The 72089-nt window shown below is 37.4% G+C and overlaps 1 protein-coding gene across 3 annotated transcripts; it reads left to right on the top strand.

Annotated features, from left to right (window-relative positions):
* The first annotated feature begins 23267 nt into the window (after nucleotides 1-23267).
* LRIG3 (leucine rich repeats and immunoglobulin like domains 3) lies at nucleotides 23268-66122 on the top strand. Of its 3 annotated transcripts, none has more exons than XM_031589541.2 (19): nucleotides 23268-23665; nucleotides 30343-30414; nucleotides 30646-30720; nucleotides 44340-44474; nucleotides 45142-45285; nucleotides 48142-48285; nucleotides 48591-48734; nucleotides 49150-49293; nucleotides 50521-50601; nucleotides 51256-51327; nucleotides 51671-51742; nucleotides 53613-53776; nucleotides 56863-57183; nucleotides 58979-59260; nucleotides 59971-60423; nucleotides 60637-60795; nucleotides 61864-62007; nucleotides 62087-62362; nucleotides 65376-66122. In XM_031589541.2, the coding sequence occupies exons 1-19, from the start codon at nucleotides 23496-23498 to the stop codon at nucleotides 65618-65620; spliced, it is 3297 nt and encodes a 1098-aa protein (XP_031445401.1). In that variant the 5' UTR covers nucleotides 23268-23495; the 3' UTR covers nucleotides 65621-66122. The 3 variants fall into 3 exon arrangements, with proteins under 3 accessions (XP_031445401.1, XP_089994260.1, XP_089994252.1); XM_090138134.1 differs by lacking the exon at nucleotides 23268-23665 and adding an exon at nucleotides 28860-28874; XM_090138126.1 differs by lacking the exons at nucleotides 23268-23665; nucleotides 30343-30414 and adding an exon at nucleotides 41828-41940.
* Nucleotides 66123-72089: the final 5967 nt, after the last annotated feature.

Below are 72089 nucleotides of genomic sequence, written 5' to 3'. Positions count from 1 at the left end.
AATGTTCTGTAGACATTTAGTTTTGCTACACTACTGTATTATTTTTCAGTTAATGAATAGTCCCTGTTTTTTTTTTGTTGTTGTTGTTTTTTTTGGTAAACTTTTGCAGCATTTTCACATGAAATAAGTATATGTAGTGGGAGGGAGAAAGGAGAATAGGATACAGATTCAACTTCTTTTTAATCATCTGGATATCATCTGACAATCATCTGTTTCTTCTCAAAAGAAAACAAACACTAGACATTTTTGGCACAAGATTTAAGTTGGCTGGTATTAACCACCAGCTGTAGATCAAGCCCCCTATAGTAACATCCTCCCTCAATAGAGATTCTAATTTTAAATATTTGGGTTTCCATGTAGATGAGACTGTGTACTTCTGGAGACACACTCACACATTTGTTTATGGAGAAGTGGTTGAGAAAAAATTAGGTGTGTTTTATTATTTAAAGACTTGTTATATTTTGCCTGTCAGGAAAATTTTAGCACTATAATTAATGTTTCCATAAATTAAACAGAGAAGTCTAGTACATGCAATATTTTAAGGAATATATATGGTTGCTCTATCATGTTTAACAGAATTTGCCACTTCATATTTCAGTTTCATTTGAATATTAGTGAGTCTTTGCTTTTTCTTTTTTTATGTTGTTTATTTATTTTGCATTGCATTGAATTGTAAATCTTCATTGTGAAAAAAGTATGAAAAACTTTTCAATATTCTCCAAATACTCAGAATACTTGATTTGCAGTCTATTCTCTTATATGAATCCAGGGTTGTACCTCTAAGTATAATTTTTACTTCCTGGAAGTGATTTCAAATATTGAAAACATTGAGCAGTTGCTTTACATTTCCTTGCAAAAGAATGCAAACTATTTCAAATATGTTTGGTAGTTTATGAGAATATATATGGCATATTCATATGTCACAGCCATACGGGCAAATGTGCCTTACTGGAAGATCTTAGTCCAGATTTTCAAACTTGTAAGAGAAAAGGTCATCAAGATAGCTCAGTGCCTACCCACTCTCGTTACCATCAGTAAGGTCTTTGGCATGTGGAAATCTTTAATAATCCGAATACTTTTATATGCACTGAAATGAGAAGAGCTAGATGTTGTCAAAATCCACTTGATATATTAATTGATCTTTCAATTCAGTTTCTTATGCCAATGAACACTAATCAAAAGCATAAATCCAGTCTATTTTACTCTCACTTGATGTCCCATTAACCGTCTGTGAATGGAATTGGCAATATTTCGTTCTTTAAGATCTTGAGACTTAAGTGCTTCTCTGAGATCAGATCTGGAGAAATGATAAAAATCCACTTAGTAATTTTTTTCCCTGAGGTAAGATGACAGGAATGAGACATTATCTTTCAATATTCTGCAAGAAAGCAGTGCAGTAGCTGAAACAAAAGAAAAAAGAAAAAAAAAAAGAAAAGCTGTGGAGTTCACAAGCAGCATCTTGAATGAAATACACACAGAGAATATCTTAAGAGGTTCTACTCTTCAGAAGCTAACCACAGTGTTATTTTCTTGATGGAAGATAAGTAAAGAAGTATTGTAACTGCACGCAGGGACACATGGTCATGCTCTGAGGAGGAGAAGTATTATAGGAGAGATCTGAATAGGCAAAATACAGTAGATTGGAGGCCAGAAATTAAGACACAAAGACAACACAGAGTAATTTCCAGCTGACATGCAAGAAAAGTCATTTTATCATATCATTTGTAACTGTATTGCTTCCTGAGATGAAGAATATGGGAATAGCCTCACAGAACATTTTCTTAGGGCTGTCCCAAACAAAGAATTTTCACAGATGAAGATTAAGCCTTCATTTAATTCAGGCAAGAGGAACTAAAATGTTGGAGGTAGTGGTAGTGTTAAGCTTTAAATTTCAGAAAAAAAAAAAAAAAAAAAGATCAGTGGCACAACAACAACAATTTAATTTAAGAACTGTGCATCCAAATCCGTTTACCAGAAGTATACATATTAATCAGTTTTTTCATGCATATTTGTCCTTTTTTTTTTTTTTTTTAGTATTGAAGCTATTGATTGAATAAATTAATAAATTAATTAAAAGGCTATAAAATATTAACACATGATTGAAATGAAAGCTTAACTGAACATATGCTTTGACCTAGAGAAGAACTTGTTTGTTTGCTTGTGACCAAACAATGTACATGTGTTGAGAGGGTCACACAAATAACCTAAGCAAGTGAAGTAGACAGTCTAAATGATGAATGTGGACTTGGATCTATCTGACCTTTTATTTTATCAATAGGAGCAATATAAGTTCATCAGAGGTATACAGACACAACAAATGAGTCCAGGAAAATAGTAGTGAAAACTGGAAAATTGAATAAAGGAATATACAAAGATTTCAGAATAGGTAACTGAAATAACTTCTTCACTCTACATTCTAATTACTTTTCGAGAACAGTGATTTAACATTCCCATTTTAATCAGAGCTCTATAATGAAACAAATGAATTTGGTACCTACTTACCTCTTTTCCATTCCTACTTACCAATCTTCCATGTCAAAAATAATATGTTGCTTGAATTGCTGACTAGTTTTCCTTAACTAGCCCACAGGAGTATTTGGCATCTGTAGAACATTACTCACACAGTATGCAACCTAATCTTTAGCACAACAGACTTTTCCATATGATAGTTTATAACCACCAACCATTCTATTGTTACTCAAACAGTAAAGAACCCAGTTTTGCTCTAAAATACACTGTTTTTTTCCTCTTATGAATATGCAGAGTTATTATACATTTGGACCATTAAAAAAAAAAAAAAAAGAAAGAAAGAAAACTGGGCATTTCCCACATCAAATTACAGCATGGACATGATCCAGTAGTCCCACATATTGAAGAAAGTATACATGCACAGAGCACTGGAGATGCTACATCTACTCCTTATAGTTACGCTCCTGACAAGCATGTTGCCAATGACAGCTAACAAGAAAAACTTGGGTGACTCATGCCTGGATTGTGCAAGACTTGTAAATGTATAGAGGGAACTATTCCTCTGCATCTCTTTCACAGACAGAAGAGAAAGTCCAGGACACCATTTTTTCAAGAGCTTAAACAGTCAATACTATGAAAATTTAGTTGAGGTCTACAAAACTAAGGACTGAGTAAATCTGGGTTCAACTGCTTGCAAGGGAATGGACTTTATAAGCCAGATGGTCCTTCCCAGTTATATATTCACTGTATGAGAATGGAGTCTAATATAAGTGATTTGAAAAACTCTTGTAAGATGTTGCATTAACTCTAACAAATGTAGGCTTTCAGGTTTTTTGTTTGTTTGTTTTTTGTTTGTTTGTTTGTTTGTTTAAATCACAACCAAGTAAGTTACTTCAAAAAGTCAAAGATCAGCTCTGCAAATATCTCATGGCTTCTTTTCCAATGAAAAAGATAAAAAATCCTAGACTTTTTATTGTGAAAATATCTCCTACCATAACCAAAGACTGCTGACAGTTTTGTTATGATTTTGTTACAATAGCAATAGTGGAAAAGTTAAAGCAAATGGACCTCAAATTTGTTAGCATTAAATTCATTTAGACACAAAAGGGTGGCTAAAACCTTTGTAATCAGACTACATTAACATATCTTCTGTTGCTATAGCAATTGCATCAAGGGCAATGGAAAATGCTAAAACACCCCAATACTGAGAGTTCAACTGCAATTTATTAGCCTGGTGTTAGGTAGAATGAATACAGAAGTACACAATTATACACTGTTATAAATTGACATTATCTAGCTACAAAAAAGATGCTTTTACAGTCATTCATTAAGTAAAAACTGGTGTTCCAAGTTCACTCTATCAGTAAGTAGAATGGACTAGTAGATGCAAGCTGCAGAGATGTTTATTTTGGACTATTGCTAGTCAGGTCCCATGGACTGAATGTCCATTAAACAGCTGGAGACTCCTGAGCACATTCCTGGAATATATCTGCATACATGATCTTTGAGACTACACAACAATATGAACTAAAGCAGAGAAAGTGAGGTAAAAATGTCCTCCTTATGACTAGTGGTGATATAATTGGTGAAATCAATGGAATCTAGTTCTATATGTTCCTATTTTTAACTGCTGTCTACAGTGAAGCTTGATATGATGAGCTTATTGTAGTCTCCTGTGCTATGGGAGACAAATGCTACGTTGTCCATTTCAGAAGATGAGAATGCTGTCTAGCAATATGAATAGGACATTTATAACAGTATCATCTTCTGAGTTCTCCCATATTTACAAAATGTAAACTACTCCTTCAATGCATTCTTCATTCCATTCAGCATGGGCTTTCTCCTTCTGTCTAGTTTTAGTGACATACAGCCTGCTGATCCTCTGCTTCAGTTCAACCTCTTAGTACATTCCAAAATGAGTGCTCAATCCAATGCACTCAATTTCTCTAGGAAAATAAAACAAAACAAACAAACAAACAAACAAAAAGAGGTTGAAACACTGAAATAATTACCAAATCATTGCAGAAGATTCAAAACAGTATCTCCTTTAAATTAAAAATGTAGTGAAACTAGAGCTGCCTCATTGAACGTCTAAGAGCAATGCAACAATGAAAAATTTTTAACTGGAGCCACTAGCTGTTAAGCAAATATCTTTCTTTCAATCCCTTACTTCTATTTTGGTTTTAAGTTACATGGGCAGAGCTAAAAGAACTGAAGCAAAGAGGCACCGAAATTCTGCAAAGGAACAAACCAGAAGAAGTCATTCTGTTTTTTTTTCCTCATATTTATACAAATGGAAATCTGAAAAGTGAAAATGCTAGTGGTAGTTTGAAAGTACTGAGTATCATTGGCAATTTAAATCCTTAAAGATTACTGCAGTGAGAAAAATATTTCCATAGTTATTCTCTGCCAGTATCTGAAATTTCCCTTTATTAAACAAGTTTGAATAACAGCTAAGAATTTCCAAAATTAAAGAAAATGTGAAGTCCTGCATTCTCCATAGAGAAAATGAGACAATATTTTCTTTCTGGTGTAAGAACTTCATGTTAAGTGAATCAACAACACTGGAATATTAAAATAATCTAATTGCTGTGAAAGTGCATTTTGATCTGAGAACTGCAGCTAGCCCTGGAGAGAGCAAGGTACTGGAAACTGAAATATATCCTGCATGGAAAGTGGAATCATTCCTATTGTATGTTAGAGTTTCATATACTGCAGCAAAAGTACTTCTGCAACTTTCCACTGGAATTAGAAAATATTTTACTTATAGCACAATTCAAATCTTACACTGTACTTAGTTTTCCTGATCTTCTCTCAGCAGCAGTTCATATTCTAGAAGATGATAGAGAAAGCATCTCTTATCAATACATTATTTGGTAAGAATAAACTATTATGGATTGTTCTCAAAGTGTTTATGTTAACATACGTTATTGGATTGATTGAGATTATTTTTTTTGAAAGTAATACATTGTCTCAAGGAGGAAATTTTCTTTCTTCAGTTTCCAATTTGAAGTTATTTCTGGTGAAGAAGGGTAAAGGAACACAAGACAGTCTGACTGAAAATGTTTTGGCTAGGATAGAACTAATCCATATTGTAAAATGCAAAACAAGAAAAAGAGGACCTATACTAAAAGTATGAAAAACAGGATTCCATTACTACTCAATTGTATACTAAGAACCTAGAAATCAGTAATACATCCAGTGATTAATGTGTAACTTTATATGTTCCACATCTTATATGTTTCTATTCAAGTATACAGTTTCAGGTCTTCCTGAAGTTTTAATGAATGAAATGGTTTTAATTAGGTGCTTTTCAGCATGGGGTTTTGGTCAACAAAAGCATAAAGAAGATAGCACTGCAGTCAGGAGCTGTGAAGCACGTATAGCATTAGGTTGTAGGCTCCTGACCTGCTAGTACAAATTTGAGCAGCTGCACCATGAGGGGTTGAGAAGTGGGACTGAATACTCAGGGGTCTTGTGATTAAGACACCCACTGAGCTGAGCAAAGAACTAGCTGTGCAAAGCACAGATGTGAGCGGTATTCTTCCACATTGCTGTATTACCAGCCTGCCAGTTCTGTGGTGGGTCTCTTGCCTCTAGTTTTGACCAGACATTCCACCTGGTGAATATATACCAGATTCCACATTTCCCAATAAAGCAAGTTTCACTGGAAAATTCCCAGCCAGCTCTCATCAAGAATGGGCTCTTGTTTTTCGGGCCAGATGAGCTGTTACACCACCTGACAACCTTTCCCACACTTTTTGGCAGGTAGCACTCAGTTTGAATGCCAGTGGGCATCATCCCAAGGCCGGAAGGTGTTCTCTGTAAACTGAAGCTCGCACTCAGGGGACTCCCATGAATCAAGACAGCAGCTGGATACTTTTTTTATTCCTGAGTAATGAGAGTCCTGGGGAGAAGCAGCCCATGATGACAAGTATCAAGCTGCAGCAGATGCCTACACAGGTGCTGAGATAGGAATATTGGGCTGAAAGCAGACTGGGGGAAAATTAATGTTCCCTATTTAGAAATCAGATTCCAGTTATTGAGAAACTGAAAGCCATGAGTGCACTGCTCCAAAGAAAACATGAAAGAGGACTGTAGTGATACACCTTTTCAGATGCTGCAATTACCTGTGAGAAACTGACACATCCTTCAGGCAATTAATTATTCAGTGTAAAAGCATGCAGAGACACAAGAAGAGAACATAAGAAAAGTGTTTGACCCAGTGTGCATGATACCTACAGAGCAGCAAGACCTGCACTGTCCAGAGCAGCACTGACACCTCATGAAACTCCCAGGCCACGCTCTCTAGAAAGGAATGAGTTAGTGGGATGTATCATCTCACTGCAAGCACTGGTAACCGACACAAAGAAAACACTGCATGCTGCAAGACTGAGGACAGTTCATGTTACTTAAACGCAAACATTATACTGCGGAGATAAGGAAGAACTCTCTAACAACGTTACAGTGACAGAGATACACATCAAAGCATGCCTTCTGGAGATAAATATTCTTTCAGGTCTATGAAATAGAAAATATATGCAAAATGCAATTCCTTTGTTTCTCTGTTGAGATTATTGAGGATGGCAGGTAATAGGAGAGTTCAGACTTCAGAGCTAGACATGTCTTGAGGAACAAATGCCTCAGGAAGTCAGTTCCTACTGTAGACAAAGCTATAAGATGGAGATCTGTTTAAAAGGCAGGGATTAAGCAACAGTTTCAGAGAATTTGGAAGCTGGCACAAACGCATTCATCACATGTGGAGGAAGAAGCATGTCTGAGATGATCTGGAGGAACAGCTACTTCACAAGCGGAAATGCTGTCAGTAGCAGAAATAGCAATATTTGAAAAATACTCATAGCCCAGCAGTCAACAAAAAAAGATTTGCGATACACTTTTTTATTGCAAAAAGTTACAGAAATTACAAGATAGAAACAAATTAGCACTCCATTTACTAGGAAGTGAGCTGAACGGAAGGCAAAACTAAAAGCACAGGCAAAATGCCCATGTTGCCTATAAAACCTGCCAGCATGTTGCTCTGATTGTGTTAAGACCACTAACATCATGCTGAACAAGAGCTTCTTACCGCTTCTTTGCACTTTCCCATCATCATTTCCACTTGTACTCAGATACTCAGCTTACATACAGACTCAGGCAGGAGCTCTCTTTTTTGATCTTTGGAGGATGTGTGGCAAACCTGACTTGTTGAGGCAACAGGCCTCCATGCCCTGCGGAAGAACACAGATCAATCAGTGTCAATTGGGAACTTAAGCACAAGTTATCATGGAATAGGTGCTTTGAAAGCAAATGAAGATAGAGTAGTAAGACATCCTAGAGTGTTGCAGTAGTTATCAACTACACAAGAAGTGATCTTAGAAAAAGACACATCAAAGAACAGTGGTGGTTTTTTGTTTCACACTCTAGCAGAAGTATGAACGACAGAACAAAAAAAAAAAAAAAAAAAAAAAAAAGAGCAGTAAATGAAAAGGTACAATAACGATCCAAAGATCCAAAATCTTTGTACTCGGGTCAGCAGATCTGGGTACATCTCTCAAGGGAGGGTAGCATGCAAGAGCCCTGCAACAAGCTGATAAGCACTGGAGAGTTACCAGTGATCAGTCTTAATTTATGCAGTATAAATGAAGCCAGAATCTGGACTAAATAAAAAGCTAGACAAATGACACCAAACACTACTGATTTTCCTGGAAGACTTGCAAACAACATCAGATAATAGCAAGTAACATCAAGAGCAAGCTGGAAGCAAATGCAGTAATAGCTTTGTGAACTAGAAAGCAAAGAAGTCCACCAAAAAACAAACAAACAAAAAAAAGTAATCCATGTCTAGTAATCTAGTAAATCCATGATGACATGAAAGGAAAGGGTGGGTTATTCAAATATTTACACACCAGAAATGTCTGGCCCCAGAAAGTCCAGAAAGTCTTTCACAGAGCACAGTCAAAAGTCATGGCACAGTTGTTTAAAAAGCATGTGCCTGGCACCCCCATGCTGACCTCCTATTAAGAAAGAAAGGAAGGAAGAAAGGAAGGAAGGAAGGAAGGAAGGAAAAGAAGGAAAAGAGAAGTTATTTATGTCTATACTGGGACTTACCTTAGAAGGAAGCAGATTTACTGTCCAAATGAGGACACTAGTGAGGGGATTGCTGACTGCTGAAGCGAAATGGTTAAGAAAGTCATCATAAGTTTTTTTCAAATGTTTTTTTCAAATGAGTACAAATGCTAGTCTACAAATAAATGTGTTTCTTAAAAATCCATGAATCTTTGTTGGATGAGTTAACTGCTTGGAATACAAGTAACAGTTCTTAGCATGCAGCTCCTGGTAGTGTGCACTGTACACTACAATATACCCAAGGGAGCTTCAGTAACCAACACTGAGGCAGGGTTTTGATAAATGCAGTCTTGGAATTACAAACTTTACTTACTCAGCTTTAACTTTAACTTACAGTACCTGACTGCTTCTGTGGGTGAAAGTCTCTTATACAAACATGTATTGGAAGTCAATGGCAGAGATTTTAAATCAAAGCAGATAAACTTTTTGTCTTTTTTTTTTTTTTTTTTTTTCTGATATGCAGCAATTTAAAGTATGTACTTGGTTTTTCCTTTTTTTGGGGGGGGGGTGGGGAAGGAGGGGGAGTTGAGAGGCAGGAAGAATGCGGACATAAGCAGTTTCCTTTCAAAATTATTTTGCAAACACAGATTTTTGTTTTCTGTACAGAAAAGTCTGATCGACTTTTAACACCCATTTTGGCTGAGGCTAAGAAAATCTTTTCTGCTTATGTAAGGGAACTGAGGTCTATTGGATCTGCCTACAGATATCTAGAGTCTCTCCAGGACCGTATGTCTCTTCACTCTGTGGAAGCTGCTGGCTCTGGATAACACAATTTTTTAGTGATGGAAAGCAGAAGGAGATGGAGCCCATCTGCTAGCCACAGGAACTTCCCCTGCTAACCCCATGTATTTCCAGTTGGAAGTCCAAGATAGAGTCAATGCTTGCTTCAAAGTCTGAGCAGCTTTGAACAGCAGGAACAGCTTTCCTCCCACCCTGCCTGGGTGCTGGAAGAGCTGCTCAGGGCAGCCAACCTGGGTGGCCAGGAGACGGACTGCACTGGGCACAGGGCAGTGTCTCCTAAAAACTGGGCCAGTTTTCCTTGTGCCTGTGAATCCAAAAAATATCTATTTACACTTAAAGAGAAACAAAGCACAACCTTCTGTTGTTACTGAAATTTGATAAAAATTCCAGAAATTAATTTGTACCTCCACGGGCTATGCGATTCCCAGAAAGCACCATCATTCAAGGCACTGAAACACCTGATTTATTATACACAGGTGTGTGCTAATTACTTTATATTTATTACTTATTATTTTATTATGTATTTATTTTGGAGAGGCAATAGACTTTCTGTAATTAGGCTTACACCCACTATGAAGCCCATTCTTAAGCTGCTTTGTACCTTTGACTTGCCCTGGCTTGAAAATGACATTTAATCTGCAAGCACTCTGGAAAGGGTCTTGTTTAGTTTGAAGAGAAAATAAAGAAGTAAAAAATAAAAAAACAAAAAGTCTACTGCTTCAGTTATTGAATTTCAACTCAGAAGAAGCAAGGGAAGCTAATTGTCTTGCACTGTTTATTAAGAAGGTGAAGAATATGTTTGATGGAGGAATTACATCTATTTTGTTCAGCTTCAAAAAGTTCATACTCTCACATGAGACTTAGTCCTGCAACACGCTGATGAGGGGACGCCTCATGGCGGCCTACAGCTCCTCACAGAGAGCAGAAGGGCAGCTCTGAGCTCTGCTCTGTGATGGCAGTGACAGGGCCTGAGGGAATGGCATTGAGCTGCGTTGGGGATGGGTAAGGGGGTTAGGGAGAGGTTCTTCACCAGAGGTTGATGGGCATGGAACTGGCTCCTCAAGAAGCATTTGGACAATGGTCTCAGGCACACGGTCTGATTTTGGGATGGTCCTATGCAGAGTCAGGAGTTGGATTTGATAATCTTTTTGGGTCCCTTCAGGATTTTCTATAACTCCATGATTCTGTAAGTTCCATCTTTCACTTGGTCTGAGCATCCACAAAACTTGAGTGAAGCAAATAGGCACCTGACTAGACACTATTCATCCTGCAGATTCAGCGGTATATGATCTGTTTTCCATTTTCCCATGCATCATCCTGTCAGATCAATATTTCATCATGAAACAAGGAAATAAACTATTTTTAGCTTGAACCGAAGAATTGAAAATTCCTTACTGCCAGTTCCCATTGTTGCATTTGAGCATTCTGTATATGTATGCATGTGTTGTTTATTTGTCTGTGTAACAATAATAAATTATATTATCAAATGTGTATTCTTTTCTTGATATTTAAATGCAAACCCAGGACCCCCTAACCAAGGTTCTCTCTTTTTAATGGTAGAAAGTAGAAAGCAAAACATTCAGTTAGTGCCTTTATTATAATCTCCCACCACTGCAATCAGAGAGGGGATTGCTTTCTGTAAGAACAATCTTTTCCCTCCATAACTCTTGCTTGAGGTTCCTTTCAACCCATTAAGGTCAAGATCTTGCAATCATGAAGTACAACTGATTTTATCATGCCTCCCTCTCTTCAGCAGGTAAATGTAGTTAGGTTTTTATTCCTTAAGGAGAAAAAAAATGGTGATTTTTTTAATTATTATTTTTACTTCTTTTATGCATTCTAACAGAGATAATCATTTTATAGATGGCCATTCTATGGTCAGAAATGTTCTGGATGTAATTTCCTCATTCTAATGTCTTTCAGTATTTTATAGTTAGAATTACACTATTTAAATAGTTTGTACAAAAATACTTTCAAATAGAAATAACTTCTGAAGAGTTAAAATACTATTTTTTAATAGAATAAACATCTTGAGACTTGTCTCTCCCCTGTTTAGTTGAAACACATCTTTAGGGCCTCTTTCAGCTGTTGCCCAAAAATTGCAAACATTTTGTCAGACTAAATGCTTTTTGGTGTGTTGAGCTCAGAGGAACAATCTGACTTGAAGCTGTCAGCAATGGTCTGAAAAAGAATCCTTCCTACAAGGATTAATACCCTTTAATATGCTGATTAATCAGCTTTTAAATAATGAATATCCTTGAGTAATTCTTTCCAAGTAAATGGGATTCTGGTATACGATAATAGTATTTGAAAAATCAATAGTGATTAACACCTGAAGTGTATTAAGTGCACAGCATAATTATTTTCGAAGAAGAAAAAGTGCTTAGAAACACATTTGTTGTCTATCAGTACTGCTTGGCTGTACGCCTTAATTAGGGCTTTCTCTTTTTCCCACGAGTAGGCAACAAGCACCCCACTGACTGGAAGCAAAGCCCAGCGGAAAGCGGATGGTCCCGCACTCCATCCACAGAGATATTTCACACTCCGTGGGGGCCGCTTTGTGTTTGCGCTCGGATCCTCTTAACTCCGCTTGCTCAACAATGCACCTAAACAACAAGTTACTAAGGGCATTCAGTATCTCAAATTGCTTGGCACTTTGCAAAAGTAAGTGATAATTGGCCTGCTCTTTCCAGCTCTAATTAGTGCTATGCATTGTAGATGGCTTCTGCAAGCTCCTTATGATCTCCCAAGCAAAGGCAACCTCAAAAAGCAAGTAAATGGCAGTCTTTTCTTTTTTTTTTTTTTTAAATCCCAGTTATAGTTACTATTCAATATTAGGTAGGAAGATTCTACCTCTTCTTTATAAGGGAATACAATCATTTGCAAAGGTTCTAAATTTAAGTGGCATGCCACTCCCACATCTTTATAAGCATTTCATAAATGAAAATGTCAAATTCCCATTTGTTGGGTGAACCAGGACTGAGTCTTTTCTCTGTGCTTCCTGGTAAGCTCAGAAGCATACTTATTCGATCTTTTACTTTTACACCTACTCCTATGTTAATTTTCCTGCCTTCTGAGTATACTCCTTTTATACAACCTATATTCAGGGTACAATTTTTCCTGTAAATTGATTTAGCTTTTTAGATCAATAACCTCTTTCAGAAAACAAACCCTCTTATGTCTTTGCATGTCTGTAGATATGGGAGGAGCAACTCTCACATTTCTGAAATTAAGTATAACTGTGCAAACTATGCATAACTCTTTGCAGAAGAGAGGCTGAAATTACCACTAGTCTTTGCTTCTCCAAGCTGCATTTATTTATTATTTTAAAACAAAAGTTAGATCTCAGATTGGAGGACTGAGTGCTGTACCTCGTTCCCAGAAGTGACCAAAAACAGAATAATTCATCAAATCTACATCAGCTGTACAACTATTTTCAACCTATTAGATACTATATGAAAGCACTGTGCTCTTAACTATGAGACAAAACATCATCCTTCTGACTATCTGTCTTACTTAGACCTATGAACTTTATTTAAACATTCCTTTAAAATAACATTTGTAAAAGCTGACAATTTCACAATCCTGAGGAGAAATGCCAACCTTTTTAAAGCCATGTGATAAAACTCCCATTAGCTTCAATTATTACCCCCATTATTTGATGCTCATTTGCTGTGTGTGTGGCAATAATACGTATTCCAAGTTTAACATCAAAAGGACCGAAAATTGCAGTGGTGTAACAATGTAGTGAGTTAGAAAGGATGAATGGAAGGTTCCTCATTTGGGAACTTCTAACACCCCAGAAGAGATAGTCACAGAAACCTGCAGGGTGCAGCAGGATTTGCAGGTTTTCCTGCCAGGTTGTTAAGCCTGAGGCTGCTACAGAGAATAACAGCTAAGACTGCACTGACTGTTCTGGAAGCAGCCTGTGCTCCTTCTTCCACAAAAAAAAAAAAAAGTAGTACAAGAAGTTAAATACATGTTATCTTGTGTGCAGAAAGTACATATAAAATGTGTGTGTACATGGTGTACATGCATACATATGTGTATGTGTGTATATGAATTTACAGTTATAATATAAATGGAAGTCTGAGCATTAACTACATGTAATTCAAATCAAGCAAACATAAAAGATAAAAGACATGCATTAGAGAACCATAGCACACACGCAAACTTTGTGGCTTAGACAAGCTTCTGCAACACCAGAAATGGAAGAACTTAAAGTATAAGCACTGACATATGTTGTCTGGTTTGTTTGCAACTATTTTGTAATTTTTGAGCCCCTATACATTTTTTGCTATGAATATGAACATCTACTAAAATTATAAAAATTAGCTTGTTTTTCTTGATCTGTTCATTCTGTGATCATTAACACCAGACTGGTGCATTACTGAAGTAAATGGAAGCGCACAATGAAGTGAGATCAGGTGTGACTATGTCATTGCATTCTGCAAAACTGGACAATACACTGTTTAATGCTATCTTTGAGATTTTATGCTAGATTTGTGCGAGCTATGGACAGATCAAATGTGATTAAGCACAAAGTTAACCCTGTGGACGGTGACAATATCTGAGCCAGCACCTTTTCAAGGGCATTGATACCCATGGAAAAAAAAAACTGAATGTGTTTAAAGAAGCAGAGCAAGGTTTTTATAGCTTCAACAGCTGTGCTGTTCCTAATCTCAGATACAATGCCGCAAACTTCTGTTTATCACCATAATAAGTCAGATTCTTCAAGCCACAATTGATTTGTTACATTGTTTTCAGCAGTAACAGCAGCTTATGGTACAACCAGGACCCCTTGCCACTGGTTCCATATCACAGTGGATGGTGCTCAAAGCGGCCACATGACAAACTTCATGAATTAAAGGTTAAAAATAACCCCAGGAAAAAAAAAAAAAAAAAAAAAAAAAAGGCCTCATGGTCTGCCTTCCTGCAAGGCACCACAAACACCTGTGTTCACATCATGGAGTGAGCAGGTCTGAGCAGGCAGCAGAACTGAGTAGGAAAATCTTCAGCCACAACTGCTTGGGAAAATGGTTCTGCAGAACTGCTCTCAGGGATGCTCTGATACGTAGCATTCCCTATCTTCCTTACCTGAAAAGTTGTCCACAGATAAGGAAAGGTCCTCAGGCCAAAGATTGAAAGCTGTGAGTCTTCAGGCATATCTGATTTGTGATTTGCTGAAGAAATAGTATTACAGACAGTTTTGGATTCCCCATGTTTCTTTAACAGTTGCAGTTATGATTATTTTTCTGTCAGCTAAAATCAGTTCTACTTCACCAGAAGTCTGCACGCCTAGATGTCAGCACATGAGGGAGTTCTGGTCAGGAAGGAAGGATGCCCACCGCCCATCCCAACAAGCTTTGTTTTGAGTCCAAGCTTTATTTCTAAATACATGCCAAAACGCTTTACTCAATCAGGGCTTTCTGCAATAGTCTGGAGCTCAGACAGCTCTGAAGATCAGTGTATACCCATTAAACAACAACAGCAACAAAGGGATTTTGCATTTGCAGAATAGTCATAGAATCATAGAATCATGGAATCACAGAATGGCCTGGGTTGAAAAGAATCACAATGATCATCTAGTTTCAACCTCCCTGCTATGTGGAGGGTTGCCAACCACCAGACCAGGATGCCCAGAGCCACATCCAGCCAGGCCTTGAATGCCTTCAGGGATGGGGCATCCACAGCCTCCTTGGGCAACCTGTTCCAGTGCATCACCACCCTCTGAGTGAAAAACTTCCTCCTAATATCTAATCTAAACCTCCCCTGTCTCAGTTTAAAATCATTCCCTCTTGTTCTATCACTATCCACCCACATAAACAGCCATTCTCCCTCCTGTTTATCCGCTTCCTTCAAGTACTGGAAGGCCACAATGAGGTCTCCCAGGAGCCTTCTCTTCTCCAAGCCAAACAAGCCCAGTTCCCCCAACCTTTTCTCATAGGAGAGGTGCTCCACCCCTCCGATCATACATACATACATACATACATACATACATACATACATACATACATACATCTATATATTTGGAAAGCATTACAGTAAGTTTAAGAGACAATGCAAAAAAAAGTCAGACAGCTATACTTAAAGATACTTAAAGATAAAGAAAAATAATAATAATAAAAAAACCTACCACTTAATTTTTAACTGTTGCCATTTTTTAAACAACAAAAGCCATACAAGAGATTATGGTTTTAGTTTTAACTCTGAATGCCCTTTTTGTTGATTTTATTTTAGCATACTTTATTATCTATTTTTTAATGACACATAGACATATATGTGTGTAAAAAGCACATTTATTTATAATTTAAGTGATTAGTTTTTATACAAACTGAAATATACAGAAGACTAAGCTTCTTAGTTAGATCTCTTTTGATACTGTTTTAAGTTATATTATTATACTAATAATGTGCAAGTCCAAGGATTTAACACTGTCCCAGGAGAATTAGCCTCTGAGGAACACATTGCTCACAGCTGCAGTGGAATATCCATCACTGAACATTTCAGCACTTCCAATTCCATCTTAGTGACATCAGTGGGATAGCTGGAATATTACTCACATGTGGTACTTAGGGAGCGTACGTATGAATTTATCGAAGTTATAGAAAAGTAATTTTGTGTTTATCATTAGCAGTATTTTTCTAAATATAACAACAAAAATTAAAAAAAAAAAAAAAAACAGAATGAAAAATAATAGTGGATTTTTTTCATTATTATTAAAATAAAATGTAATTTTCCTAAGTTTAAAGTGATCAACAAACCTCTTCCTGTTTACTTCAGTTTCACAAAAAATGAGAAATTCATAGTGTAGAATTAACTTAGCCAAGTGTATGGAGACTTTTTTATTGCTTATAAATTATTTATAGATCACTGAAAAGATAACTCAGTTATTAAACACCTGCAATTCAATGAAAGCCCTAGTTTCCTTGCCACTGCTGCCAGATTTGGGTCCAGCCTGACCAGATGGTAGTTGCCTTAATTTTGACATTGCACATCTGGACCAAGGCATCTAAAAACCCATAGTGTTTCATCGGATGTAGGAGGATGCTGACTTCTCTCTAGAAAGTTGCTCTTTGTAGGGTTCAAGTCAATTAAATTCCAAGAAGACCAGTCCAGTGAAACACTGAACTACCTGTCTTGTAGCACTGCTGAATCATTGCACACTTTTAGCATATTTATTTTTCTATTTACTTTCCAGTAACAGCAATAGAGAACAAAACTGCAAGGATGGTCTCTGAACCAGAAGTTTCTCATTTGGCAATATCAGCACAACCAGAAAAGGATTTTGAGATTCAACATGTGCAAGTCTCTGCACTGCTATTTCCTTTGATAGATCAGAGTGTAAAGAGAGGCCTGCGAAAGGGAACAGCGAGTGATAGGAGTTGTCTAAGCTGCAGGCCTGGGTAGGAAAACAACAAAGGAAAAACCTGACTATGAACAATATACATGTACATGTGTGCTGACTGTTTGCACAGCTTGCCCTGGAAGAAAACCTACCTGAGAAAGTTCAGAGAAGGCCAGGAGAAGTGCTGCGGCCAGTAAGAGATGGGCAAACCTCAGCCTGCTATCCTTACTGATCACTGCTCCAAGAATTGGAAAGCTGATGGCTAGCAAGGCTACTTGGAAGGCGCTCTGCATTTTCAAGTTTTCTGAAACCATGTTGCACAAATGTAGGAGATATCAAAGAGGTCATAGGAAATTTTGCTTGCATAAGATTAACAAAAAGTTTTGGAGTGATTAAAAGAACATTGTTTGCAATTTCTCTCAACAATCTCTATCAAGATCAGTACAAGGAGAGTGTCGGTGATGAGCATTCATCAGTTAAGCCTATTGGAGCAGAGTGCTGGTGCTTTCTGCAGCTCCAGCTGGTGCCTGGCCCATCCAGATCAGTACAAGGCAGCCTGCTCCTTGGTGCTCCAGCTCAGGAAGTTGGCCAGCGTTGATAAACATGGCTATGGCAAGTAACTGCTTGAGCATCTGTGGAAGTGGTGCAGTGTGAATTTGGCCTTTTTCTTACCAAGACAGAGCATGATTATTTTGCTTTATATAATAATGAGGAAAGCAATAGGCAGCAAACAGTAAAAAAAGGGAAGCAAAGATGGATGATGTACAGTCTGCTGGCTCACTAGCTTCCCAGTGATATTCACATGATAATTTTGTGCAAAATCTCAATGCTGCTTGCTGTGCTGCAACACTGTGCATTCATTTTCTGAGAGCTGTGAATTATGTCCTCCTGAGCCTGTTACTTCTCCATTCTACTCCTAACCTATCCTCCTCTTATATCTGACACCAAACAGGACATTATAATTCATCTCAGCCCTCAGCAGCACAACAGAGTCATCATTTCTTTTCCTCACATAGAAAACTTCAACTGATATATCTTAAATGTCTTCTGTAATGTTTCATTGTTGGAACATACTTTTTTAGTTTGCAGTGCTCTATTAAACCCTTTTTTACAGGGTCCTCATTTTGATTTTTAAATGATATTTCTTTTTAAGTATAGCACTTCCCCTCAATTTTACTAAGCCTCATAAAATTTAATCTGTTAATATTTCCATAATAGAATTTGTTACATCAGCATACAAGAAGGAAACTATTAAATGATTACATGTTCCAATAACTACACCAATTCATAAGTGAGAAGTGCCACTAATTATTATTGCAATGACACTTAACATAGCTACAATTTATAAAGTTTTGTAAATATATATACATATTAGTATATTTAGCTATTCAATCCGTATGCTTAAAGGTGTACAGTGGGAAATATCTAAAAATATAAGGTCTAATATCAATTAGTCAAAGGGACTTTTCCACTTATTGGAGAGGAAAAGAAACCTCCGATGGCTGATTCACTCCAAATGCCTTGATTGCTCATTTCAGAAAGGTAGTAATCACTCTCTAGAGGTGTCTTCCTCTCTCCACTGACTACAGAAGGAGCCAAGACAACTGCTTTAAAATAGATACCCAACTTCCAAATTGCTAAAATTACACAAGATGAGTCCCAGCTGCAGCTTGTTCCCTCTGGAACAGTCAATCAGACTTAAATTTTTCAAAGATTTAGGCTCTAAGTCTCGCTGATTTCACACTGTGAAGTTCTTTTAGTTACTGACTTCAGGAGTTGCCTAAACACAGTGCATGCTTAATTTTGGAAGCCTCAGAATGCTGACAAAAATGTTACCAAATCTCCCTCGATGATTTAAGTAAATGATGTCTTCAAATATCCATGCTTTTTTTCTGGTAGAAATTTCCATCCCCAGAGCAGAAGGGATCATGTCTATGCTTCAGTTGCAGGAACTCCACCACAAGGAGAGAAGGACTAGAGGCAGTGGTGTCTTGAAATGCCACAGCTAGATTTAACAGAGCATGTCTTTTACGTTCTCTTTTTTTTTTGGCCACTTCTTGATCTTTCTTGCCACTAAACTTTTATTTATTTTAGAAGATTATTAAAAAAAAGAACAAAAAAGCACAACCCAACATACTAAAACAACTAGTAGAACAGACCTGGCAGGTGTTTTACTACAGTAGCACCATCCTGAAATTACTTCCACTTATTTTTATTCAAATTGACGACATTTCAATTTGAGTGCTCCTTAATGACATAAAATTAACTCTTCTTTTTTCCTCTTTGAAGTTACATCATTGTAGATGTTGATTGTTTAATTGTCCTTCCAATCATGCATTTAACTTCCTACTTAGCCCCATGCAGGATATGACTTGAAGACATTAACAGTCGTCACTAATGTGGATTGCCTTAGGACATTTGAGTTTATTTGTAATAGAGGCAAACACTCAGTGTTTGGATGAGTTCTATAAATGCTGAACATTTTCTACCTTAGGCAAAGTATTTGGAAAGAGTTCATATGGTTTTTCTGGTTGTAATCAGTGCACTAAAATTATGCATAATTTGGTTTTCATGGTTTCAGTGCCGGATCACATAAAGTTAAGTTTAATTATTACCAAAAATAAATTCCTGTATGAACCCTGGTATATTCACCATGGACTTATGACACACCAGTGGGAGCTTCACAATTGCTAGGAAATAATTTAAGAACGTTTTAAGGGTTTGCCTCAAATGCAAGTGAAATTGCAATGGTTGATCACAGGATTTGAAATAAATGGTCGTGAAGTCTTTGTGCTAATACTGACTAAAAGTAAAAGCAATTGCTATACCCAGTAGGCAGAAAGAAGGTGGGAAACTTCTGCATTTAGAAATATTTCCTTGAAAAATATCCCATTATATGGGATGAGATTCTTGTTTAAACACATAAAGGGAAGAAGTGAAAAAGGCCTTCTGCTCAACAGGGGAGCTTTCCTGTGACTCTCTAGCAACCTCCAGACAGGTGCCTGAGGCAAAACCTCCTATAGCCTATTGCAAGCTGTTTCATGTATGTAAGCAGTCTCCACAAAATACATGTTATGCTCCATTTTTAGACAGGACATTAATTCTGCCAGTTACTCCTACAGGGCATTTACTGATAGAAAGGTGGATGGCTTATTGATTTCTATCTCACTATCTGAACTGAGATGCATCAAAGTGTAAGCAATGTTATTCTTCTCCACTTCTGCTTCTTGCTGATGAACACTTCTCAATTCACATCATTTACCCATGTAAAGTAGAAATTCTGAAGCAAATTCAAGACACAGTTTTGGATTATTTGGTAATCAAGGAGTACATAAGGAGACTCTGGGATGCCCTTAATGGACATAGTCATTTAGTGGATGTAACTGTTCACTCCTTTTGACCTTTCAACATAAATCCTGCAGATTTAACTACACATAACTACATACAACTTAACTATACGTAATTGAAATGGCTTGACTCCTATGAAAACTAACTAAATAAATTTATTTTAGATTAATGAAACCATCAAAGTTACTAATACTATGAAAGACACAGAAAAGAAAATGTATAGTATCTTAATTTGGTTTTGCTTAACTTAGTAACAGATACAATGCTTTCAGTAACCTGCTAAAACCAGCCTGATTTGAGGTAGACACCTTCTAGAAGCAGGTTACTTGAAAGCAGTGTTTGTTTAAACAAGTTAATGATATGTTTAAAAAAAAAAAAATCATACTTAGCTTCTGGGTGTGTCTTTTGCCTGAAGCTAATGCATCTTTTAAACAACGTATGTTTGGACTTGTATCTGTAAACGTGCATTCATTTAATTTAATAATCGGAGAATTAAAAAGATACCACTGCATTCATCCCATAACATCCCGATGAAGAATCTACAGTCCAGTGTACAGCTTCCTTTCCTCCACTCTCAATTCACTCAGGCTACCATGGTAGTCTCATGGAGGAAAAAAAATCTCATCAACCAACCAGAGTGTCTGAGGATCTAGTTTTACAAGAATTTTTGTCTGCTGCCATGCTTCCCCCTTTTCAGCATCATCCCCTCAGGCTGACCTATATTCCAGCTGCCTTGGAAAAGGCCTGTCTTTGCCTAAGCAACCATCATCACAGATAAGCTCCTGTGTGCAGTTACATGGAAAACTGGATGAGGAAATTATTCCAGAGCAGAACTAATGGTGGAGGTGGTGGAAGATTGTTTTTGGTTTTGATGGGTTTGTAGTAAGACTATTATCTTAATCCTGTTGATTTGGCAGTTACACTAACTGTGAAGCCAAACAAGGACCGCTAGGAATATCATGCTGCATGTAGAGATATCAGGGTAGGGAAAAGTGAGATCCTCTATTTTATTGGAAGCTCACTTAGAGCAGCTACAGTCCAGCCAAACCCATGAAGAAGACATACAAGAAGTCCCCCACTGGTATTTTCTTATATATAATTATGGTGTACTCTTGAACTGAAATTAACGATAAAGGGACCCTGGGTGTAGAAGCTGACAGACCTTGCAACTTTCTTATCAGTTGCCAAATTGGTGCCTGGGATTTCTGAAGAGAAGAAATCTCCCTGCAGGAAGAAAATCTTTCTGTCATGGGCTCTGAAGTGCAGCATATAGGCATTTTAGAATTTGTAATATAATGTTTTAAAATGCTTTATTGAGTATTCAGAGAAAAGAAGCTGCAAAGACAAATGGATTAATTTTCTGAATTGATTTACCTTGCTTAATTTAAAACAGCTTCATATATTACTAGCACTAAATATGCATTAGGTTTTCTAAGGGCACAGTATTCCATGAGTGCATGAATGGTTTTCAAACAAAAAAGAACAGAAGTTCTTGCCCTTTTTGATATTTCCATCTTTTTTTTTTTTTCACTTTCTTTCCCCATATGCTCTCTTGTTCCACACTACACAAATACATCATTCATATGCTTTGCTTCTATATTTTCTTACATTTCTATGTTAAAACAGACAGCTTAATTACTCTGTTGTGACTTACCAGTGAATCACTGCTCTCGCCAATACTCAAGACATGCTCACTTTTCCTAAATAAGAGGTACTTTGTGGGAACTGTGGTACAGAGCTTGGCTACTTTGAATCAGTTTTAACTTCAGTAATGTGTGCAATAATTCTGTGGTGTGACACAAAGATCCACCATCTTGAATTTTTGTTTACTTTGCAGAATTATCAACTATAGCATATTTTACCTAAAAACAAACATGTTTAGGTGTATCTGAATCTTGATATTAACAGTGTGAAAACAACCTCATAGCTAGAAGAAACGCTAGCACTTTCAAAAGAAATGAAAGCCTTCCTACTCACTTCAGTAGGAAAAGGTACAGGTTAATGGTGGATAGTTTTGAAAATCTGAGTTTGGCACTGTCTACTTTTTTTCCTACTGGCTATATAGAACAGCTCACTGTTCCTTTGGCTTTGTTAATCTAATGCCAACCTAGTGGTTTTAAAGGAAGAAAATGACAGCAGAAGGGGTGAATATCTATGACAAGACAATGTTGCCAAAACAGTTTTCATTTACAACAAGTAAGTGAGAATAGCTTGTAAATATATACTAATTTTTACCCTGTGTTCCATTCAATGGCTTGCTTGCTTTTATATGCAGAACACTGCATTTCTACAGCGTTTGTTTGCTTTCCTGCAGTGATTTCTGTAAGGACCACCATACAGTGTCCACCTGAAATAGCCGTGTTGACAGCAGCACAAGAATGTTTCCGCTTTTGATTTGCCTACTAGGTTTGCAAAACTGTGATCCCAGGCTAAAAATGTAGTTTTGCATAATTCAACTGGCTTCCTGAAGCAATAAAACAGTTTGAGTCCTACGTGTTTTGGTGTTGGAGCTATCAAGCTAGCAAGGCACCTCGTGTTGTCTCCAGATCTGTAGGCGAGATGTGTTACGTATATAAAGGTGTGGAAGAATGTGCAGCATCCACCTCTGGTTGGACTCTCTTCTGCTGCCGAATGGGGCTGCGTAATGCCTCCAGTAACCGAATCCAGGCAGGGTCTGGGCTTACATATGGTACTCGAACAATAGGTATTTACTTAAATTACATAGATTACCTCAGAGATGTGGAATCTGTACTCCCTGCCTACTTCCCTGAACCTCGGGAGCTGGATCCTGTGGGGAACATAATGGGCTTAATTACTGCGTCTGGACTAGCCGCGCAGGACCCGGAAGGCAGGAGTTAACCTCACCTCACCTTTTACATGCCAGTGACCCCAGCCTTGGCTGGGAACCTGCCGGGGCCTCCGGATCCGCTCCGGGACCGCTCCGACTCGCGCCATCAGCGCACCGCCGGGGGGAACCCCGCGTCTGGGCAGCGGGGCCCGCGTCCGCTCCCGCCGCGCTTCGAGGCGCTCGCTCAGCGACCTCCCGGACGGGGAGCGGCCACTGGGGCTCGTCGGCAAAGAAGCCGTGCCGCCCGTCCTCCCCCGAGCGGGGCGAGGCCGGGGTGGCCCGGGCCGGGGGTTGTAGTCGTCACATGGCAGGGGGAGGGGGCTGCGGGCGGGGCGGGCCGCGCGGCGCTCGGGGCTCCCCGGGCCGGGCGGGGGCGGGCTGAGGCGCTGCAAAGTTTGCGGAGTGGCTGGCGGCGCCGCGTGCCCCCCATCCCCGCTCCTTCCCTTCACTTTTTTTCCTCCTGCTGCTCCCCTCACCGCCTTCCCTCCTCGGCGGTGGCTCCGGGGCATGAGCGGGAGCCGCCACCCGCGCTGAAGGAGAGAGAGAGAGGCGGGAGGTCTGTCTGTCTGTCCGCGAGGCAGCGCGAGGGACGCGGGTAGCAGCACCGAACCCGCCATGCCCCGCGCCGCGTCCGCCGCCCTCCCGGCGCTACTCCTGCTGCTACTGGGGGGCACCGCCGTCGCCCGCTGCCCCGCGTCCTGCCGCTGCGCCGGGCATCTCGTCGCCTGCAGCCGCCTGGAGCCGAGCCGGCTGCCCGAGCGGCTGCCGCGGGGGGCGGTGCAGCTGTGAGTACGGGGTCTCGGCAGCGCGGGGTGCGGGGGTGCCCGGCCGCCATCTTCCGCCCGCTGAGGGCTGCCCGGCTGCGGCCGGGGAGGGCAGGGCTCAGGGGAGGGAAGCGGCGGCGTGATGCTGCGGCGGTGCGCGTCGGGGCGGTCGGCAGGAGGGAGAAGGGAGGGGGCTGTCAGCGGGCTGCGGGGCTCCGCCACGGGCTGAGGCGTTGCGCCGCGCTGGGCCCCGGGGGGCGGCGGCTGCTACGGCTGCTGCTGCTCTGAGAAGGGGTAAAAAAGTTGTTGTCCCAACGAGAACGTGAAAAAATCTCCGAGCTGGCATTCGTTTCTGCGCCGAAAAAAACCAAAACAAACAAAAAAACCCGCGAAACTTTTATATCTTATTGGACTCGGTGTTATTTCTGTAGCTCGCTTTTCGTTCCCGATAGTTTCAATAACTTTCTTAACGCCGGGAGTTGCCACGTGTGGCTCGGTGACACGGATTTATGGAATTCTCGGTAACGCGTAGTGAAATGCCATGTGTAGGGAATTTACCTCCCGTGACAAACTTTTATGGACAAAGCATGAATTATGGGAGCTTTCTGCAGACCTGAAAAGAGCCGGGGCACTTGGCACATTTGTTTTTAATCTCTTGTCATTCAAATATCTTCTGTATTAGTCTCCGTAATTTTCTATTACATTTCCAAAGCAGATCGAGATAAGGACTTTAAAGTAAACAGGAAGACTTTCAATTAGTTGTGGCTAATTCTGCTCAATTGCCTCGTCTGGAGGTCATGCTGCTTTGCTCATGAAATGTGGATGGCCGTATTGACACCATATGGCACTGAGCACACGAAGGGCTGCAGGAGGTGAACGTTTCCATGAGCAGTTCAGGAAAGTGTGAGGAGAAAGAAACTTTTTTCTTCTTTTGGTTTATGTGATGGAAGGATATGAATCAAATGCCAGGTCTGCTTTACATTCAACAGCTTGCTAGGCTTCCTATTAAATTTCATCCCTCCTCTTCTTTTGAACTGTTTTAGTATGCAAACATAAGGTTTCTGACAAAATAGAAGGTATTTTTGATAGTCGGCTAGGCTTTGCGGCTTGCTTTCTTAGTTTAATGCTGGTAAGATAAAACTCAGATGTGACAGCACGTTAAATAAAAATTAAAAAAAGGGGGGGGGGGGAACACAGAACTTCTGTTTTTGGAACTGCTTTAAAGTTATTTTATGTTAGCAGCGATCCAAATATGTCTATTGCTCTTACTTTACCAAGGAACAAAACACATTGCAGGGCTTTTTTGCTAGCACAACGGTGTTTTTTTTTTTTTTTTTCTAATTAGAATTCCCTTGGTGGTGTAAATTACCCTCATGTAAGTTCACATTCCTTTAAAAGTGTGAGAAAATAAGTTCCACTTGTATAAATAAGCTTTGGTCTGTTGTAAGAAACCCTGCTGTGATTACTCATTGGACAGCTGTGTCACTTGGTCTTAAACTCACAGGAGAACGTCTTTGTAGGTGTCATCAAACCATGTGGTCTGGCTGCTTTTGTGTAAATATTTCTTTTGTTTGTGTCAAAAGACTTAGAAGTATCCAACTCTTTCTTCCTTCCCCTCTTCAGAATGTGGCAGAGGAAGAGCTAACATTGTCTTTCACCTCCAGTTGCTTAAGTACTTGGAGCTTTGATTGCACAACGTGTAAGATTATAACGCTCTTCAGTTTTACATACACAAAAAAGGTTTGAATAAGCTGAGTTATTGTTGCAACAAACTGTGCATTTACAAACTGTAAAAGACTGTTTATGAATTTTATTACAGTATGTTTACTGTGTTTTCCGTGGAAGTCCATAGCATATATAGCCAAAGGCTAGCTGTTTAATTGCAGGGATTCCAACACTCCTTGGAAAACAACTGTGACACAATGTTCTCAGCATAAGCAAGGCAAGCTTTCCCAAGCAGAACAGTGAGAGCTTTTCTGTATGAGAATGTCTGGGCCCACGCCGAACCTCACACTTTTCCCCTGTCCATCTACACTCCTGGGCAGACAGCACATCCGGTGAAGTCAGCTTCTGAGTTTGTTCAGCCTTTCCTTCATTCTGTATCCCCATTGAGGTAAAACAGGAGTTTGCGAAGTGCTGTCTGACCATAGAGTGTGCAAAGGGGAAAATCAGAAGATGGACCTGTATACTGAGTTCTCCTTTTTTTTTTTTTTTTAAAGCAAATGTGAGGTTACTGCTATGTGTGGAAATGGCTTTGTGAAATAGGGTGTAAACAGGGTATGCTTGCCAGCTTTGCTGTGATTTTAGCCAAAAATATCATCCTCTGTAATGCTGCAGAAGATAACAATTCACTGGAAGCTGATAAATATTTGTAATGACTGTGTACAAATGGTTTTAAAGTTAGATTTCAATTTACTTCTGGTGTGTGTGTCTCGAGATGGAGAGAATGTTGCTGCTTTAGAGCTGATGTTTCGTAGCCAGAAGTGGAGGGAGGAAGAGAGTTTGAATGGCGGCCAGCGTCCTCAGTGTTTGTGAATTCTCAGAGGCTTTGTTGAGTTCTCCGTGCCAGGTTCACCTAGGAATGCTAAAACTGTCAGCAGGACAGAAGGGAAAATCTGAAAGATGGCTTTCACTTGTGTTTGTATTACATCTTTAGTATTTACATTTTATAAATCCTCTAGTTCTTTACCAGAATTGCCAGAAAAAAGGGCCGTATGGTTTTCACAGCTGTTTTTCAATATTTTCCAGACTAAAAGTTGAACATAGCGAACTGATTTATGAGTCACTTTGGATCAGTGTCTTAAAACAGCTACAGCCTGGCTTTTTGTTTTTCAGCTCTCTTGATTTCTGCTGAATTAGCAGCTCTATAGGCCCCAGTGGGACTGATTAAGGAGCTGTTGCTGGATTTGCATTTTAAAATTTGACTTGGGGCTCAGGTTTCTGAGTTCTCTAAGGAAGAAGATGATAATTGTAACTAAGTGTTGTAAATTAAGTAGAGTCTAAAAGTTATATTTACAAATGTGTGAAGAAATGCTCACTCTCTCCCTTTATTCATTAGGCCTCAGTTTTTTTTATCGTATCAAGATCAATGTTCAGAGTTACATTTTCGTTTTTGAAGGCAGAGGTTGAGTTATGAGAGGTGTTCATACAAAAGGGAGTATAAAGTATTTAATAAAACAGGTTTTTAAAGGGCCTCAAAAACTATGCCAAGCTTTTCAAAGAGAGTGCAATCTGATAAAAGCTTCATCACTTTCATTAGAATCTGAGATGAACAGGTATATACATTTTATTGTTATAAAGATTTCTTAATAAAAATGGAATTTCAGAGAGTTTTCACTATTGCATCTGTAATGGATTTTGAAATTCTAGTAGTAAAAGTAATCACAGTGGAGATTTTCTCCTCCCTTGTAATGTGGTTTCAGCAGAGGGAAAATTCAGAAATGGAAAAATGCATAGTAATAATCTTTGTATTTTCAGTATTGTCAGTGCTCCTTTCCAAATGAAGGAACAGTAGTGATTCGAGTCTTTTCTTTGTATCTGTTTTAAGACATGCTGAGAAATGCATTGAATTGATGTGCATTAGTAGCTTTGGAAAGGGGATGTTAAAATCTTACATTTAAGATGTACCTCATATCCAGGGCTTATAAGCCTCAGAAACTTCTATGGGTTTAAGACTCACTTAAAATACTAATAAAGGATACATATTGTAACTCTTAGTTCACTTTCAGCTATTATGATTTAACTTACAAATGTAACATGCAAGACTTCTTTTCTGAAGTTTCCTATGTCAGCAGTACTGAAATAACGTCTATTAAAACGTCTCCAATTCATAGTTTGCCCAACAATGTATGCAGCTGTGTGAAAGTGGCAATTCAGTATAGTCTGGAGTTTCTGTTTTTCTTATTGTTTTGCTTTGAGTTTGACAACCTGTTGTGAGTAAACCAGGAGTGAGGAATTTATCTGTGTGAGTTTTTTAAGGTCTGTGCTATGTGGAAAATCTGAGAGTACCCTTGATGTTTAAAGACAGACACAAAATAATAGTTTGAAACCTAGTGCAAGTTGTTACGCTCACGGTTGCCTTGATAGACTCCAGATGGATGTGAGCTTGAGCTATGAGTGAAAGTGTCTGGCTCCAGTGTGGTGATCATGCACAGCAGTGGTTGTAATTGCAGGATTTTTATAGTTTAAGGACTCTGCCAGATTTTTTTTTTTTTTAACATGTTATAACTCCAGCAGAACAAATCTACTCATGTCTGTTACTGTCTGGTAGGTCCTTTAGGCAAAGACATTTTAAATAAAGCTTTTGCAGGGTTTTTAAGTGAAGTGAAGAAATGCAGGTTTTTAGAAGTAACGCTGAAATCTCTTTGAAATAATTGCTGATTCCTAAGTCTTTTCTAAAGCATGAAGAACAGTAACAAATTAGGCTAACTGCCATAACTTCGCTAAACTTTGGCTGTTTATTTGCATAGTTCTTATAATCCCTACGGACTAAAGCCAAATACTGGGCTATGTTTAAGAGTAAAAATTGTCTCTACTCTGAGTGCTTTAAGGGAACAAGTTAGATTCCCATCAGTAATAAAACCTACATCTTTGTTACAGCGTAATTTTTCATTTAAGAAGTCAGTATGAGAATCCCTAATCTGTACAGCTGGTGTCTTGAAATGTTAACAAATGGATTTTTCTGAAGTCTATGGCCAGACAAATGTTTGCACTAGACTTTTAAGCAGTGAAAGATGCAATCCTCTAACTCAAGTGTGGTTAACCTCATTTACAGGAGAACTCAGAATCATAGTGATGAAACTAACATTTGTGGCTTCTCTAAAATGTTAGCACTGTATTGGTTTTCCATCTTTTAAGAGGAAAATCTTCAGGCGTTCAGACACCTGGAAGAAGACACAGGTGTACAATATCAGGTGTGCGAAACCTGGGCTGGATCCCAGAAATCATCCCTCTGTGGCCACTTGCATGTGGTGGAGGGTGTGTCTCTTCTCTGGGGCCTCCCCCAGTACCTGCCCCCACCCTCTTTGTGCTGCAAAAATGCCTGCCACACCTGCAGTTCTGTTCCGTGCATGTTCCTACGATGCACAAGTTTGGGAAACCTAGCAGCAGCACCTCGGAGCCCTGGGTCTGATCAGTGCTGTTTGTAATGCACGTATGTGGCTGGGATTATTTTTACTGTGTGTTTTTTTTTTTTTTAACTCAGTCTGGTTTAAAAACAAAAAAAACAGAGGTGAGGATTGTCTCTCTTTTTCTAACTTGGGAAGTGAGTGACTCGAGTCCTACTCATGTGGGGGGTTTTGTGGTATTCTCTCTGCAGGGAAGCCAGTCCCACAAGACCTTGTACAGCTGCCCTGGGGTGGGCAATGCCTGTGCCTTCTGTGGAGACTGCCTTTGCTGTATGCTGACTGTGGCCTTTTCATGGGTTGCAGCTGGAGTGGAGCTGGGAAGATGCAGATGAGAAGTCTAAGATTAAGAGCTCTTTAAAAATAGTGGAGCTTGTGTTATAAACTAACTGTTATAATGTACAGCAAGCACTTTGCAGACAGCTGTATCACTGCAGATAAGATAGTGACAAGGAGTAGGACCTTGCATGTTGTGGTGGGTGGATGACTAAAAAGAGGGGAGGCCTTCAACACAGCTATCTCTGATAATGAGGCCAGCTGGAAATCCTTGAGCTAATCTCCACAGTTTGAGTTTCTGTAATCAGCTTCTCTGCCTTCTATTGTGCAATTACTCTCTTATTTCCAAGATGTTTTCAGTACTTGTGAGACCACAGAAAATGTTTCTTAGAACTGTATTTCATGATGATATCAAATGGTCAGAAGGGTGTGCAGTGAAGATGCATGGTATCTGTAGGGAAATGAATTTCTTGGCAACAGTCAAGAAAGCGTGCTGCGTTCTTAGTACCCTAGCTTGTTTCACAGCAAGCACCTTTGTCTGCAAAGGCACTAACAAGGTTTTTTGTAAAGTGTATCAAATTATATTTGGGGATCTTTAGTGCAGAGTGGTACAAGCTAAGTGCAGGAGCTACTTCAGGTGCATTTGAGTGCAATATTAATGTCAATAATACAAACTTCTTAAAATTCAAAGTAGATGCCTTCTTGTCTATGTTTTCTTCTGATGCTACTTAAGGTCTACACTAGATTTGGTTCTGCTGGTCCTGAATTGTGTGAAAATAGAATTGAGATTGATGTACAGTCCTCATTGCGTAGTTAGGATTTGTGAGCTGCTTTAAAGAAGCAAGCAGGAAGAGTAGAATGATACAGATGCAGTAATTGATTCAAGATTGAGGTGGCAATGAGCCTTGGTTTATGAATTTTCCTAGCAGTCAACTGCATACTTTAGCCAGATTTTTCCCTGGGAAGGTAGGGAGGATGATGTATGTAAGTCAACGTGTTGAAATATTTGTCATCCGTCTTAAACACTTAAAGACATATGCACACACAAAACCCCAAATGACCAATTCCCGTAAATTGTTCACGAAATTCTTTGATGCTGTCAAAGAATGTGATCAAGGTATTTGCACTTATTTGTACCCTGTACATTTAAGTGAGTTTGTATTCTAATTTTGCTAATGTAAAGCAAATAATTTTGTGTACTTGGAAACAAATGATAACATATTCTTAATTGTAATTGTCTTGATTTACTCAACAGTCTATGGCAAAACTGACAGGTTGTTTATTTTTGTAACCTCATAGGGATCTGAGTCACAACAAATTATCTTCAATCAAGGCCAATTTCTTGGATCACCTTCATAGTCTTCGGGAAGTGTAAGTTCATTTGTCTTAATTAAAAAAAATTTAAAAAAGTGGTTTGTATAGGCTAATTGTATCACAGGGATATCAATATCTAGGGAAAATTGGTTGGCAAAGATGTTTGTTATTCTGAAATCTTACATTACGTGAAACTGAATTAATTTCAAATTTTGACACTGCTTAGGAATTTAGAAAATTCAATGGGTGTACTTCTGATTTAGTTCAACGTTATTTTTATATTAATAGGAAGTTGAACAACAATGAACTGGAGATCATTCCAAATCTGGGACCAGTCTCTGCAAATATAACTCTTCTGTCTTTGTAAGTAGATCCTATTCTTGTCCCTAGTTAGTGGAACTAGCTCTGCAGAGTTAGTGGAAATACATGCATTACAGACATTAAAGTAAAATAATTGGAAATAGAGCGGTTTGTGGTTAGGAAGTTGATTATGTCATGTTATTTAGCAGGTTGTTTAAAATGTGTATAATTGAGCTTAATCCTTGTAGTTTTTATGCTTCCCTCAGATACAAAGACTGTATTAGAATTAATTTATGTTGTGGTAGTGCTGAGAAGCCTCAGCTCTGTTGTCCTAGGCACTGAACAAACATTAGTAAACGCTCTAAAGTCTGCGTTGTACAAGTTTGTATAACAAGAGTTATACTCTACTGTTATGCATCTTGGCTGAAATCCCAATTGCATTAAGTCATGGCAGAATTCCATTAATTTCAGTGGGCAATGTGGGGAAATCCCCCTGACATACAACATCGGAACAATTATCTATGTTAAAAGATGTTGTGCCAGTCTCTTCAAAATGTATTTTTGAGGCCACTTTTGTGTGTAGCATAAAACTCTGTGGTTGTAGCTGTGACACACTGTTACATCCGTGTTCATTATTTTGTCTGAAATAAATTACTGGGTTACTTCATTTGGCATCTGTAAGATGGGTGTAAAATTGTAAGAGGCATATAGGACCCCGAACTAAAACACTTGATTTTAGAGGAAATCTGAAATCCATTTAATTTGTTCTCCTCCCTCTCCACCACGTGGTATGATTTCTCTAAGATGCTGAAAAAAATCCTGCTATCCTACTCTTACGGGGAGGTTGAAAAAGGACATGTTTTGATATGTGGGATTTGGGTTTTATCAGTGGGAATCTTAAGTGTATAAACCTAGTAATATGTAGCCCTCTGGCCAAATCCTACCCTTGAATACAAATTGCAAGTTACCCTTCATGAAGAAGCCTGAAGGGTTAAAACAATACCGTAAACTTCAGAAAGCTGTTCAGTTAATTAAATTGATCACTGTTCAATTGCTTACATCTGGTGATTTATAGGGGTTTGTTTTTACTTTAGACCCAGGTCAGCTAAGTCAGCTGGTGCAGCCGCTGTGTCTGGACTGCTCTGTTTGAATAAGAACTAAGTGACATTTGATACTGATGTGGTTTCTTACAAATCAGGATCAGAAAAGAATGAAAGAAAGAGCAGATGGTGTCTGACTAATAACTATTTACTTTAAGCATGTCATCTATTACTATTTTGTGTTAGAGTTGACATTATTTTTACACTGGCATAGCATTCTGTATTTTAAGCATCTCATTGATATAAATAATGTATTTCTTCAAAAAAAAAAAAATTAATAAGGTTCTCTTTACCACAAAGTTGGAAGCATTAAAGTGTATTATATCTTCCTGCCTTATCCGTGATGAATATGAAATCGAGAATTTGTCCTTATATCTGTAGTCCTTCTCCTGGAAACACAACTAGTTCAGATGAACGTAAAACTATCTTTCTTCAGCTGTGCAAAGATTTTTGTTCTCCTTTGAAAGAGCCAAAATTGATCAATACTGAACTGGTTGTTCCATATCCTTAAGTCACTAGCTTGGTTCATTTGTCCCTGTGATCAAACATAGGAAAAGATCGGTTCTCAGTACTTTATTTTATACTCATACATACAAGATACCAAAAAAGAAAAAAAGTTTTTCTAAATATTATACTACCAATGCAGTTCAAGTTGGTCTAGTTGAGTGCTAGCTTGTTCTTTCTTTAATTTCAATTACTCCTATATGATGTTGTGAGATTATTGAAAGTAGGTATGCTCCAGTTGAGGTTTAATATAGATTGTGTGACCACTGTAAGGATTCATTGAGATTAATGTGGTAGAACTAATTCCTTAGGTAATTTATGCTAACTTCCAATGATCAGAGTGTAATAGTTAATAAATAATTTGTCTTATCAGAATGTATGTAGACAGAACAGATAATTAGAGTGGTATTGCATTGTTCCAAAAATAAAGCATCTTGTTCCGTTTGCGAAGGTTTCTCTTTCAAACATTTTATAGCATAGAAATCATTGATGTAGAAAGATGTTAAGTCTAATTTTTACAACAGGAGACATAAATAAAACATGCAGCAATTGTCTGACAGAAAAAAAAATATATAATAAACTAATATGATATGCACATATTTTAATCTGATGGTTTTTCTAGAAGTGAAAAAATATCTTTGCTAATTGGAGAGGTTGAATCAAACTGGGTTAATATATACTTAAGTCATATGAAGAAGACACATATGGAACAGTTATAATTTTTCAAACCACTTTTGAAAGAGTAATTGTTCTTCATATATACTTCTGATGACTTTATGCAGTCTTCAACTTTCATAATGAAAAGAGCTTGTGGAACCTTTCCAAAACAAACTACTGTTTCATTGAGTCTTTGTTCTGACTTTGAAATAATAGCAGAATAGAGATTGCTAGTCTTTGGGAACTTGATTTGATTGCGTTCCTTACACGTCTGTTAATTATATCAGTTGAAAAGCCAGCTGTTTCTTCCAAGGAGTCCTCGAGGAATGCTGTGGAATGGCCTCCCTTCTGGGCAAAATCTGTATTGGTTAAAAACTTTTTTTCCATGGTGGAAAAATTCTTCCAAGTAATCATCAGCTGATCAGTGAAGACTTAATTTTACTTCTTTTGTGAGAGTTTTCTTTCCTTGCAATGAAAATTACACTGATTATATGTCTACAGTGAATAAATGATACTGCAGGTATCCCCATACAGCACTGTATGTCTAAATCATTTGAGCAGTATAAACAAGCATGGGTGGATTGTCATGTTAGTGTAGTTTCTATTTCTGGATCTACCTCATTTATAGCTATCTAATGGATATTTATCTAGCTTACATATTTTCATACTGTTGAATTACACATGATAAAACATACCTGGAGCAATAGATGTTCCTGGTCTTGTGGTCAAAGTCCATCAGGAACGTTAATCAGTGGTGTCAACAACTTGTTTTTCCTGGATGCCAGTAGAAGGAGGGGTATCAGATCAGCACCCCTAGCTCCCTCCCACTCCCAGCACCCTGGAAAGATATATGTCTGTGGGAAGGAATACAAACTCAATAGCAGATACGCTCATTACATGGCTGGAGATGCATCTAACACTTCATTTATGTGATGAATATATATTTTGTCTCATGTTTAGCAAATGTACTTGCACATGCCCATTTTACAGTGATATTACTTGCAAAGGTCTGATAACGTCTTTCAGCACATTTGATCATTTAAGTCAATTATTTGACTATTCAGCTTTCCATTCTCCTTAGACACCCAGCTATTTTCACTGGCTTCTGGGAGAGAAGGCAGAAAGAAGTTCATCAAGGTATAAAGAAAAAAGTTCAGCCATTTGCCAGAGATTTCCAGCTCTCCAATTGGAACAATAGCTGTAGTCAGGTGGCCAGGTCACCGGTGTGCTGGAGAAAACAAGATTTTTGGTAGAACACTGTATTTGATAACTGGTAACTTAAAACTGCATAGTGTGCGGATGCCATCTACAGTAATGTAGATCTTCTTGTGTTCTCTCTGGAACTGAAATGTTCCAAATCTCCTAATTTGCATTACTTGAAGTGCTTTTAAAAACCAGTTAAATTGATGTAGAAATTGTTTTAAATGGTTGTACTAGTTTTGTATTAGAAAATTCTGTGCTTATGGGACAAAAAGTTAGTGATTTTTCATTATTTCTGGATTGATAGATCACTGTGTCGAGTAGAGAAATGGACACTAATGAACATTTCTTCCAGGAGAATCGGAGAATTTCTGAAGTTGTTTCCCATTCTAATGATATTCTTTGTCTGAAATGTATGAGTCCTGTCCTGTTGATCCTGAGAACCAGGATCTGTGATAATGATACATGAGAATAAAACCTTGTGGCTTAGGTTTATCATCGCCGTGAAGTTTTGCACCTAGTTTGAATTCAAGTTCCTTAAACTCATACTCTAAAAGAGTGGAACTGATTTTTTTAGATTAAGCTGTCCATATATCCAGTACATATCAACATGATGCTTTGGTGGTTGTAAGCTGTTAACATTCAAAAACTGTACCGGAACTTCTTCACAGTGTGTCAACAATTTCCTGGAAAACAAACATAACACCAGTCAACAAACCAAACAAAATAAAATATAAGATCTGAGTTTATTGCAGTAGACATAATGCCTTCTTCCACTACTCTAGAGATCTTGGCTCCACTTTTGGGAAGATGCACATAACTGACGTGACTTAACTGTTTTCTTCAAACATGACTTTTATCTTTTAATCTTTAATGCTGATAGTACAGATCAGGCTCAAGTCATGATTTCCCATAAGGCTGAAAGTTCATAGCTTCAGAAAGCCTACTGAAAGTGCTACTGAAGATGAAGAAATAGATTGCAACTGAGTAATATAAGTGCATCATTCTTTTATAAAACTCCTATATGGCTTTTAACTGTCATTTGCCTACACATTCTTCAAAAGTCTTCAAAAAATAATAACTAGTTCATGTTAGTTAATGTTTTGTATGGAATAAAGACACTTAATGTTGCGGAATTTGTAAATCGCTGCTTAGGATTTTGTTTAAGGATATATGGCATGGTAATAAGCCCGTGATCTTTTATTTGTGGAATTAAAACACACACACACACACACACACAAAAAAAAAAAAAAAAAATCATGGACGCCATCCAAAACTGCCAGCGTGTTGTATTCCTGTATTCTTTAGTGCTTTGGAAAATGGAAGGCCTCAGTCAGTGACTTTAGAGGGATGGTGCGACTCTTGAGTATCCAGTCTCCATAACTAAATTTTATTGTTCTTATAAAAATAAAAGAACTAGAACTAATATTAAAAAAAAAATGTTTCTTGCCCACATCTGGCATACGTTGTGTAATAATCATCTCATCAGTAGACACTAGAAAAGCCACATGCGCCAAAGTTTCTATGGTGTATAGTGAAATTCTTAACATTAGGCTAGCTTTGAATGGTGGAGTGCTTTAAATAGTTGGGGATTTTACTTCTTGTTAAATAAAAATTATCTGTTTTAAAACTGTTGATACATGTGGAACAGGTGATTTAGATAGAAGTATTCCAGAGGCTTATGTTCTAGAAACTACTCATGTTAATAAAGAAGACAAACATTCAGTTTTAGTAATGCCAGAGTAGAAAACACAACATTCATTTTTCAAATGTTGCATGAGTATATTGCTTGTATTATGTTCTTATTTCTTTTTTTTTTTTTTAATTAAGAATGTTGTCTCTTTTTGTAAGAGACATGTAGAATATACAGCGTTATACTTGGTTTCGTCTGCAACCTGAGAGAACTGTTAACACTTTAGGGCAGTTGAAGAAAGGAGGCTTGGTTTTGGGTTATGCAGTGATGAACAATGTTGGCCAGCATGGAGGAAACTTTCTGTAGTGTGCATGCTGGTCCTGTTAAGTGCTGGGTTGAAACTACAGATCTGTTTTCTGAAGACTTTCAACAACATTCAGTTTACTGTGTCTTTATATTGGTATATTCTGAGTCAAAATGCATTTGCTTTGAAGACAGATGCACAGGACATAAGTCTTGTGTCCTAGATGCTTAAAAAAGTTAATGAACAAAAAATTATTAACAGAAATACCAGAAATACTACTCAGGATATGCCATAGGCCAGAAGTATTGAGAAGTTGCCAGTCTTAGTTGAGTGCAGGGATCATATAATAAGTAAAATTGTTCCAACTTTAAATGTAGCTTTCTGATCAGCTATTCTAGAATGATTCTGAGTAGTCATTTTTTAATTTCAAGCCTTTGGTGTTCAAAGAGCACTTTTGAAAAGCAAAGCTGAAAGTGCTGCTTGAAAAACTGAAAAAGAGGAAAGTCATCCTCTTCAAAGAGAAAATAAATCAGCAAGGTTATCTAAGCCATGAACAATAATTTAAAATTAAAATTTCTGAACTTGCTTAGGCAGCATAGTAGACATCAAACTTACGTATCTTCTCCAATGGGTTAGGTGAGCAACAAGCAGAACCAGCCCTTCAGAGATCACGCTACCGTTTGCACCTGAAAAAACTTTTCAGCCATTCAGTTTTTTTGTTGTTGGTGGTGGTTTTTTTATGGGGGGGAAGAGTGGGAGTGGGAGGGGTGTTGGTTGGTTGAGCTTGTTGTTTTCTTCTTTTCAGTTACTAGATCAGTCTAGCTTTAGCTTTGTGTCTTGCTGTGTTAGCTTCTTCCTTCTATCTTGCATAGTTGCTTATTAATCGTGATTTCAGTCATGAAAATTTCAATAAAATACTGGAGTGTGTTTTGCTCCAATTACAATGTGGTTGTTTCCTGAAATTGGTGGAACTGTAGGCTGTCAGGCAGTGGAAACAGCTTAGTCCATTGTGATGCAGACCTTTACTATGCAGAGCTTATGATATTTGCAGTGTCAGGATCTTCACTTTATGGGGCTTCTAGGATGGATGGGATTAGTCTGTGCTACTTAATTCAGGTAAGTAGTCTGAAAAAAGATTTTTCTTTATTGCTCTTAAAAATAGATGAACTACCTCTTTAAGTTCAAAGTAGCTTCTCATAGATCTTTGCTAAATAAAATGCTGAACTAAAGATTTGTAAATATATCTATGTTTTAGGCAGCTTCCTCCTTTCTTCCAATTTTTTTTTTAGCAGAAGAGTGAACCTGCTTTTGAGGGGCAGTAATTGAGCATAGACTTGTGGATTTTCATTGTTAATTAATGAGTGCTATCTCATTCTGACTTCGATTAATCAACATATAGCTTAAATACCTATCTAGCTTTATGCACAAATGTTGCTACTGAAAAAAGTAGTGTGTTATTTAGAAGTGATCTTATTTTAACATTGTGTTCACGTTTTAAAATAAGGAAATGTATATGTTTGAGATAAGGAGCATTCTAGATCATGCTTCGAGTAGTCGTCTTGAGAAGTACAATTTAATTAGTTGAAGTGAACACACAAAATATCTTTTACATCTGCTCAACTGCCAATGTAGGAGTGCAATGATTTGCATAGCTTGGTGGCACCTCAACTAGAAGAACTTCTGCAAAGTGCTTTTGGAAAATCATGTTTTTTTCATAATAATTGTTTGCAAGATTATTTGGAATGGAGGCAGGAATGATAAATCTGTTTTCTTGCAGTAGATTGGGAATGGCAGCTGTGTTTGGAATCCAGAAGAACGCTGTCTCGGTTTGTATTTAGTAAGCTATAGTCCTGAGAAAGAAGTTTAGACACGACTCTTGAAAATGAAAGCTTATATTCAGTAGGAGTGAATGCCTTTCCCTTCTGTGCTTGCCAGAGAAAGTGGTATTGTGTGTTTATAAAGTCAGCATACTAAACTGTAGTCTGGTTCCCAATATTAAGAAAATTTTGGTCAAATATTTTACATCCTTGTCATCTCTTCACTTACCGCTTTATTATGGGAAGGATTAAGATTTGAATGCTGCCTGGAAGAGTTTGTTTTGAAGAAGGATTGAAAGAAAGGGTAGAGGAATGCCAGAATGGCCTTCAGGCATAAGGCAACTTGGAGAAAGTCCTAAAAATGAGAGTGGTGGTAAACCATGTGTGACTTGGGCTGAAGTTGTGAGCAAAAAACTAGAGCAGAAAACTTACTGGAATTAGTTTCTGCAGTCTTTGACATTTGGTGTGGAGACTAAGAGGAAGTAAATGAAAGAATTTGAAAAGGAACCTGTCTTAGTCAGACTTGCAGACATGGAAACTAGATTTTTATGACAGCAATTTAGATTGAGTGTTGGTAAAGGGTAGAAATATCTGGAAACCCAGAGTTTATTGTAGCAGAAATATAGAGTCTAGATGAATGCCTTTGCAATGAGAATGGAAATGAATGCAAATTTTATGAACTACTTGCAGTGGAAAAAAAAGAAAAAAGGCATGATTTTCTGATCAACACTGTTAAAGATGAATTAAAAAGAATAATTATGATTCAGAAAAACAGAGAATACTACTCCCATGTGACAAAGTAGAAGAATGGTAGGAAATATTACCACGAGAGGGATGCCATGTTTAGTGAGACGGACAGTACAGGGAACAAGAGAAGTTGGAATGATGTTAAAATGCCAGGCATCATAAGGACTGGATTTTGAGCATAGAGCTGTGGTAGATGGTTATTGCAGGGGAGGAGTGTTATGTGGCAACTCAGCATCTTGAATGAAATAGAATTGGACAGGGAGAAGATCCCTCAACTTGTTGCTGACAGTTGAGATTAGGAGTAGGTCTAGAAGGGTGTACAGTCTGAAGCACCTGGGCTTCAGTCTGCACTCTCCAAGAGTTGGCTCTGTTTTAAACAAATAAAAAGCAAACAACAAAAAACACATATTTTTACTAAATAAGTTCTTAAATCAGATTAAAAATATGATTTATAAAATTGGAGGGTGTTACGCTGTGTTTAATCTAGGCCATAACTGCATTTAGCATTAAATGGAGTGCACCAAGTCTACAATGCGCTATTATTTTTGTTGTCAGATCCTGTTGAAATAGCTGTATTTTCATTCTTTATGTTTACCTTCATTAAAGTGGTGAAGTTATGCATTCAGTTGACCATCACATGCTAAATAATGTATGATTATTTCGGAAAGACCACAAAAGGGAATAGGAAACAGACTCCAGAGTATCAAGAAAAGAGTTTGGAAGGAAATTTTAATTATTTATATTAGTATTATGGCTGGAATCAAGAGATAATTGCTTTGAAAGTATCAAGTGCTTGGAGGTTTGGGTTTGCTGCTGTCTACTTTTAATTATTAAATTATCTCTGGATTCTAGAGTAGTTTCATTCTATGTGTTTTTCTCCTCCTTTTTCCAGCTTGTTTTAGGAAATTGCAAACTTTTGATCTAAGTTTTAGAGAAGGAATCAGTAGATACAGACTTAACAAATTTTGGTTTTATGCCTTAAGACTATATACCACAAAAAGCACAAAAAACATCTGACCTGAAGAAACAGTGGATGGACAAGGACTGTGTTATGAAGGAGACCTTCAAAAGAAAGAACAGCTACTTGTTTCAAGGAATGCCTGTAGCCTCTGTGTGAACTGGATAGCAGACTTTTGTAGACTTACCAGTAGGACTGCCAAGTAAGCCTGGCTCTATATCTGTCATCATCATCTCAGAAATATTTCCAGTGAAACCTTTCTTCCTTCATCTCTACTAGTTGCAAAGATTCCAGGAACTGGAGGTTGTATTTGGTCTGAATGTGTAGTCCACTTAGTACTGGGGAGTTATTATACAGGGAGTATTAAGCTTGACATCACAATTACAGAATTTTAAGTGATGTAACTGTTCATTAAAGTGTTGCTAATTTTACTTGTCAACTGTGTGGTAATCAGAGGAAAAAGAAGGATCTTTTTTTATCTCTTTCTTATTATATAAAGTACTGAGACTATTTCTTGTAGTATATACTAGTAAAGTTCTCATTCTAAAAAGCCTTATGATGGGAGTCTTCCATGACTTGCTAACTTTATTACAGTCTCAGTCTTCTATCTTTACTATCAATTATTTTCTTTCTTTCTGCTAAAATTTTCTAGCCCTCGTTGTCTTCACAATTGTTTCACAAGAAAGCTCCAAAAGTCTGGAGGTGTTTGAGAAAAATGTGCAAGTAGCAAATGTAACAGGAGTATGACACCAAGGGGTGAGTGGAAGGAAGAACAGGTTGAAGCAACCACAAAAATTGGAGGAAAGGTGAAAAAGAAGACTTTGTGCCATAGTGTACTACAATGGAGACAACTGCGAATGTGCTTGGATGGGCATGGATGGTCACATCTACTGGGCCTGTGCTGACATGGCTGCCTCCAAGCCAGTTCTATTCTTAAAAGTGTGTAACTAGAAGATGGACAAAGTAAGCATCTGTGAACCCCAGCATCCCAGTGTCATGGCTTCAGCATTGCTCAGAAAGATGTATCTAGCCCTAGCAAAATGCTTTTTTCTCCTTATATATCTTCTTGATATTTAGCAAGCGTCCAAGAGATTTCACCGTGATTAATTTGTTTGTTCCTAATGCAAATTTAATATATTCTGCCTTTCAGGGATTAGGTGAGGGACAAGAAATAGTCCAGAATCACAAAGGTGTTAAAACAGAATTGTTATACAGTTTTAGAAACAGGCTGCACAGACAACTCTCCAAAATTGTCTTTTTGGACAATTGTTTTTTCTCACTTTGCTCCATCTCCAGACTCGGACACATGCTCCTTGTTAGAATTATGGTAAAGGATTAGAAGACAAAGAGGTTCTAATAACAGAGCAGATCAAGATCTACCTGGAGGGTAGTTATGCTTGTGAGGGGAAGTGCAAGAACGCTTTTTTTTTTTGTAGTGAGGTTTTTTAGAAATAAAAGACAGTGCTTCAGATCTGGAGATGCAATTTCTGTATCATAAGATCAGATCAATGAAGTTTCATTTTTAAGTTTATATAGATACTTTGCGATAAAAAACATTGCATATTAGCAATCTTTATTGAGAGATATATAATCATAGTACCTCACATCTTAAAAACAATTTTTTTCCCCCAACACATAAGAACTGTGTCTAAGTAGTGTTAACTAGATCCTTAACACAATGGATATGGCAATTGCTATCCTGCTTTGTATTTCCTTAGAGGCAAGGGAAGTACAAGTCAATATGTCAGATATGTTGTAGCTGTTGTATATATTGAATGAATTTTGAGATCATGATTGATGGTTGTTGTAAGTGTTTTGACCTACTGGTGTGTCTAAAGTCATGAATTCAGAAAGGAAAATCCGGTGTTTCTTATGCCCTAACGAAAAACTAATATTCTGTCTTGAGATGGTATTCACTCAGGCTTATGTGAAAATGATTAAATCAACCTACGTGCACACTATTTTGGTGGGGTTGGTTGTTTTCTTTTTCTTTATGACCTGAAAGTCAAGGGGTAGATAGTTAAACAGCAAGAGATACACTCAAATTAATGTGGATATTTTGGTGGGTTTGACTGTGTTCCTCAGTGGTCCTTTTTCTTTGGGTGCATCAGGAAAAATTCTAAGGGAGTTGCATGTTCTTGCAAATGGAGAAATTGTGATCTGTTTGCCGTTGGCAAATTTCTGTGGAAACTTGATGCACTGGTTGACTTGTTGCAAAGGGATCCATGCTTGCTTTAATTTTCCATTCAGGATCTGAAAAATGAAACTGGTGCAGCATGTGGAGCTTCATTTGTCTGAATACGGTAGTTACAGCAACTGGACATTTTTCTGCAGAGTGAACAAACTCATATGATTGTACCAAGGTAGAGGATATCTTTGGATCTGTTGTAACAATTAGTTAAGCTTGCATTTTCAGTCATATCTTTTTGAGTAGTTTTGATATTTATTTGGCACTCATAAAGGAATGAATACAATATTTATTTGAATTTCTGAAAGGATATCGTGAAGAAAAGTCAAATTAGAAGTAGACTTTAACTAGAATTGAACCTCAAAACTTTCAGATTTGTTCAGTGCTGGGTAATTATGGCCTTTGAATTTTTTTTTAAATTTTTTTTATTATTTTTTTTTTTTAAGAGAAAACTGGATTAGGAGGCTGGGGCAGTAAGGAGTGAAGCATTTAGGCATTTTGCATTTGAGTGGCTTCTACAAATACAAATAGGCAAGCAGGCATGATGGGAGCTCATTTGATTTTCATTATGAGATGGAGTAGGACTTTGATGTAGACCTCTGTTTTTGTGAAGAAAAGAAGTTACTTTCTCCCTATGACATGACATTATCATCACTGAAAAAGAACAATCCATGAAACATATTAGCTGATTTTTTTGTTTGTTTGTATGTTTTTATTGTAATCTGGTCTGCATCAAATAATTTGCCAGTTAGTTTAAGGGCTAATCTGAAGGCTGCGTAAGACTTTTATTCAGTTCCATTAGGTCCAACTAAACTTTGTAATACAGAGGCTATTATCCTGCCAGTTGTAAGGAATTTCTGTTTTATGAAGCAATATTGACACAAAGAGAGCACTGTGTAAGCTATGTCTGTAAGTGAACACTTTCACACTGCAATTTAGGAGGCGTGCAGTTCAGGAAATTGCTGGCTTCTGCTGGAGCACACTTTTACTGCAAGGAAAATTTTATTCGTCACTCAAGTAATTGGCAGTTTTAATACCTTGTTAGTAATTACCTTATAAACAAACTAATGCATAAAGGCAACTCTGTGACCTGTTATCTAACACACAGTCTCGTTTGGACAGTGGAGCTGACACATGGTGGTATTTGTTGTTGTTTTTTTATTAATTTGTTTCCATTTATTATAAAAACTTACTGTTAAGAGGTTGTTTTTTTCCTAGATAATGTAGTATAGCTCTACCAGACAGCCTGAGTAATGAAACATGATACAAGAGCAGCATTGGAGGAGTTGCAAAATCATTTATTCGTTCCCACATGTGGTCAGAAGGCCTATTAATCTAACTTATGGTTCAATTTTCGAGTCAGGCTTTTTTTGTCGTAAGTAGTAATCCTTCCCTTGCTTACGTGAGGGTTGTCCATGCCATCCTAAACGTATGGCTTACTATTTGATCCAGAGCAACTATTTCTAATAAAGGCAAACATCTTCCAGAATCAACATTTTTGTTGATAGTTTAACCTGAAATTGCCTTTGCCTTCAATGTCTGGAAGTTGAGGAGAGCACCTAAATTTTTATCATTCATCTTACTGGGAACAGAATGTACCACAGCCAGAACTGACTTGAACTTTAGAGCGCAGCAAGGATCATTTTGGGTTGCATTCACTTAATTAGTCATGTACTTTTTCCCCCTATGTACCGTTAGCATCAATTAATAACTCTTCACTTTGCTAATGTATGTGTATGATACAGCTGGGATGAAAAATATGGTAGTTGCTGTGTGTGAACACGAAATACTATTGCTAGAAAAAGTTCATTTAATTGGAAGTGAAAGTAGAGATGTTTCTTAGAGTAGACTAGGATAGCTATGTCTTTAAATAGTGGTAAATTCTTTATTGTGGTATTGAAAGTGATACTTAGCAAAAATCTGACCAAAGAGGATGTCCAGACAGTCTGTGAAGAGTTGTGAGAAGCACTAATTTTATTCTTTGCTAACACAGTAGAAAAATTTGCTGGATAAAATACTAGATCTATTTGTAGTATTAGAGAATGTTTTTCTGGAAGGAGTGCACTGTCATCAATCTCACATAGCTCTATTTTTATGAAAATCCAGTTTGAATTTCGTGCTGTAGGATTTCTCAGAAAAGTGAAGCAGAATGTCTGGGTACTGTTATGTTAGTTTTGACTAAAATAAAAAACAACTATGACCTGCTTTCATTGCAGTATTGTGACATACTATATTCAATGCAAATAACATATGTCTGCATTTCAGAGATTAATGAACATAGTGTTTTGTGTTTCATTTTAACATTTTAAAAACAATGAAATACTTTTGGATTATAATACTTCTTTATCCTCCTCGCCCTGTTTGCTGGGAAAATTTTTCAAGAAATCAAGATATGTTGATGATTGTATTTGCTCAGAGCATTCTAGCTTGTAATTCAAGAAAACTAGAAATTAATGCTCTCTCTATAGAACAAGCAGGGAAATTAAGTACTGATTTTGGCAGTGGTGCTTAGTTAACAAGTGTTTGCTCTGGAGATGACTTTTTTTTTTTTTAATTACTATCCTTAAATTTCAGGACCAGTAATAAAATTGCCAACATCTTACCTGAACATCTGAAGCCATTTCAGAGTTTAGAAACTTTGGATTTGAGCAACAACAACATATCAGAGCTAAAAATGTCGTCATTTCCTTCCTTACAGATTAAGTATCTGTAAGTAAAACCTACTTTACATTTTCTTTTCTTTTCTTTTTTTTTTTTTTTTCAGATTATTTTTAAAAAAACTTGATGGTAAGCTTATTTGGCAACTGTATGTTGAAGCATGAAATACTTTTTAATCAGATATTTACTAAATGTTCCTACTTTTACTCATTGATCTTAACCTGAGTTGCAGACTTGAATATACCAGTTGCTGCAATGAACTGTTTTAATTCATAGTAAACGATGTTGAGATGAAACAAATGGATGTGTCTCTCTTGGGAGAAAAATTACATAGTAGAATGAATTTAAGCTGTGGGTGCTGGTCTAGTCTCGAGTTGCACGAAGTTCTGTGGACTTCATTGAATTTACCTTAATGTTTTTTTGTAGCAGTACTGCAAAGACAGAGCTATATTGTGAAGAAAGTAATGGAGTTGCAACATACTATATTTTGGCAACATGCTATCTTCTGCTAAGAATACGCTTTTGCAGAACAGAGAAAAATATTGGTGGCAAAATACTATTTGACTGTAGACTGAGTTGTCAAGAGCTTTGATTAATGCGATTAATGAAATTTCATTTATCACAGTATAAGCAGTCTAAGAACTCTATGTTTCACTACTTGGTATTAAAATTTTATTAAATAACTGTAAATTTAACCTTCTAGACATTGTTTCAACAGGTACATTAACAGTAACCGAATAACCTCCATGGAGCCTGGTACCTTTGACAATTTGTCCAGCACACTTCAAGTATTAAAACTGAACAGGAACAGAATTTCAGCAATCCCTCAAAAGATGTTTAAACTTTCCCATCTGCAACACCTGTAAGTGCAACCTACAATTGACTAATTGTTTTCAGGCTTTCCAAGCACTGGTAGTGCTTGAACTTTAGCCTTTAATTAAAGCAGACGCAGAGCGAGACAGGCACAGAAAACATATTACTACAACCCTTACTAACTGCAGCTTTATACTGAACAAAACCGGTCTTATATATTGGTGAGATATGAATAGTCTTTGTGTTTAAAATTGTGTCTGCTTATTAGAGAGAAGAAAAAAGGTTAATAGCAAATAGCAGTATTTATGTAAAAAAAAATAAATAAAACACTGGAAAAATTAATAAATGAAGTAGAGTTATATCACTCACTACATCAGTCTCTTTGTATGTTTGTAAAAGTATAGAATCATTTAGAATAACTGAATCACTTAAGTTGGAAAAGACCTTTAAAATCATCAAATCCAACCATTACATTATAAAGGGAATTAATTTGCTTTTGGAAGATAGGACAATAAACAATATGCTTGAGTAAGTAGAATTTCATGAGTTTCACATGATACAATCTATAACTATTTTACTTAATAAGTAATAAATGTAGCTACTGAATATGAACGAGTATGGGGAAATATATTCTCCCCTCTTTTGGAAAACTTGAAGAGTATGATAAGTTGACAAGAGGATGGGCTAGGACTGCACTTTGTTAAATCCCAAGTAATTATTTTCCATACTAAAAGGCAAGATGAACTGTTAGATTAACTTTGAAAGTAAAAAGCCCTAAGAACAGTGAAATGTTAGAATGCTTGATACAAATGGGAACTGTGACTCTGTCTTTCCTGTGCACAGAGGAAATGTTTGAATTAAACCTCAACAGAAGAGTGTGAGCACAATAACATTCTGACAGCAAATTCTCAGCTACAAAATGCTATTTTTCAACAGTCACCATTGTTAGCTATGCATTTTCTCCAGCTATGAACAGCCTGCATACTGTGCTCGTAAAAATCTGCATGAGTGGAAGTGACCCACTGGCGCCGTCATCACTGCAGAAATGCACCACCCACCGTCTCACTGCGCTCATATCCACTGTTTGATCTCTATAAACATTCAGCAAGCGTTCATGAATAGCAATGGGTGCAGTTTTTTTTCTGCATGAAGGAATTCAGTAACACACCTTTGCTTCATAGGCACTTTCATGTCAGATGCCATTTTGTCAGGCTGCCCCTCTGCTGCCATCTGTTGCGCAGCAATAAAATTGAACTGAATAGTAGTGGGAAGGTTCAGCCTCTACTGCCATACCACAGATGTCCACCTCTAATGTTGTGTGCCAACATAATAAAATAGGAGGCATTATATTTGGAGCAACCTTCACATATTATTGCTTGAATAATGTATTTAGGAGAAGAGTGGGGAAGAAATAAAGGCTGTTCTCACTGAATGTTCTTTACAATTTAGGAAGTTTTAAACATATGGGAGAAAGAGGGGAGTTTTATATTAGGTATTTGTTATCAGTTGGAGTTTGTATCAGAGTACCTGAGAGGGCAGCTGAAGTCTTAAAAAGCTGAGACTCTGAATAATAATTGTATAATACTATAGCTATATAATAATGAGTATGGAGAATTATTTTATTTAGGTCCTTGTTTATCTGAGCAAAGTGACTTTTGGAAGGAGAAGATTCTTCTTGGTTGAATGGGATACAGGCTGATAAATCAAAGATCTTTTTAGAGGAGCAAATTATCACTCGTTGCCACAAGGGTCTTTTCGTAGTATTGTCCAGTACTGTCACTTTATATATCAGTTGTTTCAAATAAATAACTTAAAATACAACTATTAATTTAGCAAACAGTAGCTAGTTTAAAATCCAGTGTTATAAAAACAGTTAACGTTGTTTTCTGTAGTTGCATGAGTTGCATGAGTTTTCATGTAACTCAGAAAGCTGCTGGATTTGTTAGGATTGGATTTCTAGTTGAAAAGGACCAAAGCCAAGGAGATGTTGTAAAGAGCAGGAAAATAGAAAACATGGAGTGCTGCTCTCACTGCAGCTTACCCTCCAGCGCTACTTATATCTTATAATTCCTATTGCATTTGGGTCCCAAACTCAGGCCTAGAAAAAGAGTGTGTGTGTGTAGTGCCCATAACCACTTGAGAAAGAGGGAAGAAACTGTAGGACAGTGAAAGGGTACATAAGGATTGCCTGATTCCAGTTTAAGAGAGGGAGAAATTATCCAGGATATTGATTCTGGCTAAGTATTGTAACTAGAAATTTTAACCTCGCAATTAATAATCAATTGGAATGCAAATTCAAAGCGAAAATTAACAACTCTACTTCTGAATGGACACCAGGAACTTGCTTTCACTTTTGAGAACAGGATTGATCCTGACATTCTAGGTCTAGTAAGATTCACAGAATCACAGAATGGCCAGGGTTGGAAGGGACCTCAAGGATCATGAATCTCCAATCCCCCTACCACATGCAGGGCCACCAACCTCCCCATTTAATACTAGACCAGGCTGCCTAGGGCCCCATCCAATCTGGTCGTGAATACCTCTAGGGATGGGGCATCCACAATCTCTCTGGGCAGCCTGTTCCAGCACCTCACCACTCTCATAGTAAAGAACTTCCCCCTGAATTCCAACCTAAATCTTCCCTCCTTTTAATCTTCCCTTAGATTCTTTAAATCTAAACATGAAGTAACTATCAAGTACATGTCCTCAATATCAGAAAGGCAGAACAGTAAAAGCATGATTAAACGTAATGTATTGCAGTAAAAGGTTTGAATTTTATTACATCTTGCTTCTGTTGTTTAATTTGCAGGGCAGGTATTTAAGTGAAGTTTGTTTCCAGGGAGGTAGGAAAAGTTGTTGGTATGCAAGTAAACTTCTGCTGAAACTGTAAAATTTATTGATGCAGGGAATTGAATCGCAACAAAATTAAAAAAATAGATGGGCTTACTTTCCAAGGACTTCCAGCTTTGAAGTCATTGAAACTACAGAGAAATGGAATTACTAGGCTCATGGATGGTGCATTCTGGGGATTAACCAACATGGAAGTTTTGTGAGTACCAACTTTCATAGATTCTGCTATTATTACACTAAGTGAGATTGTACATAATAGAATTGCTTGCTAAAATATAGAAGTGTTTTTGAACTAAGCTATCCTGGTGTGGTGTGAAAAGCAACTAGTGTTAATCACTAAGCATGTAAAGCAGCGCATTCTGAATGCATGCGTAAAACTTCAAATGTAAACATAGACAGCAGCTATCTGGCCAGTGTGATGAACTCAAATGTGGACCTGTGGCAAAGCACACGCATCACTGATTTTCTGAATCTTAGGTTTTTTGTCTGTTTGTGTATGTATAGGCAGCTGGACCATAACAACTTAACAGAGGTAACCAAAGGCTGGCTTTATGGTTTGCTGATGCTGCAACAGCTCCATCTCAGCCAAAATGCCATCAGCAGGATCAGTCCTGACGCCTGGGAATTTTGCCAAAAACTCAGTGAGCTGTGAGTAGCTTTTATTCTATTCCAGATTTGAAATTAGGGTACATGCCAAAGCATGAGCTTCTTACCACTGATGTGTGAATTTTTCATAACAAAGTTTCCAAGGTGACAGCAACTTTTCTACATGTAAGACAGTTAAATTTTCTTGGAAGAAGTTGAAGCCAACCATGACTGCTTCATTTCACTGTAGTTGTTCTAGAGCTGTAACACAATCATTTTCAAATGAAAGAAATTTGTTCTGCAGTAATTTGTGAATAATTAGAAATGAAAATATGCATGGTCAAAAACAGTGTGGTAGGTTTTGTGACCATTGTAAAGGAAAGGAACCATTTCCCCCACTTGAAGATTCAACTGGGTTGAATTGAGTAACAAATAATGCATCAAAAACATTAAAATCCATTTTTCCTTGAACTTGCAGAGATTTGACGTTCAATCACTTAGCAAGGTTAGATGATTCAAGCTTTGTTGGCTTAAGCGTGCTAGTTGGACTGTACATTGGAAGCAACAAAGTAAACTACATTGCTGATTGTGCCTTCCGGGGACTTTCTAGTCTGCAGACTTTGTAAGTTGACTAACTTGAGTTTTAAGGTTAAAAACATTAAGAAATCCTCTGTAAGTTGTTAGGTTGTTATTTTGCTTTGCTTTTCCTTTTGTCACTTTCCTAGTGTAGTGTTTTTACTTTTTCCCAGTAAGGTTTTTTTTTTTCCACTCTAGTTTGGAGAAAGAGGGCTTATTTCTTAAAGGCTATGTATAGTGGATGCTGGTAATTTTAATACAAATTTTCTGGTAGCAGTTCTCCATTCAGAGGCAGTGAGCAGCACTTTAGGGATCTGATAGTTCTGTCTTAACTGAGTCCATACTTTCCATCATGATAGAATTAAGCAGACAACATCTTGTATGTAGTTGCTTATCCTGATTGAGCAATTATTTTAAGCATTTGATCATATTTTGAAATAGCATTTCTTAAAGGAAGGAGAAGAAAGAAGTAAATGAATCTAAAAATATCTTGCTTCATTAGAATCTTTCAGTTGCAAACCATTGATTCATCTGTTAGCCAGATGAATGAAGAAGTTACTTTTCTCTCTAGACTTTATAGAGTGATAGCATTTAGAGGCATCCAGCAAAGATGTAATTTACAGAGATGCATTCTGTGTTTTTTAAATACATATATAGATCATAAAAAGAAGTCAAGAGACTGTCAGGTTTCTAAGTTTACACAGGAGAAATCATTAAACTTTTTCTCCCAGACTTGTTCTCCTTTACCCTTACCTTATCAATTCTGTTGATACTTCGTTATTTTCACAAATCTCTCTAATTGTTTTGTGTGTCACAGATAACATAGCTAGCTCTGTGAACAGTGTAGAATGTAGAAAGTTTACATTATAATGTAGAAAGTTTTATTAATTGCAGTGTATTAATGTTCACAGTGTACAAAGATGTAGATGTATTTTAGTTTGAAGGAGGAAACAGTTGATCTCTTCCCTTCTGATGCTCCTTCTGTCCTGTATCTCAAAACCCTTGTTGGGGAATGTGGTTTTGTTCTAAAATAATTATTAACTTTTGTTATCTTTGTAATTATCAGTGGAAAAAGTGCTAATTGATTGTTGTTAAAGTCTTGCAGTAAAAATGAGAATGAAATAACTAAAAAGGAGGAGGAAAAAAGCGCTGCCAGACAGTGATTTCAGGAATTATTTTAAATAATAAGTGTTATTTAACAAGTACATACCTTGTTTTTCCTAATGTCTCTCATGGTATGATTTCCCCACCTGCCCCCTTTCCTTGTAAATAGGGATCTGAAAAACAATGAAATATCGTGGACTATTGAAGATATGAATGGTGCCTTCTCTGGTCTGGATGAACTGAGGAAGCTGTGAGTACCACGATGTCTAATTCGTTTTAAAATAATTAAGTAGCCTATATTATGCTACTTTTGATGGACCACTCCAACATGTTATGTTTTCCATAGTTGAGGTGATATTTTTTCTCCCTTAACATTTTGTTTGCTATAAAATGTTAGTTTCTATGAAAGCAATTTCTGATTTTTTGAGTGAAGCTAATCTGAAATACATATGCATATTTCAAATGTTGTGCTATTTATAGATTTTTTTTTTTTTTTAAGTGTATTATCAAATATTACAGAGGTATAGTGGCAGCAATAGTCTTTGATAAAGCAGTGCAGCATCCAATGGGAATGGCTTCACGGGTATGGAAAAATAATTTGAAAATGCGCATCTATGAAATAAAAATATGGAAATATTCATCTATGAAATAAAAAAGAAAACATCTAAATAATCTGCGTTTCTGAACTGTATACATTAAACATGTTTTAGAATGATTTTAAAACAAGATATTTAGTCAAGTGCAGTAAATCAGTTTATTTTAAAGGTGAGGCATTTTGCTGCATTGAGGAAAGCTGAATGGTAAATATTAGTCACAGTTTGGAAATAAATGCCAAAAATGCAATTGTTTGGCTCCAGAAAAGCTTCCATCTTTTTTGCATTATGTACCTATTTTTTTTTTTCAGGATACTGCAAGGAAATAGAATTAGATCTATTACAAAGAAAGCATTTTCTGGCTTGGATGCACTTGAACACCTGTAAGTAGTAAATACTCTCATTAAGCCATCATTTGAAAAAAACGAATAGGACTGATGAGCTTTACTTATGACTTTGAGTGAAATACACTTACTCTGAATAATGAAGTATTCTTAAGAGGGTTTTTAATGGAGTTCTGCTGAATGTAAATTTTGATACTAATACAGAAAGCGTCATATTTATTAAGCATGCTCTAAAACTCTTCAATATTATCTCTTTGGTTTTTAAGCTAGAAAAACCTTTGTATGTAACTGTAACAAACTATTCCTGGAGTCTTCATGCTGAGTACATTAGTTCAATAAATTACTCTTTACTCTCATGTCTTTCTTCTTGTTTGTTTTGTAGGGATTTAAGTAATAATGCAATTATGTCAGTTCAAGGAAATGCGTTTTCACAAATGAAGAAACTCAAAGAATTGTAAGTTTCTGTCAAAAAAAAAAAAGTCACCTCTATTGAATTCCTAACTATATAAATATAATAAGAGTTTCATAAGTTGTTGCCTGACATGGTGATAAACTCGTATTTTAATATCTCTGAAGTGTCAGTGTTTTTTTATTTATTTTTTATGTGACAAGTGTGTTTAAGTGAGATGGCATAGGGTAAGAAGTGTTCATTTTCTGCTACATTTGGTATCTGGAGTCCTGATTTTAAATTGGCTGATCTCTAATAGATACTAGATAAGGGAGACTTGGATGTAATGTGCTGTAGCATCAGCAGTGCTATTGCTGAGCTAAAGCTTACTGGACCAGTGAAATGCAGTAAAGTAATTCTTTTATAAAGACCAAGTTGTCAGTGCTTGTAATTGGGTCCTTTAGTCCTGGTGCAGCATAGGGGCAGGTCTTCAGAGAAGTCATGAAGCGGTCATTGGGAAGACTGTATTCTTTTAGCAAACCTCTTGTTTTGTTTTGTTTTGTTTTTGTCTTCTCACTCTTATTTTTTGATCAAGGCATTAGATTTTATAGCTATATTTTTCTGCAGGGAAAAATGTAGCTATTACTCCCTTTTAAGCACCGTTAATACTTCCTCTTAAATGTGTTCTTTTTTCCTGTATTCATATCAGTCTTCTGTAGTCAGATCTGTTGTTCAGAGTTGATCTATTGCATAACGTAGCAACAGACTGAAAAGTAACAAGAAGATAAAGCTCTTGTTACGTGGTATTGGGTGCAATAGAAAAAGTAGTGTGGAACCTTGTATGTTTGGTTCATTTAATGTTCAATTTGATGTTAACCATATCCTGACACAGCTGCAGGTGCTGTAGAAAGCAGCTGCCATGTTTCTATCTGTAGCCAGCCATTCTTCTCTTAGCTTGAATTTGGTTGTATCGATTAGTTTGCTGAACTCAGCCAGCCAGCTGCTGGACTATTGCTAGATGTGGCACATAAGAAGCAGTGGGAGCCCAGGACTGACATCTAGGGATTGATTCAGATGATTTGAAGAATGATCAAATGTGATGAAATGACAGGCTAACACTGCTTTAGGAGATGTGGGATGCTACAAGATAGCAATCTCTGAACACTTCAGTGAAGTAACTAGCCAAAAGTTGTTGGTTTTGTTTTTTTCTGTTCTTTTCCTGAATCTCCTAGAAGTCCTCCATTATGTATGAGAGAGACAAGAGACAAGCAAATGATAGAAAGTACTTTCCCAGAAGTAAAATTGTTTAGTATAAATGCCCATCTAGCCGTTTCATTCTAACTGAACTGAACACTTCCTACTTCAGCTATTGATTGTATGTGCTTCACTGAGTATCACTCTGGTTTATTTTTTTATTATTTCATTCCTCTGTGAATGTAGCTATTTATTCACAGAAGTTAGGTACACTGATAACCATTTTTGCACTTGTTTTTGCAGTACTGGCTATTCTTCATCTCCACATTCCCCTTTTAAAATATGTGCCACAAGATAAATTCTGACAAAAATGAGAATGAGGAAAGAAATTGTCTCAGAATTGTTTTGGTGTTAGCTTTCAGAACAACTCTCCTCTGGACTACTATTTTAAGTGCTCTTTGTGTGTCTTCCACTGCTGACTGTAGTTTTGTACCCAAAACACTAGAAATGTGTCCACCTGCCTGAAGGCTTATATGTTGCAGAAACTGGGAGTTCAGGGAGAATATGTGTGCTTTGTAAAATTTCACAATACTGACAATACTGTCATTACATTTGAGCTAAATAGTGTTAGTAACTCTTTCTTGTAATGGAAGTATTTAGATTAAAAATTAGCTTTATGTTATTGACTTGCCATATAAGAATCCAAGCAAACAGGCTTTGAATGCAATTGCTTTTTTCTTAGGCACTTAAACACATCAAGTCTCTTGTGTGACTGCCAGTTAAAGTGGCTACCGCAGTGGATGTCAGAGAACAACTTTCAGAACTTTGTAAATGCCAGTTGTGCCCATCCTCAGCTACTAAAAGGGAGAAGTATTTTTGCTGTCAGCCTGGATGCATTTGTCTGTGGTGAGTATAGTCTCTATTCCTCATTATATAGAAAAGAATTTGCTGAATGGATTGATTTTGGTTGTGGCTTCTTTGATATGTTTTGAATTTATTAGTAAAATGGAAAGGATTTAATATTTGTTAACATTTTCTTCTCTGTTCCCAAACTCTGATGTAGACGAACTGAATTTGTGGCTTTCTACAAGATGGGTAGTGACATTTTCCTGACTTTTCATGTACAGCTTACATACATAGAACGTCACACAGAAAGCTTAGCAGTTTGTGGTGGTAAATGTATATGCTTCTAAAGATGGATATGTTTCAGAAGCTGTTCTTCTTAAGTGGTATTTTGGTTAACTTAAGGTGCCATTTTTGTTTTTGATTATTTGCAAATTATATTCATACTTCATCAAATTTGATTTTGTTCCAAAGCTGAGAAAAGTAGAAGATAAAATAGCTATACTGTGACTTCTTTGTGTGTACTTGAAGTCTGCTTCAAAAATGGGAACACCAAGTTATTGCTTGTACTTGAACTGTGTTTTAAAACTTCTAATTTGCCACAATTGTGTTACTAGTATTTTGTATTTCCGTATGGCAGACAGTGAATATAAAATATTCTTACCTTAAGGCTTGAGAATTTCAGATAATAGCTTCTGCCTTTAGATAAGATTTCTCTACCTGCACGGAGTAGCATTCATTATGACTGTTATATGAATGAGGGAGAATAGTGTATGTATACTACGAATTCAGAGCAACAATGCAAGTGTGTTTTAGTACTCGTAATGAATTAATTGGAAACTTTGAAAATCTAAGGATATTGAAAGCTACCTGGATTTCATGTTTTTGTTATGTATATATTATTTTTCTGTTACTAAAGAAAATTCACACACTGTATTTATCTTCTCAGTAACTTTCCTTTCATTGCAAGTATGATTACTTAATTTATACTGTTTCCACTCATATCCTTTTTTTCAGTGACAAAGCAGGCACTGAACATAAAATGTTACATGAACTTTTTTCTCTCTTCCTGTTAGCAGTTAAATGTTTTAATATATTAATGTTAAGTAATGAATAGATGGTGCATAATTTAGCTAGTGCTGAAAAGGAAAAGTTGACATAGTGCACTAAATTACTGAGTACTTGATAGCTAATGAAGTATATATGAATGACATATCATTCATATATGAATGATACATATATATGTATATATATTATATAATTATTTATGAGAAGTTAATTCTGGCAATATATGCAGTTGGAGGTTTTAAAAGTATATCTGCTAAACCACAGGGGACAGTGATCTTTCTTTAAGCTGCAAAATTTTAATTAATTGATTTTAACACATTTATGGAATCTTCTTTATTTTTTGAAGGATAGCACATGTTAGACAAGAGTTTCATGTTTGTGAAGTTAAAAATAGAAAATTCATATAATTTATGCTTTCTAAAGCCACACATTTCAAGCTGAACTGAATTGTGAAGCATTTCTGTACCAAAGATATCTGTGGAATAAAAATAGAGTAGATGTCTTTGTGACCTGAATTAATTACTAAAGCTTAGCTGAGTGATGCTAAGAGTACTGCCACAGTGATGAATAGCTTGATTTTCATTATAGAATAGTCAAGTGGCTTCTATAAAACGAGAAATACTTTCCTCAAAAGTGAAAGAGCGTGTATGTGTGTGTCTGTTTGTGATGTGTTTATGTGTGACACGTACTAAAATAAACACTCCTATGTTATTCTGTCCTGAAGAAAACACATTACTGGTTTTGTCTTTCATGTTCTGTAGTATCTGCTTGTTTGATTGACTTTCTCATGCCCTCCCTCAAATAATTACCATTTAAAAACATTTCATTATTTTATTGATGGTAACAACTGAAATATATCCTTCTGCCCCGTCACGTGGCTAATTAAAGTACTTAAAAAGTAGTTATCTTTAAGCAAAGTCTTGACTGTATCAACTCATTTTGCAAGTAGTATAATCCCTCTTGGAGGACTCAATACATAGATATGAAGGAGAAAAACAAAGTGGCCTGGTTAATTCTTAAGATCCAGGCCAAAGGTTCAGATCAGGGAGGGAGATCCACGTTGCTCTGTACTGGAGCTTACCTTCAGACTTTCAGGTGATGACCTGTAGCTCAGGTTCAGACTGTCTGTATATTCTTCTGTAACAAGCCATGTTGAGATCCTTTAAGGGAAATTATGTGGTATGTTGTTTCCAAAAGGATGAGACAAAAGAACAAATGGGCAAGGTAAAGTATAACTCTGCTGTGCAAGCAGGGTCTGTGATGAGGAGGCGTTTGGGGTTGGGGGTTTTCTTTCATTGCATATGAAATTCGAGCTTGCGTCTTTGTCGGTAGGTAGGAGACATCTGAGGCCTTTTGGTTTTGAGAGACTAAGTATTTAACTGCTCCTTTTGTATATGTGATCTACATGCAGTTGACAGAATAACTAGTTTAGAAGGCAGCTAATTCTGCAAACTCACAAAATAGCATTCTCGAGGTAACTTAGCAATAGTAAGAAGACTTCCAGAGAATAACCACTTTAATTTCCTGTGTGCTGCCTTTTTATGGGATTTTAAGCACTGCTGTGTTTGCAAAATAGGCTGGAGAACAGCAAATCATTGGAACAGCAATATATTGTGCTTTTTGCTGTTGTTGCAGGTTTGGGGAAAATCTAGGACTTAAACATTGTTTCTGATAGCAGAATGACTACGCTTTCAATAAAGAAAAACTCAGCAGACTGAGGTGTTGTAAAGATGAAGAGGATGCTTCGTGACTTACATTCATAATAATTCTTCCAGATGTCAAGGGGTCATTCTCTCTTGAAGAAACTATACACACAATCTACTTTTAAATGTTCTTTGTCTTCAATAAGAGATGACTTGGCACAATAAATTCATAAATATGGTATCTTTAAATGCCCTAGGGCTGACAAAATTTAAAACAAAAACGTTGTGTATCCATTTTATAAATACTTACATGACTCTTCTCTTAACCCTATAAAACAAGTTGTACAAACTTTTCTAAAAATAGTCCTCAGGGCTCACATATATTTTACTCTTCCTCAGTGTTGCTTTTTCTTTTTTTCCCTTCTCCCTTCTGTGCAGATGATTTTCCTAAGCCACAGATCACTGTCCAGCCAGAAACCCAGTCAGCAATTAAAGGCTCCAATTTGAGTTTTGTATGTTCGGCAGCCAGCAGCAGTGATTCCCCAATGACCTTTGCATGGAAGAAAGACAATGAATTACTGCATGATGCTGAAATGGAGAATTATGCACACCTCCGGGCGCAAGGCGGTGAAGTGATGGAGTACACTACCATCCTTCGACTGCGCAATGTTGAATTCAGCAGTGAAGGGAAATACCAGTGTGTAATTTCAAATCACTTTGGTTCATCCTACTCTATTAAAGCCAAACTTACAGTAAACAGTAAGTATGTTATCTGTTGCTTGTATATAATAGAGTCATTTTAATCAAGATACATAAATGTGTTTATTTGCATTCTCATCATCTGCATCTTTTAGAAAAGAATGAAAAAAAGCCTTTGAAGAAGATCTCCCTTAATAAGCTGATTTTTTTTTTCCTTAAAATGTTTCTGGTTTCAAGATCACCATTCAGTTTTACCTCTTAACCCATTGTGCTGAACCACAGTATGGGGAAAAAAAAAAAAACAAATAATGAGCTCAATGTTAGTAAATGTGATACTGTGTAACACAATGGTAAAATATTTGTGTTTTCTACTCCATATACTCTATTTTAAAGTATTAATGGCAAAATTCTGAAGGAAGCTGTTAGCAGAAATGAGATTTTGATCTTGGTAGTCTCACAAACTACACAACTCTGCCTTTCTTTTTGCTGTCTGCTGCTAAATTCAGGTTATGGGGTTTTGAGCATTTTTAGATCCAAGAAGAGTGTTAAAATAATGAGCATGTTGTGCCAAAAAGTACAAGGGCTGTTCCGAAAGTTATGACTCCCGTTTTATTATGTTGGCCCACAACATCAGAGGTGAATGTTGGTGGTAAGGCAGTAGAGGTTGAATCTTCCTGCCAGTATTCCATTACATCTTGTTGCCATGCAACAGATCACAGCAGAGGGGTAGTCTGACAAAATTATGTCTGACATGGAACTGCATATGAAGCAAAGATGTGGAGTTGATGCAGATTCAAAAATGCACCCATTGACATTCATTTGCATTGAATGTTCATGGAGACCAAACAGTGAGTGTTAGCGTAGTGAGGTGGTGGGTGGTGCATTTCAGCACTGACAACAGCAATGTAAAAGAGAAGCCATCTTCTGCGCAGGCATGCACAGCTGTCACTCTACGAAATGAAGAGCATCTCAATCAGCTCATCCATGCGAAACAATGGATTATAATAAGGAAACTGTATACAGAGCTGAATATCAGTTTCAGTGAGTAGGAAGCAATGGTGACAATGTTGAAGTATTAGAAAGTTTGCAACAGTTGGGTCCTACAAATGCTCACACAAGAACAGAAAGAATATTATGTGCAAGTTTGTGAGTACCTGTTGGACCAGTACAAGGCTGAAGCTGACAGTTTCCTGGATCTCTTCATTACTAGTAATGAGATGTGATGTCACCACTATGAACCAAATTTGAAACAGCTGTCCCTGGACTGATGATCTGTGTAGTCCTCATCAAGAAGAAGTTCAAATGCAGTTCTCAAAAGGTAAAGTGATGGGCATAGTCATTTGTGATTGGAAAGGAGTGATCCTTCTGGATTTCTGGAATCCCAGACAAACCAGCAAGTCAGGCTGCTGCATTGTGATGCTGACTAAGCTGAAGGCTTGAACTTCTAGAGTCAAGCCAGAGAAGAAGACAACCTTTCTCTTGCAACATGATAACTGATGGCACATAGATTCTGACTTCTGTCTGTGTGGGACAATAAAGATGGACAGCGTGGGTAACATTTTTCTAGCTGTGATGCTGTCATAGCAACTATGAAACAGTGGGTCACCTCTGCTGGTGCAGTTTTTTTATGAGCAAGACATGCAGGCTCTTGTTCATTGCTGACAAAAATGCATAGCTAATGGCAGAGACTGTTGAAAAGTAGTGTGTAGCATCTGAGAATTTGCTCTATCAATAGTGTTATTGTGCTGTAGTTTCCATGGAAATAAATAGAAGTCATTGCTTTTGGAGCAACCTACCTAAAAGTATGTTCCATTTATGATTAATTATTGTTTTGGTATCACTAACTTTTCTTCAGTGCTGCCTTCATTTACGAAGATTCCCATGGACTTAACCATTCGTGCTGGGGCAATGGCACGTTTGGAATGTGCTGCAGTTGGGCATCCTGTCCCACAGATTGCTTGGCAGAAAGATGGTGGAACAGATTTTCCAGCAGCACGCAAGAGGCGTATGCATGTCATGCCTGAAGATGATGTATTCTTTATTGTTGATGTAAAAATTGAGGACACAGGCGTCTATAGCTGTACAGCTCAAAATACTGCTGGAAGCATTTCGGCTAACGCAACATTAACAGTTCTAGGTAAGAAACTGGCATTCCTTAAATGTATAAATCTTGTTGAAGGACTGAACTATTGTTGAGTAGTTTTAAAATCACATACTGATTAAAAAAAAAAATTGCATTGTTTTCAAAGTGGTGTATAATAATTACAATATTGTTAAATGTTACACATTGACACACAGTTACAGATTAGAAATGTAGAAATACACCAGCACATAGTTACTATTAGGAGGCAAAACAATAAAAGATAGTTACACTTGGGGCTTTGAACAACCTAGTCTAGCTAGTCATGAGAGGTATCCCTGCCTATAGCAGGGTGTAGGAACCAGATCATAAAAGTCCTTTCCAACTCTAACCATTCTATGATTCATTTCTCATGCATAGTTGAAACAATGTATAATATATATATGAAAAGAAAAATTTTCCTATCTTTTAATTTCCTGACGATTTGTTAGCCATTTTAATCTAATTCTTTACACTCTCAAGCACATATGATTTGGACTTTTTATCTTTGTAAGGAAAGCCAGCGTCTAAATCTGATCAACTGACAAGCAAGCTGTAGACTCTTACTTCAAATTCTTTGAAGCTGTTTTCTCCGAAAATGACAGTAAGCTTCATTAGGCCTTACTGATGCATTTTATTTAGCTTTTCCTCTTGAGCTGTGAAAGAAAGGAGCATATCCCCATTTTTGCAAGGTTATATAGAATATAAAACTTACACTTTCTTTTCAGAAACACCATCATTTTTGCGGCCTTTGCTGGATCGAACTGTAACAAAAGGTGAAACTGCAGTCTTACAGTGCATTGCTGGTGGTAGCCCTCCGCCCCGACTGAACTGGACTAAGGATGACAGCCCTCTCATGGTAACAGAAAGACATTTCTTTGCTGCAAGCAATCAGTTATTAATTATTGTGGATACAGATGTAGAAGATGCTGGGAAGTACACTTGTGAAATGTCTAATACACTTGGAACAGAACGAGGCAACATTCGTCTTAATGTAATTCCTACTCCCACCTGTGATTCTCCTCAAAACATTGCTCCAGCACTTGATGATGATGGATGGGCCACAGTTGGCATTGTCATCATAGCTGTGGTTTGCTGTGTGGTGGGCACTTCCTTGGTGTGGGTGGTCATCATCTACCACACTAGAAGGAGAAATGAAGATTGCAGCATCACAAATACAGGTGTGTAAACTGAAGGTTTGCCTTGGAAAGAAAAATATGTATATGTTTGTGGTTGCTTTCCAGTGATTTTCTTGTAGGAATATTTGTGTGCTTTTTCTCAGTCTGAAGAATGAATTGCTTGTTACTTTCAGCACTTTTCTGACAAGTATAAAAATTCTTCTACAAATCCTGAAATATGCTGATGGCTTTTGTACATGTTTTGCTTCATCACAGATGAAACAAATTTGCCTGCTGACATTCCAAGTTACCTGTCATCCCAGGGCACTCTGGCTGAAAGGCAGGATGGATATGGTTCATCTGAAAATGGTAGTCATCATCAGTTCCTCACATCTTCTGTGGGAGGGTATTTCTTACAACAGAGGGACAATAATGGTAAGTGCAAAATGTTAAGCAAATTTTCCATCTTGCTTGAGTAGCTATAGCTTGCCTGTTGGCTTTCTAACTTAAGGAAGTAACACTAGTGAAACATCTTCAGTGAAGTTTGAGAGAGACTGTAAGATTTATTGCATGTGATTGCATCAGCAAGCTAATAACAGAAACATAGTTTTGCTCATCCAAATGACACTGTGGCTTTGCTTAAATGTTTTTCTCCAGTCTCAAGGGTACAATCAAACTGATGATTACATTTCCAAAATAAGAGCGACCAGAAGGAGTTGTAACAATGTGTTTTATTCTGTTGTAGTTTGGAGGGAATGGTTGTACTGGAATGTAGAGATGGATGTTAATACCAGCATAACTTTAGTGTAACACAAATGAAATTTCCTGTCAGAGAAGTTGTTAGGGTCAGAGTCAATAAACAATTTAAGATAATTGCACGATGAAAGCTGCATTTTTAACACACCTGTTGCCTAAGAGTCCAAAACATACCTGAGTTAGCAAGGAAAATGCATCTTACTGGGAAAATGCTAGGGGTACAGACACAATCAGCAGTTCGGACAGAAGTGAACGGAGCAATGGTTTGAAAGTCTTTAGACAGTCTGCCTCTTTGCAGAGCAGGAGCTATGGAGCATGTCCATAGTTTTCACAAGCCAGTGACCTGAAAGTCAGAAGAGCTATATGAACAGCCACTGTCTCCTTCTAGCTTTTCCACCCAGGACATTCTCATTACCACTCTCTGCTCTAGAAAGTGGCCATGTAACAGAGTATAAGCCTAGCTTCCTTGATTCTGATCCCTGTGTTTGGATTTGTTCTGTTAATCAGTATAGATTATATACAGACCGTATAATGAAGTAAAGTGTGACATGTTCTCTGTTAATTGATAAATTAATTAAACTCTTTCTACAGTTGGCCTTTTCATTAAAAGTTTAACCTAAACTTAAACAAGATCTAAATATACTATGAAACTTCATTGAAAAGATGGTGTTCTTAACAGAACAAAAATTAGGAAAGCATAAGCTTAATCTTAAGAACACATGCTGACTTGTCAATTATATTTTTAAGGCATTTGCCACCTAGATAATGGCAGTGAAACAGACTTGGACGGTGTTGCAGATCCATTTCTATGCCACTACCTGGGTACTTCAGGGTCTATGTATTTAAAAGGAAACACATACAACTCTGAGACCTTTGAAGCATGCAGCCCAAGTAAGTTGAAAAATAAATTAGCCTTAAATAATTTTTGTGCTGTGATAAATGCATATAAAAGGAATTTCATTTTCTTTAGATTGCAGCCCTGACCAAAGAACAACAAACCTGGATCCTTATGAGTCTGGATATTTAAAGAAAAAGGAATGCTGTCAGTATTCACCTCCACTGGAAGATCCCTTTGACCAGTGCATTGGCATTATTGGAATGCAAGCTACAAGCAGCAAGTTGATTAACTCCATTTATACTCAAAATGAAGGAACTGGACTAAAAAGCAGAAGTCTGAACTCAGACAAGCTTGATTTAAACAGAAGTTTGGAACCCTCATCTATTGTCAGTAGTAGCACTTTCATGGGTATGTTCTCACTCCTTTTTATTCTAGCTGTTGATGTCTTTCTTGTCTCTCGCTTCCTACTTGCAACTCCAAGCAATTCTTTCTCAACTATTTTATTCCTCCTCCTACAGTAAGTAATTCTGTAGTAATGCTTTGATGCTTATGTAACTAGCACTGTGGAAAAAAAAAATTCTTGTTCATTTTGTGGGGCTTTCTTTCAGCAGATGTCAGAGAATTGAACAAGGTAATACATCATGTGAGATATAAGTACTTATTGAAAGGAGGAGAGACAGGAAGTATCTGAGGAAAGGCAGTTGGAGGAGTTGTTCTTACACTTTGCATGTTACTATTTTCTTCCTCCTCTTCTTCTCGAGTAACTTACTGTATGAGAGTGTTTATTTTTAAGATACACTGTTTGCAGAGATGTGCTCAGAATTTTACATGTGGACTGCCTCTCCGTGGCAGTGTATGAGAACAGTTGGATGCTCCTGAACTGTTGCCCTCTGGATGGGACCAGAAGTTAGGCAGGAAGTGGGCCTCACAGTCTCTTGTGTTACAAAGTGGGCGTACTGGGGCTGGTTCAGAAGCAACACTGGCCTATGCCAAAGTGGTCCTCATGTTGAAGGTGATAGTCCAAAGAGTTGGTTCATCCTTGAGTGTAACTGAGAGCTGTCTTCTGCTTGTCAGGAAACCTGACTTCTCAGGAATATTTGATACAACATTTTAATGATGATCAGGAGCAGAAAAGTGATCACAATAAAACTGCATAATGGGCAGATTTCAGATTACTGGGAAATCTTAATAGCTTACTTACACATCTCTTCAGCGGTTTGATTTTTATCTTTTATCTTACTGTAACTGGCAGATTTCCATAAATGCTAGAACTCTTATTAAATACATTTTCATAGACTTTAGACATACTAGAAGTTTTGCCTACCAGGCAAAAAGGTGTGCAGGAGGGCTCAGAGCAGGTGGCAAGACCAATGCTGGTGTATGAGGATATATTGTAATGCTGTCAACCACAACTATTTGCTCTTCAAAGTAAAGCACTGTGGAAGAATGCCCTGTCTACCCCTCCCGTCTTTTTTCTGGTGGTATGAATGACAGAGTAGTTCCTGAAATTTAACTCAGTTTACAGTTTAAATCCAAGTTGCAGAGGGAGGTGGAGGAAGAAAAAAAAGGTTCCTTTAACTTTGAAGCTCACTAATTTTTTGAACTGATTGGTTTGGTTTGTTTAAAATGCGTGTAAACACATGTACTACTTTCATCCCTTTGGTGTCTGAATGCCAAGTGCTGCACTGATATCATGAACTTCTTCGTAGCTCATGTGTCAGCAGACTTGTCCAGGGCCAGGATCTGCCCACTCAGGCAAGGGGAACCTGTGGGAATGTGCATCATTGAGTTCTTTGTTCTATGGGAGGGGGGGGGGGTAAAGTTTTGAAGTTTTCCCCCTTCAAAAAACAGATGTTTAGAACTTAAAACATTGCAGATGCCATATCTGGCAGACGTCCTGGGATTGCACGCAGTTTACTGGCTGCCTGCCACCATTGCTGTGGCAATGGCTCTGCAGATGGGGCTTTCCCACATGTCTCCCACAGAAAGTGGTTCTACTTTGTGAAGATATACCCAGGAGTTAAGACAACCTTCAAGGCTCGTATTGCCCTTTCTTCCCTAATAGCCTACACAGAGCTGGTTATTTGTCAGTTTTCTCAACTACTACCACACTCAAGTTGCATCATCACTGTCTTGGACAGTCTGTCTTTAGCACTCTACGCTCAGAAGAACATGTGGTTAGATTTTGGAGATGGCTGCTCTTGACATATTTCTGATATTTAGCATCACTGTCTCCAAATTTGGCCCTCTTTTTGCTCCTACAACCACAATGTGCAGAGGCAGTTGACTTTAACATTGCTGCTGATAATTGAGGCAGAAAGCTCACAGCTTGAATTTTCTTTTTTTAAAACAGGTTTAATTTGTAGCTTTGCTGCTGAGGCACATCTTTTCATGTGTTAGAAACAGAATTGCTCTTCACATCATTGATGCAAATATGGATCTTGTCCAAATCAGTTCATACCAACATCTCTAATCACAGTTTTATTTGAAACCTTTGCTCTTAGCAAATATGCAAAACTGTAAATATGGCAGTTGAGTGCAAAATTTGTTAACAACTGTACTGTAAAGTTAGTAATAAAAATTGAATGCTTCAAAATCAGCCCATGGCACATTTTCTGCTCAGAAAAAAAAGTCTTTTAAGTATCACAAATGATATACTTTTCATCAGCTGTATCAGGGCATCAGAGAAGGTCCTTCTTGCAGAGGTGTTTGTGGTAGCACCTTTACAATAGTGAAGTTTGAAGGGCACAGTAATTATTTTCTTGGTAGTGAATCCAGATTATTATTAATAAAGATTCAACTTAAATGTTGAATTCTCTTTGGGCTTATGTCTGTTCTAGCCAGCTGTGAGTGGAAAGATGAACAGGTGTGAATGAAAGCAGAATTTGGCTGACAGAACCTTTGTTATTAATTAATGGGAAATATGAACCAGAAGAAAGAATGTTTTAGTATTCAGGTTGCATGATGGGAGGGTGTTATGTAACTGTATACGTTTCTTTTCACTTCTGTTGAATTACACTTCATATTTCATCTATCATTTGTTCAGAAGAGTCTCTGTGTCCTGTTCTTAAGTGATTTTTTGTATCAGAGCAGGCCTTGTGATTTGTTTATCGTTTGATCTCTGTGCTCTTCCCTGTAGAAAAATGGGCATGGATGTAGTTGTGAAAGCAAAGGTAATGAAGTTATGTCATGTGTGACTTTCAAGTTATTTACCTTTTTTTGATATCTCAGATAGAATATTGTCTTATAGTTGTGATCACGTGTTTGCTTTGAAGGGGAAGAATAATAGTTGAGTAAAATCTCATGTTGCTGAATTTTTGCTTGTGTCAGTCCTTGGCTTCTGTTTTAACATGAAGCCCTCAGTGTGACACAAAGCTGTTGGCATCAGTATTTCCATACTCACTCATTTACTATCTTTCAGGAACTTTTGGAAAGCCTGTATGGAGGCCTCAGTTGGACTCCCTTTCAAGTCGTAGACAACCAGCAAGATGTCAACCGAAAACCTTCCATAATAATCCTCATTCCTCATTGGACTTTGATCCAGAAGCAGATGAAGATGGAAGGGAAAGGACAGTTTCTAGAGGAGAAAACAGCATTTACAATTACAAACAGTCCTTTGAAAACTTCAGAACTTTTACTTTTCAATCCTGTGATTTGGATACATAGCTCCTTTTGGACCTGCCATTGATTTCTGGAACCAAAGAAATACTTTGACATGCTACTACCTCAGTGTGGAATTTTATTTAAAAAGGGGAATAAGGGAAGGAAGAAGGGAAGAAAGAAACCACATGATGCTATGAATTCAGAACAAATAAATGCATTTTTATTCAAATAAAACATAATTGCCAAAATGCTCTAAAGTTTTATACAGGGAAAACATTCCTTATAAAAATACTATATTTCTAATTATTTTATAGCTTTGTTTTATGCAAATAATATCTTTTGTAAATTAATGGTGTAAATAGTTCAGCATATGTATTTCTATGTCAGACTTCATTTTATTGAAATGAGCAGTAAGCATTCTAATTTTATACTGTTACTTGTATCTTTTTTACAAATGGAAACTCCATGCTGTTTGCAGGTATCATGCATCTTATTTGCACATTACTTTTAATAAACTATGCTGCCATGTGGTCTCTGACCCACATTAAAGTATGAAGAATGAGAAGTGTGAATTCTGTTTGTGAATAGAGAGAAGGAGTGTTAAATGTGTAGGTTCCTTCTGTTAAATATTTGCACCTTCATTTGACTGACATTTGTGTCTCTGGACTTAACTGTGTTAAATGAGTTCTGCTTCCAAGGGTAGGCGCTTATTTGGTGTCTGGTAAGTTGGGTTGAAGCCCTTTATGCCAAAATAAATAAGCAAATCTTCCACTTTCTGCGTTCCAACTATAAGATGTGTTTGCATACATTCTATTTTCATGCACACAAGGCTGTAATGCTCTTTGCCTGTGCCTGCAACTAGTATGCCTGCATCTGATGGAGGATATATGCATAGTAGATTCACAAATCCTTATTGGGCTACTTAGTAAAAGAAAATAGTAATAAAAAAATAAAAAGAAGCACTGAAAATCTGCCTGGCACCAACCACTCTTTTCTAAGTGGTTTACTGTTAAATGTTGGCCAAATATGCAATGCATGTCTGAATCTTTGCTTTCCTATACCCTTTCTCCCCCTTTCTTGTTTCTGCAACCACTGCCACACCCAGCATAAGAAGGTAATCTAAGTACAAGATAATGTTTTCTTTGGTTTAACTCATGCTTCTGCTCCTTATTCAGCTGTCCTTTTCTGGTAATAAATGAAATCTGTGCCTTAGTTGCTCAGTCAAGTTGAGCAATTGTAAATTCTTGCTGAATTAAATTTGAAGTAAGGAACACAATGCCTTTAACCTTTACTAAGTCAGAGAAAGATGGTGCCTTACTATCAGATGGTAATTAAAGCAAAATAAAAACACTTTTATTTTTCTATATACTGATACCTACTATTTTAAAAAGTTGTGAACCCTGTTGTCATCACTGTATTAAAACAGTGGGACTCCAAAATGGTTAATATTCCAGAACGTTGGCTTTTTCAGTCTGTCTCCTTTGAAGGTGCAAATGTATGTGCTTGCCAAATCACTTCTTTTAAACTAAATTAAAAGCAGCTGTTAGAGGGGGCCATCACAGACATAGCTAAAGCTAGAGCAAAGGTTTCACCGCCTGGTGCAGCTGAGCTAGAGACTTTTTCTTGTTTGTAGTCTGAAACCTGGTACCCAGATTGCAATGTAATTTTTCTTTAATTTTGGCGCCAGTATTAGAGACAGGAAGTTAATCCATCCTTAGTCACTGGTGGTCTAAGTGTAGAGAAAGGATTTTGTGTGTTTTAGTTCATCATGTTGCCAGATTTTCTGACTCTTGTTGTTAATTTGTCTCTATTGCTGCCAGATGTGCTGATGTGGTGACAGACATTGATATGAGTATTTGATTATAACTAAGTGCGTATTGAAAGAGATGAATCTTTCCCAAGTTAAGCACAAAGCTGTAAATCAATGAGGTAAGAAATCTTAAATTCGATTAAATTAATAATTCAAGATAATTTATCTTCGTTTTTCCTCCTGCTTTGATCCCAGCTTTTTTTTTTTTTTTTTTTTTAAGGAGAAGGAATGGCACGATTGCTTTTTTGAAATATTAAAGAATAATAATAAAATAAAAACAGTAAGTGCATCTATCGTTCCAGAATTAATGTTGGTAACTGGGACAGTGTCACTTACATCTCTTTCATCTTCTTCTTTAAATACTTTTCTGTTGGAGAGTAAATATCCTATTCTTCGAAGCATATGTATCCCTCTACCTAAATAAAGCTTTCAGGGTCAACACTGGAATTTTAGACTATTCCCATAAAATTTCTTTGAGCAGCCTAAAAATGCAAATGGCTGTGACTTTATTTGATGCCTTAAATATACAGAGATGGAAATGAATGCTGATAATGAGCATCTCTTTTTCCTAGTTTGAGCTTTCATGTTTAAGAAGTTTATTGAGCTGAAATACAGTGGCAATTGTAAGCTGCAAGACACTTGCAGTGTCTGAATAGTTCTCTTAAAGATTCTTGATGTAACCAAACATCTGTTTTAAAATCATGCAAGTGTATTACCTTCATTTTCTTTCCTCTGAAGCTCCAGGGATTAGGTAGCTGGTAGTTTGATATTTACACAGCTGAACGCTGATTCCTGAGTTGATGTGATGAGAAAATAAATTGTGGCCAACACTGAATAAAGCATATACTGAAGCTCAGAAGACTCTTAGAATGAGAAACAAGTATTGCTGAATGACAGAACAGACATTGTACAGCCTTATGACTAGCAGCAACTGGAATTTCATCACAGGCTCATATAGAACTTATGAAATGTTCTTTAGAGACAGTATGCTCCTAATGCATTACACAAATGTTCTAACCAATAAATTCTTACAAACAATTGATGAGGTAGAAGTTCCTGCAAGGACTGAATAATCATTTTGAACAGATAAACTGAGTGAACTCTTTACCAAAATCTTTCTGGAGCAAACTTTCCCTAAATGAATAAGCTAAAGAGTGTGTCTGGAGCAACACAAGGAATGCCTGCGAAACATCTCAAATGAAAGTTGGATGTTGCAATTTAGAACATGTAAAACCTTAAGAAAAATTCTACCTGAATATTTTTTCCAGAGTTCATTTCTGGAGATGCTCTAGCTTCTTTGTTTCTTTTTAAAATTATTATTTTCTTTATGTACATTTCTTGTACATACGGTTTAAATCAGATGACGAGCTTTCCATGTATCTTCCTGTATTATATTTAGAAGTGTTACAGAATAAAGGCTATAGTGTTTTAGATAAAATAGGCATGGCTAAAAGTGGTTATCATGGTTCTTGGTCCTGGGGAATAGGATTCATTTGTTCCACTAAAACAATGTACAGCCTTATCCTGTCTTACTGAGGCACCTCTCCTGTTCCCCAGGCTGCCTTTTCCACTGCAGTTCCAATACCTCTTCTGTATCCTTTAGGGACATTCTGTTTCCATTTTCTTGTCTTGCCCTGTTGCAATGGATGCAAGCTAGGACAAATGTATCCAGTTTGCAGAGCAGAGCGTAGTTCAAGGCAAGAAGTCAGCAGTGCTGGGGAAAGGAGGGGAAGCATGGGAATACAGGCTAGCCGCAGCTTTAGAAAGATTTTTTTTCTGAATATGGAGTAAATGCATAATTGAGGAGAGAGTTTAAGATATTTATAATAGAATGCATACATTTCTTTACTGTTTACAATACGTTCTGTGTATTTAGTTCCACTCTAATGCTATAAAATGCCAGAAAGCAGCTATGTATTCAAGAGCATGTCATCTGGAGTGTTGTGTCTTACTGCCTCTAAAATCTCCTTTTCTGGCTGTTGAGAAACAAGATCCATTTGTTATTCTGTGCGTTCATGTGTCCAGGATTAAATATTGCTGTGCAGTGCATAGTTTCCCAGAGTCACGTGGTCAGTGGGGTCCACTGACTGATGATCAATGTGACTAAGGAATGTCATAGAACAACAGGACCTGAAAGCAAAGTTGGTAATAGTTTAAGTTCCATGGTTGTAAAACAAATTTAGGCTTTGTGACTTCCATCCAGGATTTTATTTCCCACACAACAGAGAATTGAAGCATAAATTACTCTAGTTTATGGACTGCTGATAGTACTTCAGCATGATCAGTTTTCCTTAGACGTCAATACAATCACTTCAAAGCACTTTCGTGTTGTATCCACGCCACTTGACTGTTGACTGAGAGCTATTCATCAACAAATGCAACGTGGGAGTTTCCAGTCTGAACACCTGTATAAACTAACATGGATGGTGAATGTCTTTAAGCCCCAAAAATGACAACTGTGATCACATTTTACTTGCTTGACCAACATAATGAGGTTCCCTGAATATAAAACAGGCTTTGAGGTTATGGAGGCTGTGATGCCTTTACTTTGATAGACTTGTATGTGCGCAGTCTAAAGAGCCCCTTGTTTGCCATAGCAGTGTATGATCTGTCTTAATTACTGTCAGCACTTCCTTTGTAGATGTGCACGGAGAAGCTGTGATTTATGATGTGGGTCTACTGCTGGATAATCAAAATTCAGGTATTGATTTGAAATATAGAATAGAAAAAAAAAAATGTTTTCATTTGGAAGGGACCCACAAAGATTATTGAGCCTAAATGAACGCATTCTTGAGCAATGAGGCATCAGCTCCATCTGAGGCAAAATGATGCAAAAATGTAAGTTCTGTGCAAAAACATTGTTCATATCTAGTTAAAGAAGCTACCTTTGTCATTAATCCTAGTGTTCAGTCTGCTTAGTTTTGAAATCTACTGAAAATGACTAATGGTGGAATGGGTATTGATGTTGATATTTTGTATGTGACTCAGCCTTCCATTTTGTGTTGCTATAACATGGAGAACTTGGGGTTCCACCTTCCATTCATCAGCAATGGTGGAATTTCATGCTGATTTCTTCAGAAGTGCTCATTTGTAACAGTAGTATCTAATTCTGCCATCTGGTGTGCCACACTTCGCTAAATCAGAGCTAGAGACTCTGTAAAGTGAATGTAAGGGAGGATGGCTGAAATCCCCACTATATCATAAAGTAGTTTTGAATAATCCATTTATCCTAAGGGAATAATTTATGCAGTTTTTAGCATTTACTCCCTTATAACAAATTTCAGTAAGTTTCTTGAAAGGGCCAGTGTTTGAGATGGAGATACTTGGTGAGAAGTTTCTGTGGTGCTCAGTTCACATATGACAGAATTGCTGCTGACAGAGCCCTTCAGGTGGCAAGGAGACCTGCATCTGAAAGACATGCATGTACTTTTCCCAGACAGATGAGAAGTTTTTGAAACTGCTTTTCAGTCTCATTTTGTTTGTTTGTTCGTTTGTTTTCACTTTTAGAAATAACAAGAAAGACTTGATCCTCCATTTGGCATTGGGAATTTTCCCTCTGCTTGTGATCTACCTCACTACAAGCAGAAAGATACTGTGGACCACTGCAACGCATCTCCAAATAAGGCTTTTGCTCAGTCGCTTTCTATAGCTGGAGGTCGGTAGTGCAGCTAGGAAGAAGCTGTTGCTTGAGTAAGTGATAGAAGACATATAAGCAAAGCAGCTCTTAGAAGGGAAGCGAGTTACTCTACTGGCTTAGCTCACTGTACTTATGCTGCTACCTGCTGTGGGTCTATATGCCTGCAGTATTAACAAAGCATCAGTGCTACAGCAGCCAACTGTCCAGGGCCTGGCTTTTGCCACACACTGATCATATTTTTTATTAGCATAAACTTCTTGCAGTTATTAACCTTCCCTCAAGAAAGGGGAAACATGGCCCTCATGGTAATTAGCTCACACAGCCTTTCGTGTGAGCTGAAGAATGGAAAGTGTCAAGGGCACTTGCAGCGGCTTTGCAGGTATTTGCTGTAAGCAGGGAAAAGTTAATCTGCTAGCAGTTTGGCACGAGGACAAAACCTATGTGTAAAACAGCACTTAGGACGAATTAAATTCAACACAACTGCGACCACACAGTGGGTATAGCAGTAAAATGATGGCAATGATGGAAAATATGACTAATCAGAAAATTGTATTTAAGCACGATTTTATTCATTAAGTTAGCATAAACTGAGGTTCTGACATGCCTCATTTTGAGAGAGTGTTTGTTTATTGCTCTGTGGCTTGAAGCAACTGTGCTCCTTTCACCTACCAGCACACTCCAGCTATTTCATCTGAAATAACATTTTCACTCAAAGTTTTTTTTTTCTTTTTTTGATGAAATCATGAAGAGAAGTTCCATGATGCAGAGCCACTGAACTATTTTAACTTAAAGTTTTCAAATCAGAACATGCAAAAATTCCAAGAAATGTAAAAGGTATTTAACTTTTCACTTTAAGTTTACTTGTTGTTACAAAATCATTTTCATTTTTATTTAATTTTTGAGAACCTTTTCCATACAGGGCTGGAATGCAGAACTCAGAGCCCTGCAGGTTATCAGGGCGGCACAGTGCAGGCTTGGGGCTCCTGTTGGCAGAACCACCACTTGTTTCCTTCCTACCACAGAATCCATTTGATCTGACTTTGATGGGTCCCTGCGGATTGATTCTCTTTGCTGCCAGAGTGTGT

This window comes from Phasianus colchicus, chromosome 1, assembly GCF_987193195.1.
Source record: "Phasianus colchicus chromosome 1, bPhaCol1.hap1.1, whole genome shotgun sequence".
Taxonomy (NCBI): Eukaryota; Metazoa; Chordata; class Aves; order Galliformes; family Phasianidae; genus Phasianus; species Phasianus colchicus.
The sequence above is the reverse complement of the archived record's forward strand: the minus strand, read 5'-3'. Positions and strand labels throughout refer to the sequence as shown.

Excerpts from the sequence above, each read along its gene's own strand:
- LRIG3 (XM_031589541.2), top strand. The coding sequence starts at position 23,496 with ATGCCCCGCGCCGCGTCCGCCGCCCTCCCGGCGCTACTCCTGCTGCTA. Across the intron at positions 45,286-48,141 it reads CTTTCCCATCTGCAACACCT|GGAATTGAATCGCAACAAAA; the intron begins GTAAGTGCAACC and ends TTATTGATGCAG. Across the intron at positions 48,735-49,149 it reads TGCCAAAAACTCAGTGAGCT|AGATTTGACGTTCAATCACT; the intron begins GTGAGTAGCTTT and ends TTGAACTTGCAG.